General features: G+C 39.3%; 1 protein-coding gene and 1 long non-coding RNA gene across 3 annotated transcripts; one reads left to right on the top strand and one right to left on the bottom strand.

Moving 5' to 3' along the window:
- Positions 1-19285: 19285 nt before the first annotated feature.
- Positions 19286-24982, bottom strand: LOC113830896. The gene is made up of 2 exons (XR_003488263.2): positions 23862-24982; positions 19286-19885 (listed from the first exon to the last, which is right to left on the bottom strand). It is a non-coding gene; the product is annotated as an uncharacterized LOC113830896 (long non-coding RNA).
- An 18813-nt stretch (positions 24983-43795) lies between these two features.
- Positions 43796-45006, top strand: LOC100767507 (transcription elongation factor A protein-like 5). 2 transcript variants are annotated; one of them, XM_035450149.1, is made up of 2 exons: positions 43796-43871; positions 44205-45006. In XM_035450149.1, the coding sequence occupies exon 2, from the start codon at positions 44225-44227 to the stop codon at positions 44825-44827; it is 603 nt and encodes a 200-aa protein (XP_035306040.1). In that variant the 5' UTR covers positions 43796-43871; positions 44205-44224; the 3' UTR covers positions 44828-45006. The 2 variants fall into 2 exon arrangements, with proteins under 2 accessions (XP_035306040.1, XP_035306039.1); XM_035450148.1 differs by having other exon boundaries at positions 44200-45005.
- Positions 45007-72089: the final 27083 nt, after the last annotated feature.

Genomic DNA, 72089 nt, shown 5'->3' with positions numbered 1-72089 from the left:
ATGTACAAGCATGAGAATCTGACTATGAATCTTTAGCAATCACATGAAAAAGTCAGGCATGGCTGAACATGCTTGTCATCCCAACATTGTGGGGCAGAGACAGGTGAATCCTTGGAGCTTATTGACCAGCAATTTTAACTGAAGAATCAAACTTAGGAGTCAGAAATTAGACCTTACCTTAATTGAAAGACGAAGAGAGCAATGGGAAATAACAAGCAATGTCCATCACCAGCCTCCACACATAGGCAACTGATACCTCCGTACACCTGGGTTATGCATGTACCAAACATACACTATGCATTTCCCTCCACAAATTTCCATTTTACAGTACCAAATTTCCTAAATTGTTAAAAATTTGAGATAGTATAATTAATATATGACTGGTATATACAAATAGTATGGCTATTGTGGTCAGTAAGCCTGGAGTCAGGGCTTGTGGCTTGTACTGGACAGGTTTTGGGAAATCCAAGTCATTGGCCTCAACATATCCTCACCACAAATGAAAACAAGACATGGAGAAATCCACATCAATGGTTTAGAGTCAACTGAATACACGCGCGCGTGCGCGCACGCACACACACACACACATACACATGCATACACATACATACACATACATACACACAGAGAGAGAGAGAGAGAGAGAGAGAGAGAGAGAGAGAGAGAGAGAGAGAGAGAGAGACGATAGAAGTAGATTCAGTAAGACCCTGCTGGCTAGTTTTACATCAACTTGACATAAGGTAGACATTTCGGAAGAAGAAACCTCAATAAAGTCTTCACCTGATTGGCCCTAAATAGTGACTGACTGGGAGGGCACAGCTCACTGTGAGCAGTGCCACCTCTGGTCTGGCATTCCTTGGTGCTATAAGAAAGCAGGCTAAGCAAGCCATGAGGAGCAAGACAGTAAGCAACACCTCTCCGTTGTTTCTGCTTTAGTTCCTGCCTCCAGGTTATTGCCCTGCTTGAATTCTTGTCCTGAATTCCCTTGGTAGTGAATATTTAAGAAGAAATAAATAATTTCCTCCTCAACTTGTTTGTGGTTATAGTATTTTATCACAGAAATAAAAACATTTTTACAAACACATTTTAAAAATGACTGTCTCTCTTTAGAATTACCCATAGTCAATATTGCTACTTCATATTGACTATTTATAATAAGGACTGATAATGCTAAATTAGCATAGTGAACCTCTTTATAAAATGAGAAAACACAGCATTGTTCACTTTTAGCTTATATTTTAAAAAACGAATATATAGCATATGTAGTCACTTGGGGAACAGCTGCTCTCTGACACACAAACAACTTTATACACATCTAGACAGGCCCTAGAGGCAGGAACTGAACCACTGCTCACCCATATGTCAAGAGAATGACCCTTGGTTCTCCCAGACTATGAGGCCACAGTGCTGGTCTGTGCAGCTGTTATCAGACCACACTCCCTTCCTGCTCATAAGAGTCTGTCACTGCTTCCTGGGTCCTGATGACGTTTGTGCTTTTGCTTCACTCCTTTGGGGCACAGCTTTGGGGTAGAAAAGTGTTTTGCTGCACGACAGCCTTGACCTATGATGTGTAAATTGACCTCTTGTTTTTCCAAAGTAGAAGAGCAAAGGGAACTCTTGCATTTTGCCTGCTTACCCCTTTAATGCCTTTGTAAGTCTTAAAATGTCAGGATGTGAGACTCTGCTTCTTTCTTGACATATTCTACCTCCCCACCATTGTGCTGATATCCATTTCCACAGGGCTTTCAGGCTTCCTTCCTTGGAGACACACATTCTGGCCTTTGGCCGAATATATATATATATATATATAATATATATATATATATATATATATGCCAAGTGTGAGAGTAAAGCAACAAGTGCTTGTATGGAAGATGGGTTTACAATGGCTGTGGTTAATTTAGCAATTAAAGTTTTCTAATGCAAAATTAGAGAGACATCTGTAATCAAAATAGCACAACTGATGAGACTTGCTTTTTTCATGGCAACAAGTATAGCAAAGTCAGTCCCTAAAATTATAGAATAAACATGTATATTTCTAATTTTCATGCCTTAATTTATAACAGTGAATGTTACATCTGATTCACAAAACCTTAAGGCTCTAACACTTTTTTCCTCAATTTTTTAATTTAAATTAGAAACAAGATTGATTTGCATGTCGATCCCAGTTCCCTCTCCCTCTGCTCCTCCCCTGCCCCCCACTAACACCCTACCTATCACATAACCTTTCTGCTCCCCAGGGAGAGTGAAGTCTTCCATGGGCTCTAACACTTTTAAAGTGAACATCTTGTGATAAATCATATAATAATTCCCTGGGACATAATGTATCACCAGTACATAAAGCAGGAATCGTATATGCTAAAAGAAAATCAAATTAAAAGATTCTGTATGTCAGGGGTAGACTTCAAAAACCTGCATTTTAACGAAACTGTACAGGAAACTTTTGAACTAGTATACGTTCCCAGGTTTAACTGGCTGCTATTACATAATTGGCAGTTTTAACCATGTACTGTGTTTCTGATTTTCGTCTCTACCCTATCTACCCCAGTTTTCTCATTATTACTGGTATATTGTAAGGCACTCTATGTCTGTACAATGAAGATTAGTGCTGTTTAAAATGTGACCCAGGACCAGTGTGTGGATAAAGTACTTTTGACAAGCCTGACAATCCAATTCAATCCTTGGAACCCACATGATGGACAGAGAGAACCGATTCCACCATACTCTTACTGCTATCCTCTGACCTCCATTCACATGCTAAGGGGAACACACACACACATACACACACACACACACACACACACACACACACACACAGAGAGAGAGAGAGAGAGAGAGAGAGAGAGAGAGAGAGAGAGAGAGAAAGAGAGAGAGAAATAGAGAGAAAGAATACATGCCTGTGTGAGAGAACTCATGTGTGTGTGCGTGTGTGTGTGTGTGTGTGTGTGTGTGTGTGTGTGTGTGTGTGTGTGTGTGTGTCTGTGTGTGTTTGAAAAACTACTACTGTCTAGAGGCATTACTTATACAAATCTCCTTGTTGCTATATGTTCTACTTATATGTACCTGTATGTCCATTTGAGGTGGCTATCGATAAATGCAAACTGCAAAGTCAGTGTACATTGTCATAATCTAATCAGCTGTGTGCAGCTCATTTAAAGAGGGCATCAGGCGTCTGGTCCACAAACAGGCCTTTGTATCAAGTTCATGCAAATTATGACAGAAGCTCTTTCTCTTATTTGAATGTGTTTCTACTATAATAAACATTTTATCACTGTGGTAGTTTGAATGAGAATGCCCCCATAGGCTCATATATTTGAATACTTGGTCCACAGTTGGTGGAACTGTTTGGGAACGATTAGGAGGCCTTGTTGGAGGAGGTGTGTCACTGGGGTTGGGCTTTGAGGTATCATTCCCACTGCTTACTTTTGGCTTTACATTTGCAGACCAGAATGTGGGCTCCCAGCTGTTCCTTTGCTTCACTATCATGGACTCAAATCCTCTCAAACTATAAGCCAAATTAAACACTTTCTTTTATAAGTTGCCTTGGTCATTGTATTTTATACAATAGAAAGGTAGTGAATATGAGCATCTTGCTTTTGCAATCTGTAAATGCACTCCTAATATAAAATATAACATCTACAACATCTACAGAAAGTATATATCTATATCTATATCTATCTATAATATATATATATATATATATATATATATATATATCTGTTTCACAGGAATTCTAGTTTAACCTCAAGATCACCACTATACTTCAGTCTTCTACACCACTGGTGGGAATGTTCTACACCACTGGTGGGAATGTTAACTGGTATATTTATTTTATGGACATCAGTGTGGAATTTATTCAAAGGAATGAAAATAGAACTGCCATATGCATAGCTATACCACTCTTGAGTACATACATAATGGACTTGAAGTCAATATACCACAGTTCTCTGACCTCCACACTTTCTCTGACACAAGCATGAGTGCATATGCCATATATATACAAAATAAATATGAAAGCATTGGCAGGAAATGGATGCGACTGGAAATCTGTAAATTATCTTAAGCAAAATAAGGTAAACTCAGAAAAACAAATACTTGGCATTTACTCACACATGTAGGGTCCAAATTTAAATCTGTCTGTCTGTCTGTCTGTCTGTCTGTCTCTCTCTCTCTCTCTCTCTCTCTCTCTCTCTCTCTCTCTCTCTCTGTGTGTGTGTGTGTGTGTGTGTGTGTGTGTGTAATGAAAGTGGAAAGGGAACCATGAGAGGGGGGATGATGGAAAAAGAGTTTTAGTGGAAAACATGTGACATGAAAGTCAAAGGGAAGACTATATGGGAGGATGAATGTGATAAATAGAGGATCAGGACTGAGGGAAAAGGCAGTGAGAGAAAAGGAATGAAGAACAAAGTAAATGGCACATAAGGATTAAAAGGCCGTAATAAAATCCACACTTTTCATAACTTAAAAAATCATTAAAAAATAAAAATAGTAAGACATTGTCTTATGTTTTAGAGACCATTTTGCAAAGTTCAAAGGGAGAAAAGAAAGATACTCATACACATTATAAGACATATTCAAGGCCATTTCTGTGGCAAAGAATGCTACAGTGAGAGTAGACACTGTGTTCAATGTCTCTGTTCGACAAGAGCAAGGTGTTCTGCTGTTTTACTGCACATAGGTGCAATATAGTTTTTTTTTTTTTTTTGGTTTTTCGAGACAGGGTTTCTCTGTGGAGCTTTGGAGTCTGTCCTGGCACTCGCTCTGGAGACCAGGCTGTCCTCAAACTCTCAGAGATCCGCCTGCCTCTGCCTCCCGAGTGCTGAGATTAAAGGCATGCACCACCAACACCTGGCATAGTGCAATATAGTTTAAAAAACCACATTGTATAATTCAAAATAGTCAGGAGAGGATTTTTCATGTTGTTACTACAAAGAAATGATGCATATGCGATGTGTCTGAAATGTCAGTCAATACATACTACATTCATGTACTGAAAAAGCATATTGTACCTTTAATTTACCTACTTAGGTGTCAAGTAAAAATAAAATAGAACTTAAAAGGACAATGTGATAGAATGAGCTCTGTAATGAAGGGCAAAATTTTGCCTTCCTTGTAGCTTCTGTGGATTCAGTAGGCTTATTTCTGATATAGTCACTCCATCACAATTATAATTATGAGCCATATTATGATATTCTCAATTTTGATAGCTGGGAGTGTTCATTTTATTGCTGTTCTCTGTGTTTTTATTTAGCTGACACATTGTGTTTTATGCATGACTGTCTATGTTGTTGGATGCTTTCCGATTGCTTTTATTATTGATTTCTAATTGTATTCATTATTGCCAAATAACCCATTTTTTACTTCAGTTTCATCAACTTTTTGTATTTGTGCATGTGTTTGTGTGAGCCAGGATATTTTTTAATGAATGATCTACACACATTTTAAGAGAGTGTACATTCTACTCTTTTTAAGTAGAATGTAATGTACACACCCAATACATCCACTTGGTCAATGGCGTTCAGCTCATCTGGAACCTTGTTGCTTTTTTTCTTTCTCCCAATCCCCTGTATTACTGAACAAGGGATGATGAAGACTCCAGTTGTAACTATAGACTTGTCTGTTCCCCTGTCAATCTTCTCAGCTTTTGCTCACAGCTTTCTATGCTCTGTTGCTTTGTAGGCATCTATTTTTAGAAGTCTTCTATCTTCTTGTTAACGAACTCCAAGTTTTTTCCCCTGAGTTGTCAGATTTAACAAATCTGAATACATGTAGGTCATCCAGTTTCACTTACATTTCAGATAAAGAAAATCATATCCCGCATTTGTATAACTATTTGTTGTGACCTAAAATTCAAATTTAACTGGATTAAATTTAATGTGGTAGCTCTGCACTTGGAATACTCTGTGGAGTAGAGCCAAAATGCTCTAAACAAAGTCCCAGGTGAGCTTCTGTAGCTGCCATCACCAGTGGTCACCGGTTTGAGGGAGGTTTCCTGATGTCTCAGGGAAGGGGAACCTCCAGGTGGCTACAACTACAGGTGACACACAATGCAGGGGACACAAACAACAGGTGAGGCCTTTGTCACTCATTGGCATCTTAGAATTCTATTCAACACATGTATTTCCTATTGAGTTCAAGAGACTGAAGAGACTTATCCTTAGACAAGAGTGTCACAGAGTTTCTGCTTTGAGTCTGGAACCTGCCGATGGAGAGCTATCACTCCGGTGTCTAGTCCAGCCGAAGATACACAAGGATCCCATCTCACCCTTCTGGAGCTCAAAGGAAGCACATTTCTCTCAGGTGAGATGGAGAAAGGAGGAGAAGTGAAATAATGGAACAAGAAAACTACACAACTACATCAAGTGGAGTCAGTGGTGACTCTAGCTGAAGGGAAACCCTTTCTCTCTTCTCCTAAACAAATGAAGGCACTCAGGCCACCACATGAACTTACAGGAAACAAAAACATGCCAGAATTTTCCTCCTATTTTCTCACCTACCCTTAGATGGCATCAGTTGCTATACATTGTAGATACTTGGTGAATATGACCTGAAGCAAGTGCAAATAACCAGGATTACCCAGGATGTTACATTGACATCAAGTGCTCCCAGAGGTGATGTGATAAGAAGGGCCCTTCAACTCTGTGGTATTCTTTCCACACACCCTGAAGAATGGTCTAATTTCAAGAAAGACAGCTAATGAGACCTGTGCTCTTAATGAGTATCAGGGCCACTAAAGCCTTGTAGTAATTCCTCAAACAGTTAAGCAGAGTGGCCATGTACCCAGCAATTCCACTTCTAAGTACATACCCAAGAAAAAGCAAGACCTAAGTCTACATAAACACTTGAACACAAAAGTGTACAGCAACATTACTCATAATATCTCCAAAGTGGAGTGGAAATCACCTAAAGACCACCGAGTGATTAACAAATAAATAAAATGTGAAATATCCAAACAGTAGGCTGTTATTCACCCTTTAAAAAAACAAAGAAATAAATCTTTCCACATTCTAGAATATGAATAAACCGTGAAATCATCACAAAATGGAAGGAAGCCTGATGCAAAAGAAATATAGCATGAATCCATTTATATCAAATGCTCCAGAAGAGCAAGGGAGAATCCAGAGAGACAGAGCACATCTGTGACTGAACAGCAAGGACACTATTCTCTTATAATCCAAGCTTTCAGGAAGCTGGCTGGAGCAAGAGGGTTCCAAGTGTAAGGTTAGCCCCAATTACGGAGTGAACTGAAAGTCAGTATAGGCTACATAAGCAGTACCTGTCTCACATTACTATTCCATATTCAACTGGGGTGTAAGGGCCTAACTATACTAAACCATAATGGTGACAGAAATATCTGAAAGTTATTACAGTGGTGCATGATGATATATATTTAATGAAAATTATTGTTAACATATAGGGGGATGTTTTGTTGTTGTTTGAGATAAAGTCACATTCTGTAGCCCTCACTGGCATCAAGTGTATGGCAATCCTTCTACCTCATCTTCCCAAGTACCAAGATTAGAGGTGTGAACCACAACACCTGGCTTAAATGCATCGCCTTTAATTGTCTGTATTTTGTACAAAATGGGAACAGATTTGAAATCCCTCTCCCTGAGGACTGGCCTTCATGGTACCATAAGGCACCATGCAAGCTTCCAAAGAATGGAAGCAACCAATAACCCTACGTAACTGTGATGTCTATGAACCGCAAAATGACTGGCATGGCACAATAACCCCAAGGGTCCAGTAGTGGTACACATACTTTGGCTCTCTAACTGGACTTAATTTAAGATTGGCTCATTGAGAAGGAGACCATGCCTGGTACTGGGACTCTAGCCAACTACCCAGAGCTAGTGAAGTCATGGATCTTGGAGAACCTACAGCCACCACTTTACTAAACCATCATAATCCCCAAATATATCCTAAATATTTGTCCTTTTACCCACGGATAAGTGTATTTCTTGCCCATCATCAAAGAAACTTGTCTTTGCAACAGATAGACACAACTACAGAAAATCACAGACAATCAAAATGTAGATTGGTGGAGTACAGTCCTACTAGCTAAATCTGCAAAACACCACCCACACCTAAGGTTCAGGGGACATTGAATAAGGGGGGGCAAGGCAGGAAGACCTTGGGAATCTGTTGTGAGATTGCATCTCCTGGTGAAGTCAGAAGCTGCATCCATAAACACTTGCCAACATGATTACCTGAACGTGAGCTTAACAAGAACAACAATAACTAGCATGCTAAAGTGGATGGAGAAAGCTTACCAGGCCTCAACCCTACACAAAGAACTACAGGCAACTAAAAAATGCTGAGAGTGGGAGAGATAGTTTTCCCCAAAGAAAAGCTCACCAATTGATTATTAAGTCCCAAATGGTCAGCCCTGAAAACATAGACATACAAGTGCGAGACTGAGAAGATTGTACTCATGTATTAAGATATATATATATATATATATATGTAACAACAATTAATGAAAAGCGAGCCATGAATCTGGAAAGGGGTAAGGAGAGATATGTGGGAGGTTTTGAAGGGATAGCAGGGAAGTGGAAAATGATATAATTATATATCTATAGCATTACGTAGATATTAATTGTATCTATATTATTAATAATATTATATATTGTAATCTCAAAAAATAAATAATTCTAAGTTGTTACAACCTTGTCTCCTGTTCCACAGGAGCAACCATCTATTTTCGTATAAGGAATGCCCAATGCACATATGTTATGTAAACACTAACACATATAAAGCTGGCTAAATCCTCCTAGTCATTCTGACTCTGTCCTGTATTTTCCCAACCATTGACTTCCTCTTTTTCTCTGCATACTTCACTAAGCTACCCTTATATGGAAAGCCCACCTTACATCTGATCACTTTCCCATCTTCTATAGAGTAACTTAAGAATGAATCTATAGCTGGGTGATGGTGGCTCACTCCTTTAATCCCAGTGCTCAGAAGGTAGAGGCAGGCAGATCTCTGTGAGTTCAAGGCCAGCCTGGTTTACAAGAGCTAGTTCCAGGACAGACTGAAAAGCTACACAGAGAATCCCTGTCTCAAAAAAAAAAAAAAAAAGATTGATCTACGAAAGAGCCCAAGGTCTACTTTCTATGAAGTCAGTATTGTTACTGTCCTTGTGTGTCTCTAGACTTCTTCACATGATTTCATGTCAGTGAGAATAAATTAGAACCACCTTCCTGTGTGTCAGGATGGCAATACTTGTCAACAGAGAAGAATCCTTGCAGAAGCCAGCCTTAAGGGTGGAGTGGGGAATTCCAATAAGGCACTTTAAGGGATTCTAATGATGCCACTCTGAAACTGTGTTTCATTCATTTCTGACCTGAATTTAGGAAAGTTAGCCAAGTAAAAGACAAACTAAGAAAGAGGCAGAAGGAATCAGAGGGAAATATGGTTGTCATCACAAGCACTCTGAATCATTCCATCTCCCTTACACACACACACACACACACACACACACACACACACACACACACCTACCTAGTTCATAATAAAAGATATCAAAATACGTAAGATGAATTTGTGAAAAATTATTTCACTGGTATAAGATGGAAAATTCTAGGAGGAAATAAAAATAACTATAATAAAGCTAGACAATGATGACAGTTGGATATAGTGCCCATCACATTAGCAATAGTTCAAATTAATCCAGACATTTTCATACTATATTGATAACAATAAACATTAGTAATAATGAATTGAATGTCTTCTGTCAGCATGTGTATAGTACACATTTCATACAGTTCAAAGGACATTTTGAAACTATTAGTGTAGAAAATGATTTAGAATGCATTTTCTTATATGTGTACATGGGTATTGAAACTGAAGTTTGATTTTTAAAATGTAAAGAAATTAAATTTTATTATAAAACCACAGGTAAAACAAAGTTGGCATTCATTCTAAAGAAACAACAATCTGATATAAAATTTAAAACAAAACTGTATTGTAGAGATATTTTAAATGTATTTCTATATAAATAGGGTCAAATATAGGCAAAAGGAGGTTACAAAGAACACAATGGGTGAAGATTCACTTTTTATGTCTCTTAGCTCTCTACCCAGACCTACACACAAAAATGGAAATAAATCATTTTGTGCCTCTCTCATGGTTTTTAATTCAACATGGTGTTAGACAGTGCTCTCTGTCTGGCGGCCTTAGTAGCCTTAAATTGTGGAAACGTTCCCCTTTATCCATTCAGATTTCCAGAAAGCTCTATGAGCACAATTAGCCTCGGCCCCTCCCTCTCACCTAGCTCAGCGGACTTCAAGCTGCAGTTCATCTTTTGATCACCAGGTGGCAAAAGTACGCCATCCATAGCAAATAGCTACAAAGATGTTCTACAATAAGGAAAAAAATATGATAGCCCTTAAAATAAGCATATAAAAATGATGCTAATTCTCTCGAAGGTAGAAACTGTATATTTAAAAGAATATCATAAAATCATATACATGAAAATCAGCAGATAATTCTAGCATTCTATCGCAATCAGCAGCAGGCACGAGGGCTCTAGGGTGATGTTCAGTAGTTGAAGAGGGTGCTGACTACAGCTGTGTCTTTAATGTCCTCAAGAAATGGTGGCAGAGAGGGATTGGAAAAGGGCCTAGGAAGAATGTATAAGGGCGGGATAATGGAAGATTAATGCAGTGGCCTTTGGATTGTCAACCTACACTGAATGCCAGATAGATCTGGAGACAAACGGGAAACAGAAAATCGAGCTACTTTAATAAACATATGAAGTTTCCAAACAACTGCAATCATAGGAAATGATTCATTTCAGCACAGTTGCTATTCTTTTCCTTTGCATTGAAGAGAGAGAAAGAAGTTGTGCATGCTGGCACATATCTGGAAGCCCAAGACTTAGGGAGCTGAGACAGAAGGATTGACAGAGGTCAGCCTGGAAAAGCACTGTAAATTCCAGTCCAGCCTGGACTCTCAAATAAAAATAAAACAACAAATAAAATAAAATAAATAAATAAAATAAAATAAAATAGATATGGATATCAACTGTCGAGCAGAAAATTTGCAGCTTTGTTAGACGAGGGAGCCGAGAAAAAAAGGGACACAGATTCAAAGTTTGCCTTGAAATTCCAGAATTTTCTGGAATTTCTGAACTAGTGGAAGGAATTCTCTACAACTATCACAGGAACATCTGAAATGGAGATCTACCTCCTTCCTCCCACATGTACTGAGATGAAAGTGCACCTGGGAATGCTCAGGGTCCCCTAAGGGGGTTAAGGAATGGAATCTGTCCAAACCTGCCGGACATCTGGAGATGAGCCTAAGCTTGTTCATCTGTGAAAAAGGACAGGCCAGGCTTTTCTTACAAAGATGCCCCGAGGGTGAACTGAGAAAATGTTCCCAGTGTGCATGTCACAAAGTGAGACGTTCATGGCTTTTAACTGTTGGGGCCCAGCAACAGGATCCAGCTGAGCTTTTAGATCTAAGGCAGGCACCATGAAAATCATTCGTCTGTTCCTTGCCTAACAAGAACACGGGCGTCTACAGTAATGAGGAAATATCTCTCTGGCATCCTTTGTGTCCACAACTTTAGAGTCAGGAACTGCTTTATATTCTTGGGTCTTTCATAATGTGATAAGAGATGTTTCACATCATGCCTTCAAACAAACCCAAATCAGGGCCCGCCATGGGAAGACAATGTCATCTATGCCTTGATCTGTGGAGTTCATTGGTGTTGGTTGGACTCAGTGGCTGCCTCAGAACCGTAGGACATGTTAATATCTATGTAGGAATGTGCTGGACCTGCCCAAGGACCAGTCCTTATATATATCCAGACTCATCGCACCACAGTAGAATTTCACCTATGCTCCGCTTTTTTTTCATATGTCCCTGTTCCTTCAAGGACAAAAATCCAAAGCAAACAGGAACTTCTTTGACATAGAAACTCTGTTAGGATTGTTCTCATTTGTCAGCAAGTAGATATTAATTGAATACAAGACCCACACTGTTGTATTAGAAGTGATACATTATTCCTCTGTAAATACGAAAGAGGGACGAGTGTGTGAGTTTTCAGTCTGAGAGAAGCTGGCTCCCACCCTTAGATTAAAAGTTTCATAATTTTCCTATATTCTCTACTAACATTGCATTTCTCACTTACTCCCAATCCCAGGTGATTTGGCCCAGGTCCCTTGGCTGCAGCAGCCATTCTCTCTCCAAGGTCACAAACTTTTTCCCCCGGCACACAGTACAGTTAGTTGTTTATATAAATATTCACACAATGAATGCTATTTTAATGGTGTTCTATCATATTCTCCATTGTACAGACCATTTCTTTCCTTTAACAATGAGTCCTTGACAATTCCTCAGGCTCTGGAGCACGATGTTCTGGATGTAAGTGCAAGCTGTCCTATTCAGCAACTCTGCAGCCTTGAGCACCGTCCTTATCCTCACTGGCCCTCTGTGTTTCCTCTCTGCTGTACAGTGATGATGAGCAATGTTGGCCATCTTGGAAGTGTGTTCTGAGCACTGAATGACTCAACATTTTTAAATGTTTGTCAACTTTTAAATTTGGCTTTATATATCATTCTTATTGTTATTTTTCTGACAACCTTGATAAAAACACATCATAGGATGATGTTTGTGCGCAATCAGTTACATTTGAGATTTGTTATTACCAAACAGGCTAGGTGCCCAAGGCAACCCTATCAAATCACCACACTCAGAGCACAGAACAGCAGGAATTTCTTTTCTTTCTAAGCCTCCAGAAGAGATAACCTTTTGCCTCTCTTGCAGCATTTCTGGCTGATACTGCTTTCCTGGTTTTATGGCAGTATCACTGCAAGTTCAGTCTTCTATGGTCTTCCCTTTGTGTGTCAGGTTTCCCTGTTTCTTTTATGAGGACAACAGTTGTTAGATTCTAAATCCAGGATAATCTCCTCTCAAGATGCTACATTGCATAGGCACTGATTCCTTATATAGAAATGTTACACTCATGAGGTTCTGGGGCATAAGACTTGGGCATATCTCATTTAATGATGCATTTATGACCACTCTGGTTACAATCAAGAGTGGAGATAAAACTACAATGAGATAATACATTTTGTATCTAAGTAAGAAAAATCATCCTAAAGAAAGCTTGTGAAGGTCTGGAGACATGGTTCAGAGGTTGAGAGCACTGACTGCTCTTCCAGAGATCCTGAGTTCAATTCTCAGCAACCACATGGTGGCTCACAACCATCTGTTATGAGATCTGGTGCCCTCTTCTGGCCTGCAGGCACACATGTGAACAGAACACTATATACTTAAGGAAGGAAGGAAGGAAGGAAGGAAGGAAGGAAGGAAGGACTAAAGAAAGCTTGTGAAGTGACATGAAAAGATGACAACATTAGCAGGGCTTACTTTGTGTGTTATTTGGGGGGATATTGTTTTATATTACTTCACATATGTTTTAGTACTACATATTACTCATGTAAATAAATTACTAAAGTTGTTGAGCACAAATGTCTGTTGTGCTACATACAGAACACTTACATAGGATGATAATACAGAAAGGGAGAAAAGATTCCAAGGAGTTTTGTATAAAAAATACTGTGGACCTATTTCCCAACATTCCAAACTACTGTATTTCTGTGGGTATATATACTCGAAACTCAAGATCTATGACAGCACTGTGGCCACCCTCACCTCTGAAACAAAGAACCATCAGAAAATCGATCTATTCCATCCTCTGAGACTCAGCACAGGGCCCTCATTATGCAGAACCATGGTTTAGGCAGTAGCTCAGTCACAGCTAAGGAGACCACCATCCTGGTGTCAGAACCACTCTAACTCTGCTCCTGTGTTCCTATTCTATGATGTTTGGATACTTTACAAATACATGTGTCCCCTGTACTTCCACCAACATAACAGTGCACCCTAGGTGTCACTGCCAATATGACTTTGGATCCCAAAAATGAAAGCCCTTTCATGAATGATGTACTTGGAGTTTGTTTCATGGAAGAATCATGGACAACATTCATCAAATACCAGTGCTCCAGGAAGACACACATCAAATAAAATTTCTCTCTCCTTCCCTTCTCGTTTGTTCCCTTTCTTTCTTTTTTTAAACAGATTTTCATTATGTAGCCAAGCCTGGTCTTGAACTCATAATCCCTCTACCTAAGCCTTCTGAGCACTGACACTATAAGCTTGTGCTATCACATCCAGTGTCAGAGTATTTTACAAACAAATAGATCAGTGCAAAACTAAAAACCAGTAACAAGAGGAATTTCAGAAACTTCATAAAGATAGGAAAATAAACCATGCTTGTAAACAATCAAACAGACAAAGAAACATGTGAAATGCAAGCACCAAATTGACACAAAATGGAAAGATAAATGTATCCAGTTCAGAGGAAGTTATCCTATAAAGGAAAGTCATAGCAATTAATGTTGCTATCAAAAGAGAAGAAAAATCTCAAATATTAAAAAAAGAAGTAATACTCTTTTTCAAAGAACGAAGAAAAAGGAGTGCTTATCATCTCAACAGAGGCAGGAGTCTCAAGTCAAGCTGTCAACCTTTGACTACATAGGCTTTCCAGCCAGTCTGCATGGCAAGACCTCGTCTCAAAAAAAAAAAAAAAAAAGAATCGATTCTAAGACCACATTTAGGGAACTTTTGATATGCAGTGCTCATAAAAATTGAGCAACAAAATATAGCTGTAATAACATGATAATTCTGAGTAAAATAATAACCTATGAGCCATATTAGCATAAAGATAGGTCTATTCAGCTGTCTAATGTCAATTAATACATGCAGAAGGAACGTTGGAATTATAAAAACAGTGCTTGACAACGAACATCATAAAAAGTGATTCAAAAAAGCCTCATAAATGGATGCTCAGTCTGCACCAAATCCCACAGCATTCACTGAGTTACCATGGTAACCATGCTGGCCAAGGAAAGCTGAGAAAATCAAACATCACAGCCCTCCATTTGCTTCCTAATATGCACTAGGAACTGAATTTAACTGGCATAATACACAGTAATGAATCTCAAATATTTCTTATGAAAATACTCTCATGGCTCAATCAATATACAAAAATATGCATACATATCCTTATACATGCATTTTTTCTCAAAACCCAAGAATCCAGGAATTCCTTAAGACAGATTTGTTTGGGGATAAAAAATGAGAATTCGACAATACAATTGTAAAAATCAAGAGCTACTAAATTATTTTATTTTGCTGACTTATTTTTCCAAATTTACCTAGTTTGAATATATTGTCAATGACTTCTAAAAGCTGGTAATGGAAGTTTGAGTGAATAGATGATGTGATGATTAATTATACATGTCAACTGTGCTACAGTGACCAGATATTATTTTGGATGTTCCTATGAATGTGCTTTTGATGAAATTTACATTTGAACCAGTACACTAGGTAAAGCAGGTTGCCCTCTGTAATGTGAGTAGGCCTTATCTGTTACTTGAAGGCCTAGATAAAAGAGAAAGCTGGTACTATCTAGTAAAGAGGTTATTCTGTAGCTCACTCTGGATTTCATTTGCTATATTGGATCTAGCAAGTCACCAGTAGACTGGCTATTGATTTAAGTTTCACTGTTTGTTCAGTCTGAAAATTGCTGTCTCCACCATCAAAATCTGAATTCACAAAGCATCCAAAATCATATGAGCTAAATATGTAGTATCTCTAGAGAGATAAATACATAGCTAAATAGATTAGTAGGTAGGGAGGGAGAGAGAGAGAGAGAGAGAGAGAGAGAGAGAGAGAGAGAGAGAGAGAGATGAGAGAGATCTGCTATTGGTTCTGTTTCTCCAAAGAACTTTAATTAGTATAAATATTCAAAAATATTTTCTACCCTACAGTAGCCTATGCTTTTTATTTTTCTCTCTCTCTTTTTTTTCCTTTGGTTTTCCAGACAGGGTTTCACAGTGTAACAGTCCTGGCTGTCCTGGACCTAGCTCTTGTAGACCAGGCTGGCCACAAACTCGCAGAGACCCACCTGCCTCTGCCTCCTGAGTGCTGGGATTAAAGGAGTGCACCACCAATGCATGACAGCCTATGCTTTTAAACAAACAAAAATGATATGTAAGTAATTAATGCCAAGCATTTGTCTTCTGGCAGTTTGGTGAAAATGTAACATAAAGTAATTGATATACAAATCCTATTATTCATAAGACCATCAAAATAGAAAATGTATGGTAAGAAGTTGTCCACATCTCTAATTGATAACCATTACAAAACCTTTGGTCACATGTTTTGCCTGCAGCCTGAAATTTCTTTTATAAGAAGGAAATATCAAATTCCTGCTGCTACCTCCATTTTACATTGCTGTCTTAAAAAGCACCAACATGTGTATTAGATTGATTTCCCTGTTTTAGGAAAATGACAGACAGTAGCTTCAGCCCTGAAGCTATAAGCAAAACAAATAACACATGTTTATAAAAGTTGTATCTTGAAACACTGATGTTCAATAGCTAGCAGCTAAAGTGATTCAACCCATGCATTGTTTATGTCCCAAATTTTGTGGTTATGTCCAGCGGCTATTTTAATAGTATTTTCATTGTCTTCTTTCTAGTTCAACCCTAATTGAATTATTGTCTCATGGAGAGATTTGCATTCAAAATGTTGATTCTTTGCTTTAGTTTCATAGGAGAAGTATTCAGTTTGATGGAGATGGAAAGTTTGATAGTGATTTAGCCATATGTTCTGTGTTGGAATTTGTGCTATCAGTTTGAGCACTAGTTCTTTGTGCCTACGAAATTAATTCTGCTTGTTGTCCCACTCTATTTTGACCTACTGAAAAGTTAATCCCACTTGTTAAACAAAGATCTTTAAGTTAATGATATTTTCTGTACAGATGTTACATTTTATTTTTAGCCTTTAGCAAATTTTCCAGCAGGTATTCACCTACTTAAAAGCAAAACAAAATTATTCTCAGATATTTGACATTAGACAACCGGAGCATTTGCTTCCTTTGCAACCGAGTAATATGGGTAGGCTTTTGAACCATCCCATACTCAAAGTGGTAGATAATGGGGATCTTAAATGTTTATTCTAAATAATAAAGTTCTTGAAAGTTTTTCTCATGTGTGGTTGTAGTATATCATATTGAAAGGGTTATCCATTTACTTTTGCCCAGAGTATTTTGCCTGTATACTTTAAATAAAGTATACTTTAAATAAAATCTTCTTGGGGTGTACCACAACTATATATTTGCTGTATTTCACGGAATTAATACAATATTCGTGGTTTATTGGATAATCCTCAGATAATATGTGCTTGAAGTCCTATAGAGAGCTAAATTTTCTATATGTATAGAACATAATTTTTGATTATTGTAGAAGGCTTCCTACATTCGAAACTGTGCATGGTGCAGATGTGAATATGCAAAAGATATTTTATTAGCTCTATACTTTCTAAAAGAATAGCTTGTTCTTTTCAAAGCACTATACAATTTAGGTGACATTCTACCATCACGGTTTAAATGTAAAACATTTGTGTCTCAATTAATACCATATGTTTTAAAGGAATGTCTCACTGAGAAGGGAACTATACAACTAAAGCAGTTCCATTAATACCTGAGACTTGCTGGGCATGGCACACGCCTTTAATCCCAGCACTTAGGAGACAGAGGCAGGCAGATGTGTGTGAGTTTGAGACCAGCCTGGTCTGCAAGAGCTAGTTCCAGCACAGCTGGTGCTACACAGAGAAAACCTGTCACAAAAACAAGCAAACAAGCAAAAGACCTGAGTCTTAGTACTCAGTATTCTGTGTAATACGCAAATACTTCTCTTAGATGGAGAAAGCTTTTTTGTCAAATGTATATTTTAGCAGAGTTACAAGGAAATAATCACCATACAAGTCTCTTAGTGTAGTAAGGAAGGATATAAAATACTTTTTGTATATGCACAAAAGTCCTGCCGTTCATCGCAGCATCAGAACAAGAAATATACGGGAAGAAGCTGTCCACATATGTGCAGAGCTTGTACAATGAACACTAAAATACTTCTGAAAGAACTTGAAAACGAATACTGTCACCACAACTCAGAGCATTAAATAGCATTGTCTATTATCCTTAAATTGATCTACAGAGTCAGTGCAACTCTGATTTTTAAAAAGTTCCACATTATACTTTTTGTTTGTTTTGTGAAACACAGTCTCAATATGTATCCCTGGCTGTCCTGGAACTCACTATACAGACCAGACTGGCCTCAAACTCAGAGATCCATCTGCCTCTACCTCCTGAGTACTGGGGTTAAAGGCATGTGCCACGATGCCTGGTCTCAGAATATACTTTTAAAGAAGAAATTGGAAGGTCTATTCCAAAGAGCATATGGAAATAAAAAGGGACCTGCACTATGAAAACATTCTTGAATTTCAATATTAATTATAAACTTGCAATAAAGGACATTGGCTGAGTGCCCTGTAGTTCAATTTAATTTTCACACTACTACAGAATGAACTCTCAGTCTCGGAGATGCTTGTGCCCCATTTTAAATGCTACTCACAAGCACTAGACTATTTTGTTTTGTACTTCTATCACAATCAACTCTTCAGGTTTGACTAACTTGCTTGGGCAGCTTCCAAAACTCAAGGAAACATTTTTAATCAGTTTATATTAAATGATAATATGAAGGACACAGCAAAGAGATATATAGCAAGCTATGGAGGAAGGGATCCAGTATATCTGTGCCTTCTCTAGGTGCCACCTACAGGAATTACATGTATTGAGCAATACAGTGTATTTCTAAATAATTCCTTTCTCTTTTTTTTTTTTTTTTTGGTTTTTGGAGACAGGGTTTCTCTGTGGCTTTGGAGGCTGTCCTGGCACTCACTCTTGTAGACCAGGCTGGTCTCGAACTCACAGAAATCCGCCTGTCTCTGGCTCCTGAGTGCTGGGGTTAAAGGCGAGCACCACCAACGCCTGGCTCCTTTCATATTTTTGCAAAGACTTTCATAGGCATAATTGAAAGATAGATAATCATGTAGCAATGTGACTGAACAAATAATATGATCTATGCTAACAGACTGGTTTGCAAAACACAACAAGGCCTGTCCAGATTTTTCCTGACCATTCTATGCAAATGTTCTTTCCTCTGTAATGTGGGGCATAACTCTTACTGAAATGGGAATCTTATGATAAGGTAGGTCAGAGAATTTCTTTCTGGCAGACCATACCAAAAGTATTAGAGATCATATGACTCACCTTGTATAAGAGAAATTCTACAGTTTGTAGCATGCTTTGGGGAGGTAATTATAAGCCAGGAGCATCAGATAAAAACATACACATATATATGTTATATATCATACTCAAACAAGAATTATTATTACTGTTGTTGTTATTCATGAAATCAGAAAATAAACTAAATATAGCAAATGAATTTTAAGCATCAATTTTCTTCCTTAATTACTTTGTGACAAAGAAGTCCTCCATAAGATGGGCTTCAAGACCTACTACAAACCATGTAGCTGATGACAAAAGAAAACTCCACCTGCTGCACCTCTTCAATGATGAGATCAAAGTAGGTTTTCCACTTCCGCACTATTTTCTGAACCCCATGCAAGCCATTCTACCACATGTTCAGCTCTATGATGTCACTGGATGCAGGTATCCATCATTGATAGAAGTGCCAGGGTGTATTGGACACTGCTGCACTTCAGATCTCGAGCAGATACTTCAGAGTAGATGCTTTTCTAAGGCACCTGGTAAGGTCAGTCACTGGGAGAACAGCTGCCCAGAAGGAAGCTGAATCCAGCAGTCACTGTGCTTTGAGGGAAAAGTATGTGCCCTGCATATTTTGGTTGCACTAGTGAGCAACCAAAGGCACTGAAACAATGAAGTATTGATCCTAACAATGGGCTTCTCTCCAGGGTCTTTTTCTTCTCTGGGTTCATCTGTCCCCTAGCAACAAATATGAAAAGAAAAAGGAAGTAAACAGTATGGTGATAAACACGAATATGCAAATATTTCTGCAGTAGGATTTGAGTCCTTTCGGTATATACCCACCTAGATGTTCATAAACAGATACTAGATAAAATAAATGTAGGACATTTATACAATAAAGGAAAATTATAATATTTGCAGAAAAATGGAACTGGAGATCATTTTGTTAAGTGAATTAAGCCAGACTCCTAAAGACAGATACCACAGGGGAGGTAATGATAATAATAGTAAACAATAAAAATGAGAGTTTCATCTCATATGCACATTCGTGTGTGTGTGTGTGTGTGTGTGTGTGTGTGTGTGTGTGTGTGTGTGTGTGTGTTTGTGTGTGTAAGAGAGAGATGGAGACAGAGAGATAGACACTGCAAGTGTGTGTGACAGAGATGAAACTAGAGAAAGGAACCATGAGAGGAAAAAGAGATCTTAAGGTAGAATATGGGGATAAAAAGAGAAAAAATAATGAAACATGAAACCAGAGAAGGGTGGTGCTTGGAGGGAGGAAGAGAACCAGCAGGGTGGAGGAAAGAGTCAGGAGGGAAGCTGGAGAGGAAGCACACCAAAAATGATGCATGAAAATGCAAAAAAGAAACTCATTACTTTGTATGCTAGTTTTTAAAACTAATAAAGTAGCCTGTTTGAAATCACACAGTGATTGATGATCCCACAATAACCACAGGTGTGGTCTTTGGCTTGCACATGAGTTATTATTGAAGGTGACAGACTTCTATGGCTGACCCTCAGAGGGAGCCATAACATGTCTTTCTCTCTCAAACGCCCAACCTATAAAGTGAAAAGTGGATCCAGGACAGCATCAACTCTGGGGCTAAGAGGGTCTGTCTCTTCTCCCTGAAAGGTATTCAGAGAACTAACCCAGCACCCAATTCAGAAACAAGAACAAAATAATTTAGGTCTGCGATCTTGAAGTTTGTCTCCTCCACAACTGGACACTCACACCTGCATCTTTGTACAGGCACGTAGAGGAAAGATGCTGCTCTCACCAGATAACGCTAGTCTCCATCTTAAAAAAAAAAAAAAAAAAAAAAAAACACTTCTCCCACCTCACTCGTCTCGATGACATCAGGTTACCATAGAAACCGCGATAAGCAGGCTCTTCATCAATACCGGAAGTGCCTCTGAAGCACTCTTCCCTTCTTCACTTACCTTTCTGCTCAAACAAAAAGCCTTCAGTACGCAGGCTACTGCCTTAAAAGCCTAATTCAAGGGTCTCGGAAAGGATGCAGACAATTGTCTGAGTGCTTTTCAGCCTGCACAATCTCTACAGTCAGATTTTTTTCTATAAAACTGACCTTTAACCAGCATTATCAGTATGCACAGACTTCAATATGTCTCCTGAAAGTCTCAGAGATGAGCTAGCCCTCTGATGGGAACAAGAAGCATACGCACACACTCCATCTTTGTAAGAAAACTGAAATTTCTCTCTAATGCCTATACAAAATGCCAAAGAAACATTTAAAATATTGTCATTTAAGGAATCTCAAAATTAATTAAAAAATGCAGTGTTGATACATTTATTTGTTAAATATAAACTTAACAATTCAATTGAGCCATATTGGGTTATGCTAGGAAACTCCTCCACTTCGTATATTTTTCTCCAGATAATTTTTTTCTCAGCATCATCCACGACTAAAGAACATGTAAGTTTTCTGAAGACTCCATCCTCTGTCATAGAAATCACTTGGCTGAACATATTTTGGACATGAAAACATGAATAACTAAGTCCAGGCCCTCTCCCTTCAAAACTCTTAGTTATATTCTTTACTTAGCCAACTTACATTTTGCTGTGCCCTCTGGTCTGGAATGTTCTAATAGGCCCAAAGCTCATTTTCCCTGTCATTGTCTCTCTGAATACACAGGTATACCATGGTCTCCTCTCAAATTCTACAGTCCTTCAGAGGTACATTAAACACACCCTTCTCCAAATATGAACAATAAGCTAACTGAAAGCTACAACAAAATTCATGGATGATATATCAAATTTATCTTCTATGTATGAAAATAAAGGGGCTGGCAAGACAGCTCAGGCAGTAGTGACACTTATCACCAAGCCTGATCACCTGAGTTCAAGCCCCCAGAACACATATGATAATAGAAAAACTAACTACTGAAAACTTGTCCTCTGACCTCCATACATGCATTGTGACATGCAAGCACTATAGACAATCACACACAGTAAATAAATAAATAAATAAATAAATCTTTAAAATTTAGAAGTGAAAATATATGAGAACATTTTTCAACATAAATATAGGAAAATATTGCACATATGGGAATGCAAGCTAAGATGGGCTGGTTGAGGGACAGACTTGTCACCCAACAATACTGCATAGGAACAGCAGACAAAGATATGCCATGCTGAAGCCTTCCTGTGTACATGTAGAAAGTAGCTTCCTGGACAAAGGATATCACTGTGGCAGAAGAAAGTGATTCTGAACAGCTTATTTGAGGACTACTTTTTGGTGGAAACAAATAGCCCTTATTTTGATAGTGTATTCACCAATCAAATATCAGAGCTTGTAGTTGTCCCTGTAGCTCATCAAGCCTCTTTGTGACAACGCTGTATACTGTTACAGTGGGCTCTTCCTTTATGGAGAGAGATGTTAACTAATCTCCAAATTCTAAGAGCATAGTGAAAATTATACATAACAACGATTTATGTTAAAGGTTCTCATAAATTCACAGCAACCATAGCAAAACTTAAACTAAATGTCCTTTTTCAGATCTTAAAAATGTTAAGATTGGCCGGGCATTGGTGGCTCACGCCTTTAATCCCTGCACTCGGGAGGCAGAGACAGGCAAATCTCTGTGAGTTTGAGGCCAGCCTGGTCTACAGAGTGAGTGCTAGGATAGGCTCCAAAGCCACAGAGCAAAACCAAAAAAAAAAAAAGATAAAATTGTCCCATTCCTTTCCAATGATTAAAGCCTACAAAGAGGGAAGGTGCATCAAAATTTCATGGTTTGCACTTCCATTTTTTAATATAACACACACACACACACACACACACACACACACACACACACACACACACACACACACACACATTAAACCCTGTCATTTATTTATGGGTTGAAAGGGCTCACCTGGGTGATTTGTGTCCCCTGCATTGTGTGTCACCCGTAGTTGTAGCCACCTGGAGGTTCCCCTTCCTTGAGACATTAGGAAACCTCCCTCAAACCAGTGACCACTGGTGATGGCAGCTACAGAAGCTCACCTGGGACTTTGTTTAGAGCATTTTGGCTCTACTCCACAGAGTATTCCAAGTGCAGAGCTACCACATTAAATTTAATCCAGTTAAATTTGAATTTCAGGTCACAACAAATAGTTATACTAATGTGGGATATGATTCTCTTTATCTGAAATGTAAGTGAAACTGGATGACCTACATGTATACAGATTTGTTAAATCTGACAACTCAGGGGAAGAGACTTGGAGTTCGTTAACAAGACAATAGAAGACTTCTAAAAATAGATGCCTACAAAGCAACAGAGCATAGAAAGCTGTGAGCAAAAGCTGAGAAGATTGACAGGGGAACAGACAAGTCTATAGTTACAACTGGAGTCTTCAGATTGGGAGAAAGAAAAAAAAAAAAAAACAACAAGGTTCCAGACGAGCTGAATGCCATTGTCCAAATGTATCTGTTGGGTGTGTACACTACACTCTATCTAAAAACAAGGGAATGTACACTCTTTAAATGGCTGTGGGTCATTCATAACTGTGCGTGCGTGCGTGCGTGCGTGCGTGCGTGTGTGTGTGTGTGTGTGTGTGTGTGTGTGTGTGTGTGTGTGTGTGTACTGGATCAAACAGCCACACACAAAAACAAGAAGTTGAAGAAGCTGAAGTATAAAAGTGTTATTTGACAATAATAAATATAAATATAAATAACAGTATGCAAGAACATAGAAATTAAACATCTACCTGATTCATGCATTGAAGAAAATGTGGGGGTTGGAGAGATGGCTCAGAGGTTAAGAGCATTGGCTGCTCTTCCAGAGGTACTGAGTTCAATTCCCAGCAATCACATGGTGGCTCACAACCATCTGTAATGAGAGCTTGTGCTCTCTTCTGGTGTGCAAGGATATATGCAGGCAGAACACTATATACATAATAAATACATCTTTAAAAAAAAAGAAAAGAAAATGTGTCAATATAAATAAAAAGGCATGCACACATATTAAAGAGCAAACTCCCATGCAACAAATCTAGGAGGATCAGAATTTAGTTTATAACTGTGGTTGTGGTTTAGTGTACAGATATACTTTAAGAGACAGAGGATAAGCCAGGCATGGTGGCACATGCCTTTAGTCCTAGCACTCTAGAAGCAGACACAAGTGAATCTCTGTAAGTTTGAGGCCAGCTTGGTCTAAATAGCAAGTTCCAGGACAGCCATGACTATGCAAGAAATCCTGTCTCAAAAAAACCCTATAAATAGATAGAGACGGTAGAGAAGGCTAATCATGATAAAGTTGTTGTGTATCTTCACTGTGAATCAAATAGGACCATACACCCTTGTCAAGATTTGCAAGACTCCCAAAAGAATGAATTTTACTTTAAGTAATACTTTACTGAAAATGTGCATCTGTGTGAAGAGTATTAATTAGAAGATCAGTTTTATTTTGTGATTCCAATTTGGTAGTATAAAACTAAATTTAAAATAAGCTAATGTATAGTCAAATGGATATGTGCATATATGTGCATTTCTTTTTTCTTTCTCTCCATTTTTATTTAAATTAGAAGCAAGATTATTTTACAAGTCAATCCCAGTTCCCTCTGCCATATATGACAGTTTAGACTAAATGCAAGCTGAAGTTCATTTTTAGGGAGCAAGACAAAGGAATATAAGTCAAAAATATTTTACATTATCAGTGAAGAGTTTTGTTTGCTCCCCCCATCCCCACGTGCAATGATGAAGATGCAACCATATATGTTAGGATAAATCTTTCTGCCACCCGCTTGAGTTCTGCCAGCCACGTGGATGGCTAAAATAATATACAGAGACTTATATTAGGTGCAAATGCTGCTTGGCCAATGATTAGGATTTCATATCTGCTACCTCAGTCTTAATTATCATAAATCTATATATTGTATAAGACTTATCGAACATCTTCCATTGGCATCCTCATCCCAGGATCACATGGTGATTCTGGAGGAAGAGAGAAGGGGCCCACTTCCTTCTTCCCTTGTTTATGTATGAGTCTCCCTGCTATGTCATTTCCTGCCTGGATCATCACTTCTTTACTACATTTCCCAGAATCCTCCTTGACTCCTAGTCACACCTTACTTGCTGCCTCATTGGCCAAACAGTACTTTATTCAACAATCAATTAGATGAACATACACAGAAGTGCATTCGCCATCACATATATAGGGCATTTTTAACTGCACATAAAAATTCCCTCACAATCCATTAGAAATCAGTATGTATATGGATGGTATTCTGATGAGCTGAGGAATACTGAGGAAAATAAAGATGGTATTCAGTGTACATTTAACATATTTTGTTTTGTTCTATCAAAAATGATCAGATAGTTGGGAAAAGTAGTTGGCTCCATACCGTATCTGATGTAAAATGCAAAAAAAAATTAAATAGGTAAGTAAAATTATGTCCTATAGATAACTAAAAATTCAAATAGATATAATTTATGTTCCTTCCAAGTTATAACTCATTAAGTGAAATGGTTATGGTCTCATAAAGAATAATATGTCTGGGGCTCAGCAGTTAAGAGCACCGGCTGCTACGATAGAGAACCTGGATTTGGTTGCCACCACACATATCAGGTGGCTCACAAACACAGGTAATTCCAGTTCAAGGGGATCCAAACCCTCTTTTAACATCTGCAGGCAAGATGGTGATGGGAATACATAACGTTTTTCAGAAACAAAAAGAGAATTTCTAACTATTTCAGTTTCTTTCAACCCCATCCAAGGGAAGTAGGGCCATGTGTCTCTGTGGCCTTTGTCCTATCTTAGTGGATCTTGACAGTCTAACCTGAATTCCAAGTGGACAATCTGTCTTTTTGTCCTCTTTACTTGAGGCTCTCCACTCACTTGGTAGAAGGATCATGAGAATCCTATCAGCCTTAGCCACCTCCAAGTCCTATGACAGGCCCTTATCTTATCACCAGCTCAATGGCAGGGTTCCATAATAAAAGGATAATATTCTGTTTGCTCCAGTGGCTGCATTCATGTCACATGTATCCCATTAAATATCTTTTCCCTTAATATCTCTCCCCCCATTATGGTTCCCATGATGATGAGATGCTCTCCCTCTCTCTGTCTCTGTTCCTCCCTCTTCTTACATCTGTGTTTACCACATGAGAAAAAAATACAAGATTTGGTTTTGTGAGACTGTTTTATAAGCAGTAAAAATAATGATTTCTAGCTCCATTCATTTTCCTGAAAATGTTAATTTTATGGAGAGCAAAAAAAAGGTTCTGGAATTCTTCCTTAATTTAGTAGAGAAGCTCTGAAATAAGAGAAAGGGGTGCTATCATAATCTTCTCAGGCTTGACACAAAGGTCTGTGTGTGAACCAAAAGATCTTCATAGAGCAATGTGACTTCTAAAACTCAAATGATTGGACTGTGACAGGAAACATCAACACCACAGATATTTTTGCTTTTATTAGACAGATTGTTCCCATCTGAAGCCATCTCAGATGGATCCTCAAGTAAATATCCAAGATTCCCTAACAAAAGACTATAGGAGCTCCATACAAGTGAGACTTTGGGGCCTCACATTAAAACAGCACTAATAATGACAGAACTGGGGTAGGTAGGGTATGGGTGAAATTCAGAAATAGAGTGCATGGTTAAAACTGCCAATTACGTAATAGTAACCCTCTGCATGAGTATGCCAGTTGTGCAGCTTGGTCTCTTAGTAAGGCTTCCAACAGTGAGAGAAGGAACTCTTCCTGGTGCTTAGCTGGCTTTTGGTAACCTTCTCCCCATGCTGGATTACCTGACCTGCCTCAATGTAAGGGGAGGAGCTTGGTCCTACCTCAACTTGATGTGCCATGCTTTGTGCAAGCCCATGGGAGACCTGTCCCTTTCTCAGTGGAGAGGGAGGAGGAGTGGATGGGAAGAAGATAGATGGGAAAGGGATGGGAAGAGAGGAGTGAGTGGAAACTGGTTGGTATATAAAATAAATGAAAATGTTATTTAAATTAAAAATCAAAACAAACTGTGAGCCTATACAAGTTAAAAAGTTTCTTGTATAATTTTGTTAAAATGAAGGTGTTTGCAATGACAGTTTATGCTGGAGAGGATGTAGAGAAAGGGGAATACTCCTCCACTGCTGGTGGGAGTGCCAACTCATACAGCCTCTTTGGAAATCAGTATGGTGTTTCCTTGGGAAAATAGGCATCAGTCTACCACAAGATCCAGCAATTCCACCCTTAGGCATGTACCCAAAAGAAGCACATTCATACAACAAGGACTTCTGTTTAAGGATGTTCATAGCAGCATTATTTGTAATAGCCAGAACCTGGAAGCAACCTAGATGCCTCTCAACTGAAGAATGGATGGAGAAAATGTAGTACATTTACACAATGGAGTATTACTCAGCAGAAGAAAAAACCAATGGAATCTTGACATTCACAGGAAAATGGATGGAACTAGAAGAAACCATTCTGAATGAGGTAACCCAGTCACAAAAAGACAAACATGGTATACACTCACTCATATATAGATTTTAGACATAGAGCAAAGGATTACCAGGCTACAATCCACACCACCAGAGAAGCTAGGAAACAAGGAGGAGTCTAAGAGAGACATACATGGTCCCTTGAATAAAGGGAAAGAGACAAGATCTCCAGAGCAATGAGAAGGGGAGAAGAGGAGGGGTAAGGTGGACATGAGGGAGCAGGAAGGTTGAGTTGGGGGGAAGAATAGAGGAGAGCAAGATAAGAGATACCATAATAGAGGGAGCCATTATAGGTTTAAAGAGAAATCAGGCACTAGGGAAATGTCTAGAGATCTACAACGATGACACCAACTAACAATCTAAGCAACAGAAGAGAGGCTACCTTAAATTCCCTCCCCTGATAATGAGATTGATGACTAACTTATATGTCATCCTATAGCATATAAGCAGTTGGTGGAAATAGAAGCAGACACCCATAGCTAAACCCTGAACTTAACTGGAAACCACTTGCAGAGAAGGAGGAATGATGAGCAAAGGGGTCCAGACCAGGCTGGTGAAACCCACAGAAACAGCTGACCTGAACAAGGGGGAGCTCTTGGTCCCCAGACTGATAGCTGGGAAACCAACATGGTACTGATCCAGACCCCAGGAACTTGAGTGTCAGTGAGGAGACCTCAGAAATCTATGGGACCTAGCATAGGAATGGACTTTAGGAGCCCATCCTACATAGAGGGTTACTCCCTGAGCCCAGACACACGGGGGTGGGCCTAGACCCTATGCCAAAGGGTATGACAGATACTGAAGACCTCCTATGGAAGGCCTCACCCTCCCTGGGGATCAGAAAGGATATGTGATAGGTAGGGTTTTAGTGGGGAGGGGGGGGACAGGGGAGGAGGGGAGGGAGAGGGAACTGGGATTGACATGAAAAACAATCTTGTTTCTAATTCAAATAAACAAGTGGAAAAAATAAATAAAAACTTACATTTTTAGCTAAAAAATTAAGGTGTTTGGAGCCTACCTCAGACATAGTGAATCTCTTAATTTGATGTTCTTTTAGTATATATGATTGCTGCTTTATGTACTGGTGATACATTATGTCCCAGGGGATAATTACATGTTTTATCACAAAAATGTTTTCTTTACAAATATTAGATCCATCAGTTTTTGTGAATCAGGTGTAACATTCACTGTTATAAATGAAGGCATAAAATTAGCAATATCCATGTTTATTCTATAGTTTTAGGGACCAGCTTTGTTACACTTGTTGCCGTAATAACAAGCAAATCTCGTCAGCTGCACTATTTTGATTACAGCTGTCTCTAATTTTGCTTTAGAAAATTACTATTGTTAAATTAACCACAGCCATGTTTTTTTGAGACAGAGTTTCTCTGTGTAACTACCCTGGCTGTCCTAGAACTCGCTCTGTAGACCAGGCTGACCTGGAGCTCACAGAGATCCACCTACCTCTGCATGCTGGGATCAAAGGCGTGTGCCACCACCACACAGCCATTTTAAACCCCTCTTTCCTACAAGCAATTCTTGCTTTACTCTCACACTTTGCTGATGTATATCTCCAAGGAAGAAAGCCTGAGAGCCCTGTGTAAATGACATCAGCACAAAGGTGGTGTGTTGGTTAGTTTTATGTCAACTTTACACAAGATAAAAACATCTGAGAGGAAGGAACCGCAATTGAGAAAATTTCTCCATAAGATCTGTCAGACCTGTAAGGCATTTTCTTAATTAGTAGTTGATAGGGGAGGATCCAGCCCATTGTCTGTGGTGCCTTCCCTGAGCTGGTGGTCCTGGTTGGTATGAGAAAGCAGGCTAAGCAAGCCATGAGAACAAGCCAGTAAGCAGCATCCTTCATGGCCTCTGCATCAATCAGCTCCTGCCTCCATGTTCCTGCCATGTGTGAATTCCTGTCCTGATTTCCTTCAATAATGAACAGCAGTGTGGAAGTGTAAGCCACATAAATCCTTATCTCCCCAACATTTTTGGTCATGGTGTTTCATCACAGCAATAGAAACCCTGACTAAGACAGGTGGGGAGGTAGATTATGTCAAGAAAGAAGCAGAGAGTTTTTCACAGCCTGACATTTTAAGACTTACAAAGGCAGTAAAGGGGTAAATAGGCAAAATGCATGAGTTCCCTTTGCTCTTCTACTTTGGAAAAACAAGAGGTCAATTTATGCATCATAGGTCAAGGCTGTCGTGCAACAAAGCACTTTTCTACCCCAAAGCTGTGCCCCAAAGGAGTGAAGCAAAAGCACAAAGTCAACAGGACCCAGGAAGCAGCGACAGACTCTTATGAGCAGGAAGGGAGCGTGGTCTGATAACAGCTGCACAGACCAGCACTGTGGCCTCATAGTCTGGGAGAACCAAGAGGCATTCTCCTGACATATGAGTGAGCAGTGGTTCAGTTCTTGCCTCTAGGGCCTGTCTAGACTTGTATAAAGTTGTTTGTGTGTCAGAGAGCAGCTGTTCCCCAACTGACTACATATGCTGTATATTCATTTTAAAAATAAGAGCAAAGCAAGTAACACTTTATATCATTATAACAATATAAAGTATTTCACTATGGCCTGCCAACTTAGCATTCTGTATTTGGTTTAATGGTTAATATGCAGTTGAAATCCATAGAGATATTGACTGCATAATGCCAAAGAGGATCAGATCGTGTGTGATTAAGAATCCATCTCTATACTTGCTTACTTTTGTGTCTTCAATTGACTCTAAACCATAAATATGGAACTTTCCACTTCTCATTGTCATTTGTTGTGAGTACATGTTCAAATCAATGTTCTCTTCTTTCTAAAACTAGGGCCAATACCAGCATAATGACTAAGGCCCTCATTCCATACATACAAAACTGGAAGATTAATCTACCTTCCAGTTCCATCTTATAATGTCTAAAACCATAGAAATTTAGGAGATTGACCATTGAAAAATAAAGATTTGCACATTATATTTTCCCATTCTTTGTAAAATTTATAAATTTGAATAGATTATTATTGTTTTATACATCTACAATGATCTATACTTTCTCTTAAGTTGTCTTCCCTTGTACAAGTATGTTATTGGCAAACTGTGTTTCCCCAAAGTACCATATTTGAGGATGATGCTTATTTCATCAGGTATGAGCAGTTATGGCTAGTAAATTAAGTTTGACATTTGAGAAAGTAGCATGGGAAATTGCTTATAGGATTCTAGCATGTGGAAAAGAAAGGAAGGTCATTGCTGACAGGACAAGAACTTTGAGATAGTTTGTAAGCCCTACAAACTGCAGGCCAATTCTAGTTGAAAAGCTTCCCAACTTTACTTCATAGTATTAACATAAACAAATAGAAAGAACCTTTCCAAAACCCAGTGTGAAACATTCACAGCTAATGCCGTAATTTCTGGGGAAAGTCTGACAGATTTTTCTTCAAGAGGGGACATAAGGGCCGGAGAGATGGTTCAGCCATTAAAGCATGAAGATCAGAAATAAGATATCTGCATTCAGAGTTGTACTGGCAAGAATAAGAAATACAAGCACCCACAAAGTAGAGGAATTAAAGCTATTTCCATTTTCAGGTGATCTAAGCTAATCTTTAGAAAAACCACTGATTCCTTAAATAGTAAAAACAAGTACTTAACCTAAGCAAGGCATTGAATTCAATACTCAGTGCACACACACACACACACACACACACACACACACACACACACACACACACACACACACACACAAGATTCCATAAAAGAAATATTAGTACTGATAAGTGAAAGTAGATCACATGGATCACATTTCATTCTTAAAGATTTATTTTTTTGTGTTTTGTCTGCAAGTGTATGTGCATATAACATGATTGTCTGGTGCCTGCAGAGGTCAGAAGAGGGCATCAGATTCCCTAAAGTTGTACTTCAGGGGGTTGCACATTGCCATATGAATGCTGAGAATCAACCCCAGGTATTCTGCAATAGCAACAAGTGCTCTTAAACCCTGAGCCATCTCTTCAGACCCATATTGATTGCATTTCAATATATTGACATTACACACAAAATAGTAGCAAAAATTCTAGGCAAGAGAGATGGCACAACAGTTAAGAGAGGGTCCTCAGCACTCACACTGGGTAGCTCATAGCCACTGTAACTCCATCTCCAGGGAAATCTGAAGCCACTGGCTGCCTTGGTATCTGTACTCATGTACACAAAGGCACAGTTGTGTGACACTATTTCTAGGGAGAGATAAACAGATGTCTACTTACCCAAGACTGGGTACCAATTCCAAAAAAATATAAGGTCTAACTTAGTAAACCAGTGAGTTTTTATTGGGATTATAATATATATATATATATATATATATATATATATATATATTAATATGGTTGAGGAGTTACTTAAAGAAGCAGAAATGACTCAAGACAGCAGCATCACTAAAAACCCACTCCAGCATGGGTGATAACTCACACAATCTAGACTTGGAACACACTGCATAACCTTCAAACAGCTCAGCAGGCTGGAGATTGTCCTTTCCAAGTAACTCAGCTGGTCTGAGCCCCTTCTCAACAGTTCAACTGCTCTCTGTTTCTTCAGGCTGGGTGCACTCTGCTGGCTTGAGCCTCTTCTAGGAAGCACAGCTAGTCTGAGCACATCTCTCAGCAGTCCTTATTGCTTGTATACGCTTGCAAAGGGAGGAGCTTACTGTATCTGGTCATGTTCAGGGACTTTCTGATGCCTTTGAGTTGTTAACTTCCTGAGCTCAAGGTGCTTCCTTGAAAGATGGAAGGTTTTCATCTCAGAAGAAAATTCTGTAAGACACTCACACAAAGACACATAATTTTTAAAATAATAAAAATAAATCTTAAAAAGAAATAATTCCATTCCCATTGAATCAAAAAGAAAATATAAAAAAAAGACCTAGGAGGCAAAAGACATGTACACCAAAATAACTAAAAAATCTGCTAAATTGAAAGAGAATGGAAAACATCCTGTGCTTCTGGAATATAAGACTTAATATTGTAGTATTAATATCAATCAACCTCAACCAAGAAAAAAAAAAACAATTCTAAAGTTATAGGCCATCAAGATGGCTCAGAGGCTATGGATACCTGTCACCAAGCCTGATAACCTGAGCCCACATTGTAGAAGGATAGGACTGACTTGAGTATGACTTTCAGACATGTGTCATGGCATGCATGCATGAACACACACACACACACACACACACACACACACACACACACAGCACACACACACACACACCACACAGAGGAGAGAGAAGAGAGAGAGAAGAGAGAGAGAGAGAGAGAGAAGTAATGAAGCTAATACAATAAATAAATGTAAAACTTAAAAACTATCCAAAAGTTTATATGTGATTACAATGGACCCTCAAAACCAAAAATAACCTTGAAAATGAAGAAGGGGATAGAAAGATGGCTCAGCAGAGGACTCAGGTTTGATTCCCAACACCTACATGATCCTCACCACCATCTGTACCTTCAGTTCTAGGTATCCAATGCCCACTTCTAGCTTCAGTGAGAAACATGCACATGTGTAGTGTACAGACATACATTCAGAAAAAACATCCACATATAAAATAATTTTAAAATTGTTGATTTCATTTTCTGAGACTATAATGTAGTTGTATTGTTTTCCCCTTCCATTTCCTCCCTCTAAATCATCTCATATACTCCTCCTTACTTTTTCTAACTCATGACCTCATTTTTCATTAATTTTTGTCATATATGTGTAAATACATATATATTCCTAAATACATAACTACAACCTTCTCAGTCTTATGTTACTTGTGTGTATGTATTTTTAGGACTGACTGTTTGGTATTGAATAACCAATGGTGTGCTCCTCCCTATTTTTCCTGCTCTCAGCATTCCTCAGTTTCCCTTAGTTCTCTGTGTATGGCTGAAGTCTCTTGGATTTCACCTCATCTACTGTAGCATGTCTATTGGTGTCATCCTTATTCAACTCACATTTGGACAGTCATGTTGGTGAGTCTTTATTACTGTAGCTTCTGACATTACATTTGCAGACAGTTTCCCAAAAGAACTCCCTGATTCTCTGGCTCCTACAGTCTTTCCACCTCCTCTCTTGCACTGTTCCCTGAGCCTTGGGTGTAGACGTGTTTTATAAATACGTATCAGTTGGAACAGGGCTCCACAACTCTGCATTTTGATCGGTTGTGCTTTTCTGTAATGATCTCCTTTGCTCAGCAAGAAGGACATCATGCCTGGCACTAGAAACATACTAAACTACCCAGTTCTACTGAAGTCATGGATCTTAGAAAACCCACAATAGCCACTTTACTAAACCAGCATAATCCCTAAGTGCATTCTGCATAAGTGCAGTTTTTACCCCTCATCAAGGAAACTTCTCTTTGCAACAGACAAGAGACCATTACAGAAAACCACAATCAATTGAAATAATATTAGAAAAAGAAAAAAATTTCTGAAGTTTCTCCCTGCTGTATGTCAAAATTTGCTATAAATCTTTAGGCAGTACTGGCATAAAGACAGACATATAAGCCAGTTTCCATTGGGCAGCTCAGAAATAAATTTTCACATATATGATAAATTTCATTTTTCTCATCTATTCTTTCTTGGTATTAATTTTTATGAGCATATATTACCTTTTTGGAGCTCAAGAGATGGATCAGTGGTTAATAACCTTCATTGATGTTCCAGAGAACCTGAGTTCAGTTTCCAGCACCCACATCGTGTAGTTCACAACCAACTGTAACTTCAGTTCCAGGGTATTCAGTGCCCTCTTCTGGCCTCTGAAGTCACCCACAGTCATGTGTACAAACACATGTATCACACATATATGCACAAATAAAATATACAAGAAATATTTCAAAATCTCTTTAATATCTATTCTAATAGACATCTTGCTGCATCTGTTTCTGCATTTAGTCTGTTGCTATGCTATACAAAGAGTACTCTTGAATACTACACCTCATATATATGAGAATAAGCAAAAGAGGCAAGAAGCAATATCTTATCGACCCCATGAAAGGATAACCTAGATAAATAATTAAAAGAATTCCAGTTCCATAGTTCCAGATCTCTTCTCGGACCTATAGTGGCTCCCCTGATGACTACTCTTTATGCCATCCTAGAGCCCTCATCCAGTGGCTGATGGAAGCAAAGGCAGACATCCACAGATATACACTGAACTAAAATCTGGAATTTAGTTGAAGAGAGGGAGGAATGAAGAGCGAAGGGGTCTGTACCAGGTTGGAGAAACCCACAGAAACAGTTGGCCTGAACAAGGGAGAGCACATCGACCCCAGATGCTGTCGGGAGGCCAGTACAAGACTGATCCAGACCCCTGAACATGGATGTCAATAAGGAGGCCTCTGCACTCCAGGGAGCCTCTGGTAGTGGATTAGTATTTTTCCCTGGTGTAAGAAGGGACTTTGAGAGCCCATCCCACGTGAAGGGATACACTCTGGCCCTGGACACATGGGGAAGGGCCCAGGCCCAGCACAGGAAGATTTGGTGGACTTTGCAGAGCCCCCGTTGAGGGCCCTACCCTACCTGGGGAGTGGTGGGTGGATGGGGGGGTAGGTTGGGGGTGGGGAAGAAGGATGGGAGTGAGGGGAGGGAGAAGGGACTTACATGTGAAACAAGCTTATTCCCTAACTTGAACTAATAAAAAAAATTAAAAAAAGAACTGATTAATTTCCACAAAGAGTGCTATGACCCTAGCAAGTAGGTCAGAGGAGAGCACCAAGTCCTCTTGAGAGAGATAATGAGGAACCAATGTCTAGATGCAAATTATTTGTCAGGCTGCAGACTTTAGCCCTGATGAGTGACTCCCAAGTCATTCTTTCCCCTTGATTCTATTGATGGTTATTATAAGCTCTGTAAGATTTCCTCTATATAAAAGTCTGTGTATCAACTAGTTCTCAAGCAGTAACAAATGGAGAAGGTATCAGCAGATGCAAGTAGCTAGGCAAGTCTGTTGGGATTATCTTGATTATATTCATTGGAGTGGGAAGAATAACTCACTGTGAGTAGCACTGTTACTTAGGAAAGGGCTTCTGAGCTACCGGAAAGTGGAAAGAGCAAACAGCAATAGCATGCATACATCAATTCATTGCTCTCTGCTATTGACTGTAGATGTGATGTGACTGACCACTTGCTTCAGATTCCAGAAGCCTTGACTTACTGGAATTGTGAGCCAAATAAACCCTTTCTCACATAAATTCTTTTTGTCAGGGTATTCTCTCTCTCTCTCTCTCTCTCTCTCTCTCTCTCTCTCTCTCTCTCTCTCTCTCTCTGTGTGTGTGTGGGGGGGGGTGTGTGTGGGTGTGTGTGTATGTGTGTGTGTATGATACAATGTATGTGAAGATCAGGTGACACTTTGTGGAACTGGTTCTTGCCTTCCACCTCCAAGAATGGACCCAGGTCACCAGACTTAGGTGGTAAGCACCTTTACCAGCTGAACTATCTTACCAATGAATCCTACCTTGTTTTGGGTGACAGGATCTGTCACTGTACTGGAGCTAACCAAGTAGGCTAACCTGTCTGGGTATCAATCCCCAGGAGTCTTCTTGTCTGTGCACTGGGATTGCAAGTGTGTTCCAGATTTTTTAGTGGGCTCTGGAATGCTTAGGTCCTAATTCTTACCCAGCAAGCACCTCACTGATTGAGCTACATTTCAGCCTAGGTGACTCTTAATATAATTGAATTATTAATAACTGTATCTATATCTAATTTTGTTTTGTTGCCACAAGTTTCTTTGCCATCTTTGATGTTGAGGTTTTTCGTTTCGTTTGGCTTGTTTTGTTTTTCTTGATTTGGGTGTTTCTTTTGGTGTTTATGTTATATGTTTGGTTTGGTTTCTTTTCTCTTTTTTCAGTATGGAAGATTAAACCCACGTGAGGCAAGTGAACTACCACTGAGTTATATTCTTGATCTCTGCACATTTTTAACAAATATAAATGTGCATCAGAATATATTTCTACTTAAATTATGAATTTAGTTGCCTTAATTTATTATTTAGCGATTTATTATTTGTTATTCAATAAATTCATTAATCATTTCAATTATCTATATTCTATCCTGTCATTTGGTACATTCATAATGTTATTGTTTGGGATGGTTACATTTTAGATTAATTAAGAGTAAAAAATAATTTATGCCACTTCCAATACTTGCCCATCTTTATGTATATTTTATTGTTCACTTATATTATTTTACTTTTTAAATTGTTCGAGTTCATTTTCACTGTGTGTGTGTGTGTGTGTGCATATACATGTCTGAGTGCACATACACAATGGTGCATGTGTGGAGGCCAGAGGGCAATTTTGTGAAATCACTTCTCTGTTTCCACCTTTATGCGGGTTCCACAGATAGAACTCAGGATGCCAGGATATGTGGCAAGTACCTTTATCTGCTGAGCCATTTCACAGACCCTTATTTTCTTCTTGCCTGAAGGAATCCTTTAACATTTCTTGAAGGACGGATTATCTCTGCTGCATGCCATGCATTTTTGTTTTCTAAGAGAACATTGATTTCTTCACTAATGGAGATGTTTTTCCCAGATACAACATTTTATGCTGGTAGTAATTTTCCTTTTTTAAAATATGCTTTCTGGTGAGAACTCTGTTGCAGTTCTTCAACAAGTCAACTGAATCGCCCTGCCCTTGCTTTCTTCCATGATGTTTCTTGGTCTTCTGTTTCATGCAACCTGAATGTTGCTTGCCTAAGGATAGATTGGTGGTATTTTACTTTCCTCAGTTTCTTAGAAAATGGACCTGATGTCTCTTATTTTAGAAAAATTTCACCATTATCACTTCAAATATTTCTCCTGCTCTGTACTCTCTTCCTTCTTCTTAGAATGTGCTATTTGCAATTATTCCAAAGATCTTAGATGTTCTGATCTGGGTTTTTGTTTTACTTTGCTTTATTTTCTTTCTTTTTTTCTACTTGCATTTCAATTTGAGAAATTTCTAGTGACATATGTGTAAGTTTACTGATGTTTTTCATCCTGTCTTTTCAGTGTATGTGCTCCCGTATCATTTAAGGGTGTGTTCATACAAGTATATGCTTTAGAGGAAGCATATTCCCTTCACTCCTTCCCTTCACTTCCTCTTCATTGTACTTGGGAAGCAGCTTTACTTTTACTTTGATGTTATACACACACACACACACACACACACACACACACACACACACACACACATATATATATATATATATATATATATATATAATTGAGGAATTCAATAATAGAAAACACGCATTTGTCTTTCTGAGACTACGTTGATTCACTTAATATTATGATGCGATGGAAATGACATAACTGGTGTTCTTTAAGGATAAAACAAAGTCAGGTTGTGAACCCTGGATGTGAATGCTGGTAACCAAACCAGATCTTTTAGGAAAGCAGAGAGTGCTCTTAACTAGTAAGTCATTTCTCCTGTCCTTCAACATTTTTCTCCCCATTTCTAGCATTTCCCTTTCAAACCTCATTGGCGTTTCCATCACTGTGGATATATTATCTTTTCATTCATGTTGTCTATTTTTTCCACTAGTACCCTTAAAAACTGGTCACTTATTCATTGTCTGACAGTTTCAAGAGCTTTGTCATATCAGAGAATGGTTCTGGTAGATGTTTTGTCTCTTGAGACATGTTCCCTTTCCTTTTGATGTGTCTTGCAAGCTTCTTTTGTTAAAAGACAGGTATGTTGCACCAGATAGCAGTAAATGAGGTAAGAGAATGAGCCTCTTGTGTATTGACATTGATTAAGATTGAGTTTGACTAATATTTACTGTTGTTCTGAGTACTCACTTTTTCAGGATTTTTGCTTCCTCTCCTGACTTTGAGTTTTCCTAAGTATTCACCACAGAGACTTTGGTGCTTTGCAGCTGTTGCCATGGTAATTTACTGCTATACTAAGAGCCTTTATAGTTAAATTTCTTTCAGTGGACCTATGTCTTTGACCTCTGAACTTCAAAAGCATTTTTATATTGTTTACATAACATGGGAGTTTAGAAGATGGTAGAGTTGGGTAATTGTCATTCCAGCACAATTCTTGCACAAGCCTCTGATGAAAATCATTCCCCTAGACAGTAGACATGTTTTACGAAGAAAAAGATACAAGGAACAAAGCCTTCCTGAATTGTATAGTCAAGTTTACCAGAAAATGGCTTGTAGGCCACAGGAATGAATTTCATAATGAACATTGACTTTTTCTCTCCAAAATAGAGCCAAAAATATTTGCCTTCATCCTTGCTTACAACTACTGCACATACAGTTCAGATAGAAGAAAGGGATAACAGACCATTGAAGATCATTAACTATTGAGTCATGCTGAGTTCCAATCCCACCCCCATCACTTATCATCACCTTTAAAAAAATTTTGGAACCATTTTTATTCTTCAAATGCAGTTACTTATTTTTTATAGTGGTGGGCTCTTTCCTATCATTGGAGCTAGAAGCATGCTCTTGGTAGAGCCTGACTCCTCTGAAATGAGGTAAATTGTATCAGATGACAACAAAACAATAACCCAAGGACACAACACAACAATTTCTAAAAGTAGAGATTTTCCAGTTTTTCTCTACTATTTATTATTGACTTATGCATGTATGCTATAAGAACATAGTATAATATTTATAATTTTCAACTTTTCATATTATTGAGGTCTCTCGATGGCATCAAATTCAGTGTTTGTTGTTCTTGTTGTTTAGACCAGGCTTTGATATGTAGTAGAGACTGGTATTGAATTTGTAATAATTCCTGCTGTGTAGTAATACTATGTTAGTAGTTTTATAGGGCCTGAAAGATGGAGGGAAAGATTTTTCACCACTAAAGTGGTGGGAGGAGCAGCATTTGTTTTCTTTGGGGGGGGGGGCTAAGAAAAGTGTTTTCTAAAACAAAATAGTGGAGATGTTTGAGCAATTTTGTGGATACACTAGGCACTATTAAATTGCCCATTTTAAAAGGAAGACTTCAAACTAGGCACCATGGCTCATCCCTATTTGTCTTCTCATTGATGAGGGTAAGGACAGGAAGATCCCAAGTTTGAGGCTAGCCTTGGCTATATAGAAAAACCTTGTCTCAAAAAAGGATAAATTTTATATCAATAAAGCTGCTTGTTTTAAAAAATAAATCAAATATAATTTTGTATATTGTGACATCCAGATCAGCTACAATTGCTTATTGTTATAAAATGTATGTATTAACTCTTAGATTTCCTAAATTGTGCAATAGTATTACTCATGCATGATAGTTTGGTTTCTTCCTTTTAGAATCTTCCCTCCATCTTTACCTTTACCTTTGTCTCTTCATTATCTGCTTTCCTGATAGTAGCTAAGATCTATTGCAAAATTTTGGAGGGCTCAAAGCTACCCTGGGGTCCTGAACACCTAGTGTAGCCTCCTGCTGCCTAGTAAAGACTTTCCACTGGCTTAAACCCATGTCTGAGTGGTCCTCTCTGGTGAATCACAACACATTTGCTCTCCTTATTACATAGAAGACCAGATTCAAGACCTAAAACAGGTATCTGAAACTGTATAGTAACAAGCACTATAATGTAATGTCTTTTTTTTTTAGGTTCCTGGTTTATTTCTTTTTTCCCAAGAGATTATTTTTTATTAGTTCAAATTAGAAACAAGGCTGCTTCACATGTCAATCCCTCTCCCTCTCCCTCTCCCTCTCCCTCTCCCTCTCTCCCTCTCCCTCTCCCTCTCTCCCTCTCCCTCTCCCTCTCCCTCTCCCTCTCCCTTGCCCTCTCCCTCTCCCTCTCCCTCTCCCTTGCCCTCACCCTCGACCTCTCCTTCCCCAAGCCCCACCAGCCTCCCACCTCATCCCCCCTGCTCCCCAGAGAGGGTAAGGCCCTCCATGGGAGTTCCTCAAAGTCAGTCATATCATTCTTGGCAGGGCCTAAGCCCTCCCCAATGTGTCCAGGCTGAGAGAGCATCCCTCCATGTGGGATGGGCTCCCAAAGTCCATTCTTACGCCAGAGATAAACACTGATCCACTACCAGGTGCCCCATAGTGTACCCAGGCCTCCTCATTGACATCCACGTCCAGGGGTCTGGATCAGTCCCATGCTGGCCTCCCAGACATCAGTTTAGTGTCCATGTGCTCCCCCTTGTTCAGATCAGCTGTTTCTGTGGGTTTTAACAGCCCGGTCTTGACTTCTTTGCTCTTCACTCCTCCCTCTCTGCAACTGGGTTCCAGAGTTCAGTTCAGTGTATATCTGTGGGTGTCTGCCTCTGCTTCCATCAGCCACTGGATGAGGGCTCTAGGATGGCATAGAGAGAAGTCATCAATCTCATTATAGAAGAATGGCATTTAGGTTATCCTCTCCACCATTGCTTAGATTGTCAGTTGGTGTCATCCTTGTAGGTCTCTGGAAATCTCGCTAGTGCCAGATCTCTCCTCAAACCTATAATGGCTCCCTCTGTTATGGTATCTTTCATCCTGCTCTCCTCTATTCTTCCCCCAATTTAACATTTCTGCTCCTCCATTTCCTCCTCTCCTCTCCTCTTCTCCCCCTCTCATTCTCCCACCTCCCTCTCCCCCAAATAGCTCATGAGATCCTGCCCCTTCCCCTTCTCCAGGGTCCATGCATTCTTCTCTTACAGTTCTTCTTGTTTCCTAGTTCCTTTGGTGAAGAGGATTGTGCACTGTAATCCTTTGCTCTATGTCTAAAATTCATATATGAGTGAGTACATATCATGTTTGTCTTTTTGTGACTGGGTTACCTCACTCAGGATGGTTTCTTCTAGTTCTATCCATTTGCTTGCGAATTTCAAGATTCCATCCCCCCCACCCCCCGCTGAGTAGTACTCCATTGTATAAACGTACCACATTTTATCCATCCATTCTTCAGTTTAGGGGCATCTAGGCTACTTCCATGTTCTGGCTATACAAACAACACTGCTATAAACATAGGTGAGAACATATGTCCTTGTTGTATGAATGTGCATTCTTTGGGCATATGCCCAAGAGAAGAATTGCTGGATCTTGAGGTAGACTGATTCCCATTTTCCTGAGCAACCACCATACTGATTTCCAAAGTGGTCTTACAAGTTTGCATTCCCACCAGCAGTGGAGAAGTGTTCCTTTTTCTCCACATCCTCTCCAGCATAGTCTGTCATTGGTGTTTTTTATTTTAGCCATTCTGACAGGAGTAAGATGGTATCTCAGAGTTGTGTTGATTTGCATTTCCCTTATGGCTAAGGATGTTGAACACTTTCTCAAGTGTCTTTCAGCCACTTTAGATTCCTCCGTTGAGTGTTATTTACTAAGCACTTGCCATGTTCCATGACCGTTGGGTTTGTTAGTTTGAGATACAACACTAAAACTATCACGAACCTTGCTTTATTTCCTCACAATTTCATGAATAAAAGAGGATTTCTTTTTATTATTTTTATTCTTGGTGTTACAAATCAAACTCAGAATCTCACACATACTGGGCACATCCCCACACTGAAATGGTCATAGAAACCTAGGAATATGATTTTTTTCTTTAGTAAGTTAAGAACACTCAGCTTTTCTTTTAAATAAACACTCTATGGATTTTATTTAATGTAAGTGAATTGCAATCTTTTCAAACTGTTTTGGGACCACTATTAAGCAAGTCAATGATTACTTGAACACTAGCACTGTGGTACCACAACAGTGGATATGATAACTGAGATGGCAACTGACTGACTAGCAAGTAGAGAATTTATGCTGTGAGAATATGCTGGAAAAGAGATGGAATGTAACAGCATGAAATTTCATCAAAGCAGCTATCATGTCAGTGAAATTAAAAAGAAAAATAGCATCTTAGGTTATGTTTCAAGGGGCATAGGAAAACACTCTCCTATTATTACTGAAGGGAAAGCAAAACAGGGGTCTGATTTGGGGGGAAATAACCTGGGGATGTACATTTGGGAATCATCAGTATTTTGAGGCAAATGGATGATATCACAAAGAAATTGAGAGCATGTGAAAGAGAAGAGGCCTAGGACAGAACCCTAGGGAACACTTACAAGTGAGGCTCAGCTTTCCAGCAAGTGCCTCCATCAACCTCTATATTCAGGCAAGGCTGTCTGGGTGGGTTGGTTTAGGGTCTTGATGGTAGCTGGACTGCCTTGAACTCACTGTAGCCAAAGCTTGCCTTGAACTCTTGTTTCAACTTTCTGAGTGCTGGGATTACAGGTGTGTGCTACTACACCCTGACTTGGTCTGAATGCAGGCTGTTGTGGTTCAAGAGCTGAACACTATAGACAAAGTCAAATACCATTTCTGACAGACTGTCCCACCTGTAACCTGCATATAAGAGAGAGATGTGTGTGCTTATCCAAGATGTTCCAGGTAAAACACCCCATAGCCTCTCACTCTTCTTCTCAGGGACGTCCTGGCTTTGACATACACATCTCCTACAGTCCTCATCTCAGTCCCCTAGGGAGGTGGAGGGTGCGATGGGTCAGGCATGTGGTGGTGGTGGGGCGAGCTCGGGTGACGCGGTGTTCACGTGACCGGCCAGGCGCAGACGTGGGCACCAGCCCGCACGTCCGCTTGCCTGCCCTGCGGTCTGGTCCTGGCACCCGCGCAGAACCAGCTCCGTGAGCTGCCCTAAGCAGCAGACCAGCTGCGAGTGGGTTTCTGCAAACCTGAGAAAGGACACAGGCCTGTCCCGGGTTTCCCCAGGTCAGTACTGAAAGGCTGGCTCTACCAGCTACGCCTGGCAGGGGAGATGGGGGTGGCAGCTAGAACCAGCAGTAACGGGAGGGGAGTGGGAAGAATCCGGGAAATTGATGAGGAGGGGACATGCCGGCGGGGAGGGAAGAGGAAAGAAGGAAGGAAGGAGGACCCCTCAGCCAGCTCTCTTCCCTCACCCGGCTCCTGATCCATTTTAGAGCGGGGGGGTGGTGGTGAGGGGGCCCGCAGTGCGACGGTAAGACGCAGATGTGTTCTGAAGTGATCCATTCACACTCCAGGCTACGAAGATAAATTGACCCGGACCAAAGGGAGGGTGGGGGTGGGGCAGGCTGCCTCCAGAGTCCGAGAGGGGGAGAGCAGAGTAAAACGGAGTTTGGAGAGCATCCCGATTTGATGCCCAAGGCCTGGAAAGAAATGGCGGCTGGGGTATACGGGGGAGGGGGGTGACGGAGGAAAAGGTTGGGTGATGAGTATTTGCTGCAAGACAGGTTCCCAGTCTCAGTGCATCTACTGACACGCAGCCCCTGCCCCTGTGTCCTGTCTGCAGGTCTGCACCTCTGTTGTTCCCAGCGCAGTGTGACATCTGAAAGGGGGGATTAACCTGCCCAGGATCCCTGCAGGTCAGTGAATAATGGCAACATGGACAGACCACAGGCATGACTTGGGACCCCACTGACAGTTCCCTCCCTCCCATGCTCTCCCAAGTAACACACACCGAGCTTGCTGCGCTGAAGCAGCACCGAGAAGGTGACAGACCTGTCATGGCAGGGCTGTTTCAAAGGTGGAGGAGGGGTGCAGGCGGGAGGCACACTTGGAGGGCCGGGACAGCCTTGTGTACCCCACGAAAGGGCCAGATCAGAGACCGATGTTAATGAACCTGTATTCTGCCCGGTGCCTGGGTCTCTCATGGCTCTTCTTTGCTTCCTGTTTCCCCACCTTTACCCTCAGCACAGGAAAAGGAGGGAGTCTTGACATGGAAGAACTCCGCGGAGAAAAGGAAGGGAAGCTGGAAAAGGAGGGAAAGGCAGAAGATGAAGTGGAGTCTGAAGATGAAGAAAAGTCAGACGGGGAAGAGAAGCCGGACAAGAAAGCAAAACCAGCACGCGAGGGGAAGCTAGAGGAGGGGGCAAAGCAGGATGAGCAGGGGCAACCACAAGATGAGGGGAAGTCAGAAAATCAGGGAAAGTCTGAAGGGGAGGGCAAGCGCCAAGGCGAGGGCAAGCATGATCCCCAGGCAAAGCCAGCCAGCGAGGCGCGCGCAGCAGAAAAGCGCCCTGCTGAAGATTATGTGCCCCGGAAAGCCAAACGAAAAACAGACAGGGGGACAGACGATTCTCCCAAGAACTCCCAGGAGGACTTACAGGACAGGCATGTAAGCAGTGAGGAGATGATGAGAGAGTGTGCAGATATGACAAGGGCTCAGGAAGAGCTGAGGAAGAGACAGAAAATGGGAGGTTTTCACTGGATGCCAAGAGATGCACAGGATGCGCTAGTCCCCAGGGGCCAACGGGGAGTCAGGGGAATGAGGGGAGGGGGCAGGAGCCAGAGGGGCCTACATGACATCCCATACCTTTAATGCCTTTGGCCTTCGATTCTGGTGTCTCAGATAAGAAAGAACACTGCTGGCCCTGCTTTTCCTGGTAGATACTTGCCAGGCCTTGTGCTTTAACCTTCAGCCAAAACTCTGCTTTAGGTATCATCGTCCTTACCAGCAGCCTTTTGACCCAACTACAGTGCTCTGTGTCTTTTAGTACAGGATTTTCACCCATGTGCATGTACATTGTAAAATAACAATAAAATGTTTGCAGAACTCCATATACAGCATCAGCCTGTTTATATAAAATGTAAATATGCTTGCAGAATGCTTCTGAGAACAACGAAAACTATGGAAGTGTACATTAAAAGACTAACAATGTTTATCCCTACAGGACAAACCTGAATAGGTCCCACATGTACTCAACCATCAGGTGGTTGGAAATTCCTGCTGTTCCCCTGCTGATTTCCCACCTCCAAACTTTCCTGGTTGTAACTAAATCAGTTCAAACTGTGGCCTCTTTTTCTGGGTCCTCTAATATCCTATTGCTCTTTATATGTTAAAGAATATGGATTACAATTGCTATAATAATAATTTTAAAACGCAAAAGCAAGCAAGTGAACTATTAAACAAGTTTAGAATGGCAATTAAAACATTTTAAACTGCTGTTTGAATGTAAAATAAGCAAAACTTACATTACCTTTGGAACTTGGTGCTAAAGGCATGAATTTGGCATTTCTAATGCATCCTTTTCTGAAAGGGTCATTCTTGTCATCTATGAAATGGGGATGATACTTGCCTCAAAGGATTGCACAATAGATTAGATGTCATGCTAAGTATGGGTGTGTGGAATAACAGGACTCTGAACCTTGTCAACCAAGGGTAGGGCTCAGAATAGCTGCCACCTGTTCCCAGGATCCACTCCAAGCAGCTGAGATGAGATGTCTCTTTGAATTCTTCCATATCAACCTTGCTGTCCCATTGTGCCCTAAATATATTTACTCTCTGCAAATAGCCCTATCTATAGTGCTGTCTTCATGGTGCTAAGACTCTTATGATTCCATTCTTTTCCTAGAGGGCTTTGTCTGACTCCCATTTGACCTCTAAAAGAATATGCATAAAACCTTCTAGCTATACATTTTAAGGTATCTTGGATTTCAGATTAGGGATGCTCAACAGGCAAAGCCTAGGCAAGTGTGCCCAACACAAGGCAAATGAACAAACCCCTCTGCAGGCTAAAGCTTTTCTGGGCCTAGGCATTTATTGCAAGGAATACTTAACCTGCAGTGATGTGTTTTCCTTCATAGAATACCATGTAATGCCTTGTATCTTTTTCATTCCGTGTTACTAAACATTGTGATAAAAATTTAAAGTTATTTTCTGTGCTCAGCTCACAACATAGCTGAGCAAGCCCTGTGCTATAATTTTTAAATATTATATCTATTAGTTTTTCAAGTGACAACTTGTCTAGAGTTCACATTTCAAGAGAGAGCCCTGTGCTAAGCAACTTTCCCAGACTTGAGAAGAAAGCATTATTTGTCAGTGAAAGTTACTCTGGAGAGGCAGTGTTGAAGAGACCAGATTCATGACCTCCGCTCTAAGGCAACAGCTCAAAGAAGGTATAAATGGCAGCAAAGAAATGGCCACAGGGCTCTCTCATGGCGGATACCCTGACTAAAGTTCTGTCAGTTTTTACACATTTGAATAGGTCTTGAGATAGAAATGTACACACAGGGCACATTCCCATCTGAATAATCCATGCCTATATTCAGTTAACGAAACCCAACTTCTATTGCATTCTAGAAGAAATGCAATAGCTGACAGGAAGAAATTATTTTTCCATAGATATTATTTAGTTCCTCTTCCTATCCTTCAATGTGAGCCTTTGTTCATTAGGCCCAAGCATAAAGTGTCCATGGAAATAGGAATAGTGCTAAAAACAAGATCAACAATATTGACTTCCTTTGCCAACCTGACCAGATTATGGTCATAACTGAGTTTGGATTATGCCAAACACTGAGGCCAATGATGAGTCCAGAATACCGTTCCATTTCCAAAGGGAAGACCTCCTGAAAAAAAAGCTGTGTCTGCAGGGACTGATTGGCTGATTAGAACTGCAATGATGTGGAGAGGTTGGAATGTTGCAAGTCCAGAGACTAAATACCTTATCTTGGGCTAGCTTTAGCCACCACCACACCCTAATATCCATTCCTTGTCAGAAATGACATTCTGTGACTAATAGATAAAAAGTATTTTGAAATATATTAGCAGACTATCGGTTTCCAATAACCCAAAAGCTAAAACTGTCATCAGATAGCATCTTAGGCTTGTAGACAAGCTTCCCTCATATTGCTGTACTGGTTTCTCTGATGTACTCACAACTGTATTTTTTAAATATAATTTTTACAAAATTATAATTTCACATGCCAGTCACTTCTCCCTCTCCCCCCAACCTCCCACCAGCCTCCTTCCCCCACGGCTCGCCATAGAGGGTAGGGCCCTCCACCAGGGCTCCCCAAATTCCATAACATCATCCTGGGCCGGGCCTAGGCCCTCCCCCATGTGTCCAGGCTGAGAGAGCATCCCCTCATGTCGGACGGGCTCTCAAAGTCCCTTATTATACCAGTCACCACTGTATTTTTAAACTACCTTGATTTATGACTTTCTTTGTTCTGCTAGTCTATAAAACTTCATGAAACTGCTTCCACATCGGAACATTCTGGTAACCTAAATCTGCCAGGCCACAATCACTCATAGTGGCTCCAAAATAAACTATCTCTTATTTCCTTTAAGATGAGAGCCATGGTTCTTTGCTTTGAACATCTTAACTCTTCCACCATGGAGAGGCAATATTTTATTCTTAAATGGAAATAATTAATTATGTATTTAAAATACAAGTTTTATCCATATTCTTTAAAACTTACTTACAAAACATGTACAGTTAAGAGTGAAGATGCAGCTCAGTTAATGATAGTGAAGGGACCAGCTCCCCATTTCAGCAACCATAACAGCCTAACATGTGCTTGCCTGACCTTGCCTTGGTCACTAGGAGGTCAGATGCCTGCCTGGTGGCAAGGAACCAATCAGAAGTTAGCTGGTGGTACTATGTTTTACGGCTCTGGGTGTGCTTTACGGACAAGTGCACAGCAATGACGTGCAGAGCATAGCAACCGCCCTGGGAGGGCCTATGGGCCATAACAACCAGTTGGCCAATCAATACAGGGCAAACCCTCCAAGCCCGGAGGCACACCAATCCTGAGCCTGTATGTACCCCTAGACAGTCCCCTTACGCTGCCCTATAAGATCTCTATGCTGTGGCTTCGCAGCATCTTTCCTAGCCATCCGCCATGGTGGATGGATGAAAGGCCCGAGCTAACATGGGGTTAGCTCGTTAAACAACTGCAATAAAGCCTCTTGCTATTTGCATCAAGCTTTTGCCTCCACATGGTGATTGGGGTGGCCGACGTCCTGGACCAAGATCCTGGGGGCCTGAGCCTCTGGGGGGGTCTTACAATAGAACACTTTCCTAGGAGGTTCAATCACCCAGTACTGCAAAAAGAAAAAAAAAGAAGTGCATAATTCATGAGTATGAAATACATTCACAAAGTTGTTCCCCAGCAGCTTATTTTCCAATATCATCAGCACCCCCAAAAAGAAACTCTATCCATTTACAGTCACCATGCATTCCCATCCTCCAATCCTGATAGCCCTCACCACCAGTTAATGGCAACCACTAATTTACCCTCTGTCTCTATGGACTTGAATATTGTTGTCGATGAGTTTTTGTAATTAGCTTATTTTACTCATAATGTTTTAAAGGTTCATCTGTGCTAGTAGCATGTATGGTCTTTCATTCCTTTTTTACTGTCTAATAATATTACATTAGTGCATCTATTAGAATGGATGTATTTGATAAATCCGTTAATCATTATATATATATATATATATATATATAATTCTTTTCACAGTTAGCCCTTATGATTGGTGCTATTCTGAATATTCACGAGACAGACAGCATGGAGTCTCTAAGGAGAATCAGAGCCCAAGTGGCAGAAATAGAAGTTTGTTCTTACTCTCTGAAAGTGGGAAGGTTCACAACAAAAGCCTGCAGGCAGACTCCCTGATCCCTAGGCTGGAGACAGAGAAGGGGGTGGGGAGCTGCATGTGACACCCTTGTGGTATAAACTCACTTTCCAGGATGATGTTGTGGCACTTGGGTCTCACAGACACTATGGGTCTGGTGCCTGTCAGCGTCTGTGAGAGGTAGACAGCTGCTGCTCAGCATCGAGTTGATTCTATCACTACATTCTTACACTCCAGTTTTCTTTTCCATTTTAACATACAATCTTATTGTACCATGTGAAACCCTTTCTTGTCTAAAAGCATCTCCTTTTTCCTTTAAGCATCTTTACCAAAAATGTGCCTAATATCAATAACTTTTTTATTTTATATACCTGGTGGCTCATTTCTGTCTTATTTTTTGTGGAGTTTAGAAAAAAACCTTTTCTTAACAAAGTAACTAACTGTATTTTAGTTAAAAAAAGAAATATATATGGAACACAGACAAAATAGTCCTAGAGACATGTCTATTTTCTCTCACCAATTAATATAAATTAACTATTTGTTTAAGATTTAAATACTTTTATAACAGGGACTTCGAGATCAACCTTGCTACAAAAACATCTCCTTTCGGCCTGAAAGACAAAGATAGGATAAGAGTCTAGCACCTCTGCCTTCATTTGTGTTTATTGCCTTTCTTTGGGATTGCCTGCTTAGTCCTCTGCTTAGATATGCTGATCATTTAGAAGTGTCTAACTTCTTTCCCCAATCAAAGATGCAAAGAGCAAATCAAATTGTCTTAAATCTGTAGTCACGTTGTATTTCAAGAACAACAAAGTAAACATCTCCAAAACAGAAACTCAGACAATAATTTTAAAAAATCTATACCTTCACTTACATTGTATACTTATGGAAATCTTTTGTGCTTTGTAACATTTCTTTTCTGTAACTCTAAAGCTCATGTTAGTACTCTGAAGACACACTTGGGGTTACTGGACTGCTCCATCCACTCCCCTTAATGGTGTCATAATGATCAAATGTTTTCTAGTTGCCCCTCACCATTATTCATCTCTTAACTTGGGGTATTGGATCTGGTGGCCAAGTCTAACTTCTTACATTATGAATTAAAGGAAATTGGATTGATTTAGTTATTTCAATTATGTAAACATGCAGTTACAAGCAGTGTTGCATCACATAAACAATTTATACATAAGCACATATGTAGACAATAAGTACAGATAGCAATATATAAAAATAAACTTAAAACAACAAAAATGTTTGTACTTTTTATGTTGCTTTAATATTTTACAGTTTCAAAAGCCAGATTGTTGATCCCTTTTTCCCTCCATAATACTAAGTAATCTTTAATCCCAAGTCTGCGTTTTCAAAGGGAAAAACTCTTAACAGAAATAAGATAGAAAGATTTGCATCTTTATCTTTTACTTGTTTTTTCAGATTTTTTATTTAAATTAGAAACAAGCCTGATTTACATGTCAATCCCAGTTTCCTCTCCCTTCCTTGCCCCCCACCAACACCCTATCCCATTCCCTTTCTGCTCCACCAAGGAGGGTGAGGCGTCCATGGAAGATCTTCAAAGTCTGTCATATCATTTGGAGCAGGGCCTAGGCCCTCCCCTGTGTGTCTAGGCTGAAAGAGTATCTCTCTATGTGGAGTGGGCTCCCAAAGTCCATTCATATACTAGGGATAAATACTGATCCACTACCAGAGGACCCATAGATTGTCCAGACCTCCAAACTGACATCGGGGTTCTGGATAAGTCCTATGCTGGTTTCCTAGCTATCAGCCTGGGGTCCATGAGCTCCCCCTTGTTCAGGTCAGCTGTTGCTGTGGGTTTCTCCAGCCTGGTCTTGACCCCTCTGCTCATCAGTCCTCCCTCTCTGCAACTGGATTCAAGGAGTTGTTTAGCTGTGGGTGTCTGCTTCTGCTTCCATCAGCTACTGGATGAAGGCTCTAAGATGGCATATAAGATAGTCATCAATCTCATTATTGGGGAAGGGCATTTAAGGTAGCCTCTCCACTATTGCTTAGATTATTAGTTGGGGTCATCCTTGTAGATCTCTGGACATTTCCCTAGTGCCAGATTTCTCTTTAAAACTATAATGACTGCCTCTATTGCTGTATCTCCTATCTTGCTCTCATCTGTTCTTCTCCTGACTCAACCTTCTTGCTCCCTCATGTCCTCCTCATCCCTCCTCTTCTCCCCTTCTCCTTCCCCTAACTCCCTCTCTCCTCCCTCCATGCTCCCAATTTGCTTAGGAGATCTTGACCCTTTCCCCTTCTCCGGGGGACCTTGTATGTCTCTCTTAGGGCCCTCCTTGTTTCCTAGCTTCTCTGGTGGTGTGGATTGTAGGCTGGTAATCCTTTGCTCTGTCTAAAATCCATATGTGAGTACATACCATGCTTGCTTTTCTGTGACTGGGTTACCTTTTAAATAAAAACAAAATGTGAGAAGAAGCTTGTTGAATAGGATATTCGGGAACAATCTGTCCCTGTTTTTTAAAAGCTAAGCTGCAGAGAGTGAGGCACTCTTAGAAATGAAAATTTCAAATTCATAAACGTTCAAATATTCTGGTTTGTAACTCATTACATTCATCTGACATTCTCTAGCAAATTCCTGTGTTCCCTGATATGACTCCAGAAACCCCACAATCACAGATTTCAGTCCAGTCCAGAGAGTATAGATAGTATCTGGATCTTTCCTCCCTGTAGGCTCTTTCCTGTAAAAAGTCATAGCATTATGTTTACCTTTGATTCAGATTTGTTCTGCTTAGAGATAATTAGAAAAGAGAATAGAAGAAAGGCTGATAAGGAAAGAGGAAGATCAGAAAAGGTTAAGAGACCTCAGGAGATTGGAAAATTCAAATCTTCAGAATTCATACAGCATCTAAGATTTTATTAATTCTTATTCTTTAACATCACTTTTGATAGTTTCAAAATATTAGTTTTTATTTAAATGAGCAATTTCAACATCTTTTTAGATTATATGAAATTCTACTTATAGAAGTTGCACATATTATATGTGCATACATATGTATATATGTATTTTTCTAATGTCTAGATTTTTTTAGTTTAGCATGGGGAAAATGAGAATATTCAGTGTTCCCCATTTAGGGAAACACAAAGCCATGTTATCTTTTGTTAGATTTCCCCATCTTTCCCAAAGACTTGAAAGTTGAACTACCTTAATTATCATGTCATAGGGGGTTCCTCCTGAGATATACATTCTGTTAGACTAGGGGGACCAAATGCCTCATTAATACCTTAATTTTCAGGTGCTTAGTTTCTAAACTAAATAGGCAAGGTTGTAATATGCAGAAGGGTACCAGGAAAAACACAATCTTAGATATTAAAAAAATGACCAGAGAAAAGTCTAAATGCTAGCATACAAATGTCATGAAAATAAGAATAAACAAGTATCTTAACTGAATGCTCTGACACAAGGGATATTCAACAACTCAGAATAAACAAATAAAATATCAATCAAATTAAATGGAGTGGCAGGCCCATAAAAGAACTCATCAATATACTCCCTCCCCCTTCAGACAATATAGATAGTTGGGCACAAAGGGCCCATGCTGGTACTTGACACCAATTCAGGTGACTACTACAGTGCAAGTAGATTGTCCTTGGTGTCACATGTTCAGGTTCTAAAACTGTTCATTAAAAAAACACAGCTCTCCCCTCAAAAGGAACAAGACTGTTTATTCTAAAACAAATATGAATGACCATGTCCTCAGAAAACAAATTCAGTTTTCCCTGAATAACATGGTCCAATATGGACGTGGTTATATGAGCTTTTATAGTTATGGAACAAAAGATAGTTATTAATCAAGGCAGCTTTCAAATACAGTTTTGGGAACATGAGGTAGGCTGGTTTTATCTATGCTATAGGTTTCAGAAGACCATAGAAAGCCGTTAGCCATTAAGTTACATCACCCACCAAAGAACTCAGCAAAAATGAGAAATACAAAGGTAACAGCTAAAACCTGGACATAGGTAGAAATATTCAGGTTCTTAATTCAGACAAATTTTCTTTGCCATGACACATAAAACATATGTGACAAAAGAAGATACAGTCTACCTCATCAAAATGAAACAGCAGAGTGAAAATAATCTGGGTGTGGTTGCACATGCCTGTCATATCAGCACTCAGAAACTGGGGCAGGAAAAATCACAGATTGGAGGCCAGCCTGGGCTTCATAACATGACTCTGTTTTAAAGAGAAATAAAAAAGAGAGAAGACAAGCTACAAAATGGAATAGAATGTTGTCAGATTTAAAACTAATTTCAAGAACACATGAAGGACTCTGACTACTGAATCATAAACCCACAAATACCTCAACTTTAAAGATGAACAGGGATTTTCTGTGTAGACCAAAGAGTCCCTGCTTAACACATGCAAAGGCCTGGGTTCAATCCAAGCACTACCAAATTTTAAAAAGTGTGTGTGTTGGGGAGTGTGATGGTTTGAATGAGAATGTCCTCAACAGGTCATATGTTTGAATGATTAGTCCCTTTGCTAGAACTGCTTGGAAAGTATTGGGGGTGTGATCTTATTGGAGTAGGTTTGTCACTGGTAGTAGGCTTGAGGTTTCAAAACCCCACATCAGTCCCACCCCACCCCGACTTACAAATCAGATATAAAGCTCTCAGTTACTTCTCCAGTAGCATGTCTGCCTGCATGCTGTCATGCTCCCTGCCATGATGATAATGGACTGCACCTCTGAAACTGTCAGCCAACCCCCAATTAAATGCTTCCTTTTATAAGTGTTGTCTTGGTCATGGTGTCTTTTCACAGCAATAGAACAGCAACCAAAACAAGGTAGAATGTGCAAAGGTTTAAATGTATATTTTACTCCCAAAGATACACGAATGGCCAAGAGTTATTACAGGCACCAAGAAACTGCTTTTTCTGAACAACAACAAAATCATTGACTCTTTACTTGGGCCCACAAAATGACTACAAATAGAATGTCTGACATCTCTGCCTTCACTTTGTGTCTGTCTCCTTTACTTTGGTTCAAACACCTGCTTGACTCTGCATAAATATAATATTCAAGAGTGTCTTTCTACAAAATACCATCTCTTTTCCATTCGGCTGAAGAGGCAATGATGTTATTGCTTTAGCCCTGGAATCACTATAGATTCCAGGATGAGCAAACATTGGAGAACAGACCAACCACATATGAAGGTATTTGTGCATTTTGGAGAGACTACACTCCCAAATAATTTTTGTGTATGACATGATTGATTTTTCTCAAGCAATGACAGGATTAATAACTATGGCTTACATTGAAAAACCAGAAGGGAGACAACTATCAACTGGACCATGTCTTGACCAAGACTATATATCTTGATAACTGTTTTGTTGTATATAGTTTTACTACATTAAAGTTAAAGCCTCTTGTTTTTAATTAATTTTAATGAGTTTATTTTCAATTTATTTTTATTTAAATTAGAAACAAGCCTGCTTCACATGTCAATCACAGCTCCCTCTCCCTACCCTCCTCCCAGGGCCCCCACCAACCCCCTACCCCATCCACCCTCCCTTTCCCAGGGAGGGTGAGGCCCTCCATGGGGGATTCCCAAAAGTCTGTCATATCGCCTGGGGCAGGGCCTAGGCCCACACCCATGTGTCTAGGCTGAGAGAGCATCCCTCCACATGGAATGGGCTCCCAAAGTCCATTCATATGCCAGGGATAAATACTGATCCACTACTACACGAGGCCCCATACATTTCCAAGGTCTCCTCACTGACACCCACGTTCAGGGGGTCTGGTTTGGTCCTATGCTGGTTTACCAGCTATCAGTCTGGGGTCCATGAGCAACCCCTTGTTCAAGCAACCCCATCACTCCTCCCTCTCTGCATCTGGATTCTAGGAGTTCAATTCAGTGTTTAGCTGTGGGTGTCTGCCTCTGCTTCCATCAGCCACTGGATGAAGGCTCTAGGATGGCATATAAGGTAGCCATCAATCTCATTATCGGGGACGAAGCCTCTTGTTCTTAAGACAAAAAGGAGAAAATGTGGATTATGAATTTCAGATGTGTTCCATTTGTTTATGCTGTGGAATATATCTTTAATGATGCAAAGATGTGCTGCATTTGTTTATGTTGCATTTTTTGAGCTCTATGAAGCTGTGTTACTGTGCCTGTCGAAAACACCTGATTGGTCTAATAACGAGCTGAACGTCCAATAGTTAGGCAGGAAAGGATAAGTGGGGCTAAGAAAACGAAAAAGAGATAAAGGAACAAGACAAGAAGAGGAGGACTCAAGGGGTCAGCAACCCAGTCAGACTAGGAATAAGAAGTAAATAAAAAATATACAGAAAGAGAGAAAGGCAAATGCCCAGAGGCAAAAGATAAAAAGATAGATGGAATTTTTTGTTTGTTTTTTTCAAGACAGGGTTTCTCTGTAGCTTTGGGATCTAACCTGGAATTCATTCTGTAGACCAGACTGATCTTGAACTCATAGAGATCCACCTGTCTCTACCTCTCGAGTGCTAGGATTAAAGGCATATGCTACTACCATCCAGAGCTATGGGATAATTTAAGAAAAACTGGATATAAATAAGCCAAGCTAAGGCCAGGCGTTTATAAATTAAAAAAGGGCTTTGTGTGTGATTTATTTGAGAGCTTGGTAGTGTGCTCCTAAAGAGCAAAAGAGTCAAACAGCAAAAACAACAACTACACAAAACTACCAGCAATTAGGAAAATTAAAATCAGAACCACAAACATAGCACCATATCACATAAAAGAATGTGACTTAAATAAAAACAATATATAGAAAATAAACTGTGACAAGGATGGAGAGAAAATGCACCTCTCATATCTTGTTGACAGGAATGTAAAATGCAGTATTCACTTTGGGAAATTTGTTGACAGCTTATCAGAATGCTAAACAGGGAGTTATCAATGGCCAAACAATTATACTCCTTTCAATTATACAATTATACTACTCAATTCAATTATACAAGAATTGAAAATATAAAAGTATACAGAAATGTTCATAGCAACATCATTCCCGATACCCCAAAAATAAGAGATATGTACATCAACTCATGAATAGACAAATAATGTATTTATTTGATGAAAAAAAGAAGTGCTGATCCATGCTCCTATGTGGGTAAATTTTACAAATATCATACTTTGTAAAAGTAGACAACCACAAAATGCCACTTATTGTTCAGTTCATAATAAATAGTGATATCACAAAAATCTATAGAGACAGAAAATGTTAGTGATTGTGTGGAACTAGGAGAAGTGTAGAAATAGAAGATGATTGGTAATGAGGGATGGAGTTTTTTTTAAGGATGATGAAAATGTACTAAAATTGGATGATGGTTATGGTTGCCCATCTGAATTGAAGAAATGAAAGAAAAATTCCTCTCTACCCTTTCAAGTTTATTGAAGTAAACTGACAAAGGGATTTTAAATAGAAGAAGAGGCATATGAAGTTGCTAATGTACAAAATGGGATAAACCATAGTATATGGGAAAATTTTAGCAATGTGATTGCACACTAGGTAGAAATTACTTAGAAATGTGTATGCTATTTAAAAAAAACCTATTTAGAAATGTCTGTGTGTGAGGGGAGAAACAGGGACTGTCAGGTGATCAGAAAATGATTTTTAAGAGACTTAGATGGCTTTAGGGAAGATACAATAGTCTAGAATAAAGTTTGCTTGGCCCACTTATTAGACAATAACTTGTAAATGACTTTGGCGCCAAAATAGAAGACAATGGAGTATGGTAAAATTCTGTCTAAGTGTACTAACAGAGTTTAAGTTCTTTTCCTATGATGTGAGTTTATTTGCTAGACCTCAGAAAAGCAAATAGAGTGTTTTCTGGTTTTGTTTTGTTTTTCTTTCTTTTTGGAAGTCTAGACTTTATGCAAGTAAGGATGTATCAGAATAGTGCTTCTTCTAACATTTGTTTGCTGCTCTCTAATGTCCTGTATGAAGATGCCTAATATTTTAATTTTTATTTTGTATTTTTCTTGGTTATTTGAGGTATGTTTTCACTACGTAGCTCTGGCTGGCCTGAAACTCTCAAAGATCCATCTTACTCTGCCTCTTGAGTCCTGGGATCAAAGGTGTGTGCCACCATGTCCAGTGAGGGTGCTTATTTTAAGAAAGCAATCCCTGGACTCCTTTACTATGAATATATCATGACTATAAAGGTATGTGATTTACATGGATGGTTTATATGGCACACAAGTTATATCTCAAGAATTATGCTAAACAGAAATAATTAATTATGTATGGTTAAAATATTACAATGTGTGGTTCATAATGTACATAGAAATCAACTGCACAATGATAGAAAAAAAGAGAGTATTTCACAGTTATAGATTGTCCATTACATGTGAAATCACAAGGTATGCAGTATATTTGGCACAGCACTTCGGTGCTACATTAGTACCCTGTCTAACCAGAATGTCAATGTATTTTTCATTTGGTTATTGTAGAATCTATTTTTAATAAACAGATAATGGTTGGCAAATTTCTTTAAGGATTTTAGCTCACTGGGTTCACAGTTGGGTAAGACTGTTGATGATGCCGCCACCCACAGTAGCTACCTACCACAGTAACTTCATTATATGAAAGATAGCCAGCAGAGAGAAAGTTGTGTCTTCAGTAACAATTTTATTTCTCTGAGTCCAGTGACTAAAATGTGTAGTGTCTTCAGCAATACGTCTTACCATCAAGTTCTGATGGCAACCAAGAGCAAGGGCAAACCAGCCTGGATTGTTTAGGTGGGCAGTCTTGGAGGCACCCCTGACCAACAAGTTGAGGTGAGGTATATCACACCTGGCACTAGGTTTTTTATTTGGCTACCTGTGGCTTTTGAGAGGAGCATTGCCTCCTGTGTAGCATGACTCCAATTAAACACTTCCATGGCGTATATATATGAAACAGAAAATAGCATGTTTCCATGTGTTCCCCCATGGCCTCCTCTCTCTGCTCTCCTCTTCCATCCTGAATTTCCCTACTCATCTCTCTCTCTCTCTCTCTCTCTCTCTCTCTCTCTCTCTCTCTCTCTCTCTCTCTCTCTCTCTCTCTCTCTCTCCTCTCTCTCATGCTTTAATGAGTTCTGAGTTACTCAAGAAAATTATCTTGAAGTAGAAGTCAGGGGAGCCTTCAAATTGGTAGTGACCCAGGAAGAAATAAATAAATGGGCGTAGGCTGAGAACCTTATTTTTAGTTTACATATGAAGGGTGAGGTAAGTCTTCTGAGATAAAACTTTTAAGTTTTAGGATCTGCCCTTACTTACAAGCAACATTATGGACACCAGGTTTTTGTTGCAAACTGACTATAAGAACTTGAAGAGGCCAGAGGTTTTATGAGATAGGCTGATAGAAATGTATAGTCTGTATTGATAAGGTAAGGAACCCAAAGCAGGTTCAGGGAAAAAGCTGGAGAAACAAACCATTGTGGATATCACAGATTTGAGAGCAAAACTTTAGAGTTCACTCCAGTAGCAAAAGCAAAGAGAAAGAACCAGGAAGGTCCAGATGAAGGAACTGATAAATGAATGGATGGCAGGTCTGAATAGGTGAACAAGAAGACAAGTTGATGCCATTAAATAGTCCTCATCAACAAGTGAACCAAATCAAGCTGAAGCACTGGTGCAATTTGGAGTTCTCTGCCTGTTGAGACTTTCTTTCTTTCTTTCTTTCTTTCTTTCTTTCTTTATTTATTTATTTATTTATTTATTTTGAGACAAAGTCTATTTATTTTGAGACAGGGTCTTTATATCTAGCTCTGGAATCTTGGAACTCACTCTGTAGACCAGGCTAGCCTCAAACTCACAGAGATCCACCTGCCTCAGCCTCCCAAGTGCTGGGATTAAAGGTGTGTGCCACCATACCCAGGTTAGAAGACCCTTTGTATAAGGGTTTCTGTTATGCCACAATGCCTAGATGGTCCTTGATTTAAAGCAGGGCAAAGGGTAATTTCAACAGCCATCTAATTTGGAGAATCAGTTGGTGTGACATGACGCAATTAGTGTCAGAATAGAGCTTGAAAATACTGGTTATGTTGGAAAAACAATTATGAGAACTCTGATAGTCACTGGAGTTACAGACTAAACCATATGTCTGTCAGTTTCTCAGATAACCGAAAGAAAAGGTTATACGGGTACCTCCTGGGATCAGAACAGATCTGAACATTTATGCTTCAGAGTATTGTAGGAAACAATAGAATACTTTACAGGCAATTAGTGAATCTTAATACTTGAATGTGGTCAAGGAAAGAGACAATCAAATAGACCTCAACAAAACTACCCTTCTCTCAGGATAACTATGAGTTTAGCCAAAGCTTTGCTTTCTGAGGGATTATATGTGTAATTTTACAGTGTGTTATGGCACAGTTTTTAACTAAAATAATTCAGTTAGTCATATAGAAATAACAATAAGAGCCATATAATTACTATGAAATATTTAAAATATTTAGGGATGGTATCACATGCTTGAAATTCCAATGAAAGCTGAGGCAGGAGAATTGAGTGCTTGAGATGAGCCTGGGCCACATAGCAAAACTCTTGTCTGAAAAACATCCAGCTTCCAACAAGTTACAAAATTGGTAAGTAAATGGGAAGGTATGGGAAAAAAAAACAGATAACAGAAACTGCCTGAGACGGGGACCAAATGACAAATTTAACAAAACTGGAAGGTATATATTATAAATATTGTCAACATAGAATAACAGTTCTCTTTAAAGGAAAAAATAAAATGATTTATTCTGAGTCAAATATGAGTGAAAATAAATTGATGGAGATCCAAATTGATGGATTATGCCATCCAAAAAATTAGTAACAAAAATACTAAAGAAAAACATGCAAAGCCTCAACATTACTAAACACTATAGTGACTAGAAAATGACTCTCAGTTCTGTTACCAGTTATATGGCTATGGTTCTTCTACTTTGCCAGGAAAGAAAGAGTGAATAGGAGAGAAGACCTGGTCTAATTCTGGCAGTCCTGGACCATTGAAAGCCCAAATCTTACAGGTTGGACTAACAGTCCTAATGAGCTCATTCTTCCAAGCCCTTAGAGCTAATGGCCTATTGCTCCAGGCTTTAGAAGCAAGGAGTTTATGGTTTTAAGTAGTCAGGTTGAAGGCTTAGGGTATAGGTTTTAAGAATTAGCAACCCTAGTAGCTGCATTTTCAGGCCTCAAATTCTAGAAGTAATAGTGAGTGGCAGCATCCAAGTTGCCTAGTCGTGAAATTTTTTATTGCCTAGAACTTCCAGCTAAGCATGCGGGGAAAAAAACAATTTAGAAGTAGCAAACTTTTCCCCTTGAAGGAAACCTAAAGCTATGTTATCTTTGGTTAGATTTGCCTAAGTAGTTATGAGTTGAAGTAACACATTTATCAAACATAAAGTTAATTGCAGAATCTTTTACAGACACAGCTCCTGAACAGTCTTGGGTGCTGGGACCTTCAGCTCCTATAGAGACTAACAATGCATCTCATAGACCTAGGGTTTCAGGATCCATGGTTTTTAAGACTTGGTAGCATCCTAGAACTCTGCCAGCAATAGAAGCCCATGACGTCTTATCTTCAGTTCTTCACAGCCTATCTCTCGTTGGCCACCTCTGACCCCACTTCTGATCACTCAGTGGAACTCTTTATTGGCCCCTGTTCCACCACTACTTTCACAGCTACTGAAGCTCCATTGCTGCTTCCATATTGTGCCCTTCATGTTACCAGCACTTTGTGGTGTGCTAACAAGGATCAAGTGACTACCGAGAGAAGCCTTTTATTGAGTATAATGCTGCAACTTGGGTGGTTGTCTCCTAGCTGTCTTACAACATGAGCCAACAGTCTGCTTATACAGTCAGAAGTGGTGCTGCCAGAGGTAGGTCCAGCAAGAGGGTTTGCATTGATCATGGCACACAGCCTTTCTTGAAAATAAAAGATTGCTTACACTGCTTATAGCAAAGGCATTCAAACAAAGACTGTTTACAATAGTTACAGGCATTCTCCTGGGGTATTAGGTGAGGTGTTCTTCATCTGACCCAAGTTTTTTTTGTTGTTGTTTTTTTTGTTTTGTTTTTTTTTTAAAAAGGCTATGAGAGTTCACTGTGATTTATGATGGAAAAAAAAATCTTGTACTAGGTATTTGAAAGTGTTGTGGCCAGATTAATGACTTTTGGAACTTGAGTTGAGCAAACAGCTGCGGTTACAGTATAGCTTTCTTAAAATATCTGTGAAGCATTCAAAACAGCTAAGCTTCCAGGAGGGCAGTCCAGACAGCTGCTAAAGAGGGAGATTATAAGCTAACATTCCTCCAATCAAAGTAGTCAGGCACCATATGAGGGTCTCACAATTACAATTAGAGATTCAAACTACCCTAGGACCCAACATTTTAGCTTATTTCAAGGAAAGATAAACTTGAAAAGGGGTAGTTCCAGTAAAGGCCTGTCATCAACACTAGCAATGTTTTGATAGTGTTTCGAAAAGCCTAACTCCTGCCCCAGTGCCCCAGGGAGAGATGTTTCCCCTTAATCAACCCCAATGTTAGCCATGGAAAAGAAATGCATGCACCTATATCGGAAAAACATAATAAATCAAAACTCATAATTGTTCAGTCTGCTATATTAAAATACTACATAGTGGGTACCTTATAATTTGTTTTCTTCCAGTTCTCGAGGCTGGGGAAAGAAAGATGAAAGTTCTGGCAGATTTGATATTTGGTAACAGTTCAATCTGTGGTTTGTAATGCATTCTAGCTATACCTTCATGTGGTACAAGGGACAAACAAGACCCTTCAGACCTTTATAACATGATTATTCCTTTATATTGCTCTTCCCCAGAAGCTTCCGGTACTTAGCATTACAAGACTTCCATATTCTATTCCTAGAACTAAAATAATTAATAATAATAAATAATGTTCTATTCTCACAACCTAATCAACCTCCAAAGCATTGTTTTTACTTACTTTCATCAAATTGTAATTAAGTTCCAATATATGAATTTTGATGCCACATAAGCATTCAGACAAAGCATTCTCTACTCACAGATGGCATGCTTTTATACAGAAAATCATAAGTAATCCACTACAAAGATATTAAAAACTACCAAATATGCTCAGTGAGTTGGCAGTGTACAATATCAATATGCAAAAACCAAGTATTTCCATATATTTGCAATGATCAGTCCAAATAAGTGTTGATAAGGATTAAGAGAAAGGGAAACACTCATACTGCTGGTGAGAAGTAAAAATAGTAATTCCACCAAATGTTAAATACAGATGTATCAAATGGTCCAGCAATTCTATGTCTAGCTGTGTGTATTTGCAATAAATTATATTCACCTAAAAACTTCACATTAAAGTTTAGAACACCAATATTCATAACAGCTGAAACCTAAAAACAACCCATGTTAACTGATGAATGGACAACCAAAATGTGATGTATCCAGATGATGGAATATTACCCTCTATACAAACAACATATTTTATATGCTACAATACAAATGCACTTTGAAAATGTTGTGCTAAGTGAAAGAAGCCATTCACAAAAGACCATAAATCATAAGATTCTATTAATATGACATGGAACAATAGGCAATCCCATCATGTTACAAAGCAGATCAGTGGTTGGCCATGGTTGGAAAATACAGTGGATGTAAAATTGACATTGGTGATGATTACAGGTGTCTGTGAATATACAAAAATGAACTGTTTACCTTTAGTTAATGAACAATGTGTTACATTAATATCTTAATAAAGCTATTTTTTAAAGTAAGAATGCAGTTGACTCTAGAGGTGGATGTGTAGCCATATTAATCACAGTACTCAGGAGACAGAGAGGAATCATGGATTTGAAACCAGCCTGAGCTAGATGGAGAAATTTTGTCTCCTAGCCAAGTAGAAAAACATGAAAATAAAACCAAGAATATTAGGTATATAGAAAAGAAAGAGGCATAAAGAGAGAGAGAGAATGAGGATAAGAAAGAGTAATAAGAAGGTGAACATGCCAAAGTACATATATGTACATATGGAAATGCCACAATGAAAACTCTTGTTAATTGATACCATGAAAAGGGGGATTATTTTTTACAAATAAATAAATAGGGTTGGGAGTATAGCCTATTCTTAGACTGTTTACCTAGCAGCTATGTTCCCTATCACCATACAAATATAAGAAAAATTAAAATAAAAACAATGAGAAAGGTAAATAAATAATTTCTGATCCTCTACCATGTGGATAGTGTGGATATATAATAAATTGTTTTATACCATAAAGTATATAAGACAGGCTGAGCATTGTGCCACAAACCTATAATTCCCTCACTGGAGAGGTGAGCAATAGGATTAGTAGTAATTCTAGATCATCCTTAGCTACATAGTGAGTTTGAGGCCAGTCTGGTTGATATAAAACCCTGCACCAAAACAAAACAAAAACAAAAAGTTGATATAATTAATAAAATTCATTGAAAAATGCAAACCACCAAGCTCACAAAACAAACAAAAAAGAAAAACTGGAGTGGTGTTATCTACCAGGTTTAAATAAAAGCCATAAAACTCCACAGTCACACAATATCTGATTCCCATTGTGCAAACAACAGACAATTCCAAACTACCGAAGTGTCATGGCTGAATAAGAATTAAGCAAGGGATGGTGAACATTAATTCCCACTCACTAGTATAACCTATCCCCTGCACATCACTCCTATATCTTTAAAAGAAAACTATTTTTAAAATCTTCCAAGCTGGTGCATGGTAGTGCACACCTTTAAACCCAGAACTTAGGAGGCAGAAGTAAACAGATGTCTGTGCGTTTGATGGAATCCTGGTGAATTTATGGAGTTCCAGGACAACTCCTTCATAGACTGTCTTACTGCCCTCTCCCCAAAAGAAACCCCAGATATCTTTGCTGGTGAATTCTATCAAGCATTTAAGTATGAAATAATATGAATTTTAAACAATTATTTCAGAAAGTAGAGGGAGAAAAAGCTGCATTCATTTGTAATTAAGTAAAATTACCTTGATACAAATATAAAAGTTCTACAAGAGAAGCACCAACCTCATGAATAAGATGGAAGAATTCTTTTTATTGTTGCTTTTTGTTTGTTCGCTTTGCTTTGCTTTGCTTTGCAATAGTGTCTTACTATGTATCCCAGGCTGGCTGCAAATTCACCATGCTCCTGCCTTAGTGCTGGGATTGACAATACTTGGTTCATATACAAAAATCTTAATAAAAATTTGGGGAATTAGGGCCTAAGCCCTGCTCCAAATGATAGGACAGAGTTTGAAGATCCCCCAAGGAAGGTCTCACCATCCCAAGGTAGCAGAAATGGTATGGGATAAGTAGGGTCTTAGTGGGGGGGAGCAGGGGAGAAGGGGAGGGAGAGGGAACTGGGATTGACTTGTAAAACAATCTTGTTTCTAATTTAATTAAAAGTGGAGAAAAAAGAAAAGGTCTCATAGTTACCCCCCAAAAAATTTAGGAAATTAAATCTAGCAATACATCAAAATATGTCAATTTACTCTAATTAACTGGATTGTATTATAATGCTGTAAAAGGGGTTTGTAAAAGGGATTTAAAAGTCAATATAACTAAGCATTAACAGAAGAAAGACAATGTAACCCTCTCAAAGGTAACAGATGTGTTTTATAAAATTCAACACTCACTGTGTATTCAAATGTCTCAAGATGCCTGCATCATTGTTCAATGGTATATCAGTTGTTTACACGATGACATGGGTTTGATCCCCATCAGGAAAAGCATTAAAACATATATCAGGAAACTATAATTAGGAAGGGAATTTCTTAACTCAAAATAGCTTATCTATGAAAACTATGGTTTTGTGTATATAATAGTAAATCTGGTGTTTTACAATTTTTAGTTAGGCATCATTCATGAATATTTCTCTTACCACTGCTGTCCAGCAATGTACTAAGAATCCTAGTTAACAATAAGACAAAGGAAAACAGGTATGTATATGGATATGGAAAAGAAGTAAAATTATATATATTTTTAGAAAATCATGAGTATATACATAGAACAGTCCAAGAATCAATAAAAGATTTTAAAACTACTAAATGAACTTAGCATGATATCAAGATAAAGCGAATCAAGCATATATTTTATTCTAGAGATAAACAGCTCAAAGTTGAAAAAATTAAATGCCATTCACAATTGCATAAGAATATATAGTAATTTGGGTTAGATTTCATGAAATATATGAAGATATGCACTGAAAAATATAGTGTATCAAGATTAGTTATGAAACACCTAAATAAATGGATTGGTATGCCATCAGAAGATTCAGTAGTATTAAAGTGTCATTTCTTCTCAGTTGATCTGTGTGTTCAGTTTAATTCCAATGAAGAGTCCCTCAGGTGTATATATGTTTATTTCAACAAACTGATACTAAACTTTGTACAGAACTGCAAATATTGTATCTGTCATTCCAGTTGCCTCTTTTGAATATATTATTCCTGATGTCTCAAGCACATAATTCCAATAGTCCTGTCATTTATGAAAGCTCTGCAAGATTCAAGTAAATTGTAAGCAAGTAACTTATTCAAATACATGGGGTCAGGATTGGATGCTGATCAAGAGTGGCCATGCTTTCAGCTCCATTCATAACTTACTTCCAACACAGAATTACATTCTAAAAACAGATCGCCAAAGCTGGAGAGAGGGCTTAGCAGTTAAGAACACATAATGGTATGGCAGTGGACCTAAACTGGTCTCAACACTGATGGGTGGGCTCACAACTGCCTATGACTCCAACTTCAATTGGTATGATGCTTTGTGGCCATTTTAGACAACTGACCCTAAGACCTAATTATATCCTGTCTACTTCTTTATATTTGTCAACAACTTCCTTTCAATAACTCTTTATGAGATAGACAAAAGAGGTATATTCACAGAACATGCATGGAGTGTTTGTAGAATGGACAAATATTTATACCGCAAAAAGAAAAATAATACAATTGTATGACATTCAAAATATTAGGTATTTTGCTCTGGTGATTCTTCCCTTATACTGGTATTTCTAACTATTACTGTACAGCATAAAGAATAACTGTTAGATTCATAATAATAATTTTTGGGGGTTTGAGACAGAGTTTCTGTGTAGCTTTGGAGCCTGTCCTGGAACTTGCTGTGTATACCAGACCGGCCTCAAACTCACAGAGATCCATCTACTTCTGCCTCCCGAGTGCTGGGATTAAAGACAAGCACCACCACCGCCTGGCTCTTATACTAATATTTTACTTTTCTTTAGGTTGAATGACATTTGTAAAAACACATGTCAAAATCAACGTCAATAGTCATAAATTGGCACGCATAGTAAAAACACATCTTTAATCCCTGCATTTGGAAGGAAGAGGCAAATGGATCTGTGTGAGCTCAAGCCTGGTCTATGTATAAACTCATGATATGACTGCTCTGTGGTAAGGGTAAGGGTAAGATTTTTCTTGTAGATATGAGAACAACAACAGCCAGAGTCATGTAGAAAAGTCCAGGGCAGAGATAGAAAGCAGTAGCCCTTTCTTTGTTTTTCTGGAAACATGCAGGGTACTTACATGTATGTATGTGTGTGTGTATGTGTGTATGCATGTGTGTATGTATGTATGTATGTATGTATGTATGTATGTATGTATGTATGATGTATGTGTATATATGCCCTGGTTAAATGAGACCAGAAGCAGAAAAGGAAAAGCTCATGTCATTGCATTCCTACTTTGATGCTCCCCTAAGCTCCAGGTCAGGGGATCAGGAACTCTGAGACAGAAGATAATAATCATTGCAGCTCAGATAAAAAGGGATCCTGGTAGACGTCACCATAAGTGTTGCAGTGTACAGCCCTGCTCCAAGGAAAGGTTTCCTCAATGTAACAACCCAGAAGGGGAGGGTTTCTCCAGCCCTGCTCAGCCCTCCTCCCCAATTCCCCCAGTGTACCAACTCTGCTAGCTAGGGGAAGGTTTGTTTCCCCACTAAAAGTAATACAGTTTTGCTTGCTCAACTGCAGCTTGGCTGGTGTTGTTGCTTCTCTGCTCTGCTCAGCATTGAAGAAAGGTCTCACCAAAATCTCATTGAAGAGATTTATTGGGAGGGAGGAATCCAGGAGGTGGCTGCCTCTGCCAGGGTGGAAAAAAGGCAGCTCCCAAATGAACAGGCACAGGGCTTATACAGAGCTTCTTGGGGCAGAGTTTTTCCAGTGGAGATTTTCAGGATGAGAATTGGTCATATTTCAATCCCTGAGCTTGGACAAGCTCAGAGCTTGGCTAGATTTCCTGTTCATGGATTGGTTGGTCTTTGTGCTGAATTGGTCAGGGGGCCAAAATGTGTTTCATTCATTGGCCCGTTTTAACACTTTGGCTCTGGTTTCAGGGACAGGGTGTGTGTTTTTTGACTCTGGTTTCAGGTTCAAAATGTGTTTCTTTGACTGGCCATTTTACCATACAGAGACAGAACAGGAGAGCCAAAAGCTGGAGAGGGCTTGCTGCAGTGAACAAATGCTAGCCTGACAGCAAGAACTGCCACCTTAATGTGTTTTTAGGAAAGAATACGGAGGAGGAGGCAGCAACAGAGCACCCTGGGCTGGAGGAACTCAGGCAGGACAGGTCCTGCTGTGTGAAAACAGGAGGCAATTAGAGGGAGGAAAAGCTCTGCTCCTGCCACTGGGGCAGGAAATGGTGAACCAGATATTCTCCCTGGAATCCCTCAGATTCCACCAGAGAAATTCTGGGGCCTGGCAACTGTTGCCATGGCAGCAGTTATCCGGGGTTAACAGCCTCTCCTTTCTCTGCATGGATGCCTTGTCTGTCTTCTGATACCTTCAGTTCCTGCTTCCAGAAAAGGCCTTTTATACTGCCTTGGCTCTGTGTGAACATGGCTGGAACCATACAGGAGCAGTTTTTTTTTTTAATTATTTAAATGCCAAACTGTTCCTGCCACAATGCTTAGGTATTGTGCTCTGATAGGTATGTACTCTACCATTCAACTATGCTATCAGCCTCTGCCCAGTTTGTGTGTGTGTGTGTGTGTGTGTGTGTGTTGTATACATGTCTGTAAAGCTCCCATGTATGTGTACAGCTACAGCAATCACTTTATCCACTGGGCCAGCTCCTCAAAACCCCCATACCCAGGTTTGATAACCCCTTTTGGAGGAATAATATTAAATTTTATTTCAAATTTATAGGAGCTGTGAATAATATTACATTCCCCCACATCAAAACAAAATTTAATGGACTATTTCTTGGCCTAAATAAGACCTCACTGATGTATACAACCGAAATAAGTTTATGACCGCTTTACAAATTTTAAGTCCAGACATGAACATGTGATTTCATTTTTAATACCCTATTAACTCCATTGCTTCATTGTTTCCGTTATTAGCTAGCACCCATTTATAACATATGCATTCTTTTTTCTATTATTGAAAATAGATTTTTTTCATACAATATATTGTAATTATGGTTCCCCTCCCCCAACTCTTCTGATCTCCTCCCCACCTGCCCTCTCATCTAGATCCACATCCTTTCTCTTGCCTATTAAAAAAAGAAGCAAGCATATAAAGAATAATAATAAAAGGAAATGAGATAAAACAAAAACAAACAAATCAGAATAGGACAAAACAAACCAAAGAAAAATACTCAAAGAGAAAGCATAAGAAACACATAAAGATGCTGATATTCAAATTCGCACACACAGGAACCCCATACAAACACAAATCCAGAAGCCACAGTATACATAAAAAGGGCCTGTAAGGTTTACAAAAAATGTCCTGACTTTGTATTATGAGACAAAGAACCTCAAAGAATCTCCAAGGATGCCATTGAGTTGGTTTTGTGTTGGCTGGCCATCTACTGCAAGAATCGGGCCTGCCATTAAGTGTGGTTTGTGTCCCTAGTGAAACTCTAGCTTCTGAGTTAGGAATGGGAGCTTGTGTCCACACTTCCTCTCAGTAGTGGGACCTCATCTGTTGCAGACCTGTACAGGCTCTACACATGCTGCTACAATTTCTGTGAGTTCATATGTGTTGCCAGTCCTGCTATGTTTGAAAAGCCTTATTTCTTTAGTGTCCTCCATCTCCTCTGGCTGTTACAATTTTTTTGCATCCTCTCCTGCAGGGTTCCCTGAGCCCCGAGGATCTGATATCGATATCCCATTTAGGACTGAGTGTTCCAAGATATTCCTCTCTCTCTCTCTCTCTCTCTCTCTCTCTCTCTCTCTCTCTCTCTCTCTCTCTCCCTCCCTCCCTCCCTCCCTCCCTCCCTCCTTCCCTTCCATCCTTCCCTCTATCCCTTTCTCTGTGCACATTGTCCATCTGTTGGTCTCTGTATTTGTTCCCATCTAATGCAGGAGGAAACTTCTCTGGTGATGGCTGAGCAAGGCATTGTTTTATGAGTATAGCAGAATGTCATTAGTAATTATTTTATTGTTATGATCCTTTGGAAGAACAATGGTATTTTGTTTTTCCCTAGATCCCTGGCCTACCTAGTCTCAGCTTCTTGGCCACCCAACACAGGCGGGATGGATTCCATCTTATGGAGTGTTCCTTATATCAAATCATATATTGGCTGATTTTTCCTACAAGCTTTGTGACACTATTGCACTAGCACATCATTATAGATTGAGGAGTTTGTAGCTGGGATGGTATTTACCTTTCTCCTTTGGTAGCGATCAAATACCTTCCAGTACCATAAACACTAGTGTATAGGAGTGGAAGCTGTAGGTAGGCACCAATTCAACCTCTCTGTGTCCAATTAGTTGCTGTCTTCAGCAACAGAGTCTTGCTGTCAGTTTGTAGATATTATTAAATAGCCTTGGCAATAGTCTGGGTTGTTTGGGGATTCCCATGGGGCTCCTTTGGTCAATATCTTAATTAAATGTAACCTATTTTCAAAACTGGAGGCTTCACTTAGTGACAAGATATGTCCAGTTGGGGCTCTGTCTTTTCTGCTTTTTAGGATATATATATATATATATATAATATATATATATATATATATATATATCCATATAACAGCTAAATACCTTTAGTTTTAGCTGTCCCTCCTCATATTCCTTCCCTTGCTTCCCCTCTTCTACCCTCCCCATTTGACCCTCCCTGTTCAAGTCCTCTCACCTCATCCATCTGCAAATATTCTATTTTCTCTTCCTAGAGAGATCCATCCCTCTCCCCTAGTCTCTTACTCTACCTCACCTCTGTGGTTATATGGAGTGTAGCTTGTTTATCAATGACTTAACAGCTAACATCCACACATAAGCGAATACAATACCATGTATGTCTTTCTGGATCTGAGTTACTTCACTCAGGATGGTTATTTTCTAATTCCACCCATTTACCAGAGAATTTCATGATTTAATTTTTTAGCAATTGAGTATTATTCCATTGTGTAAACATACCACACATTCTTCAATCATCCATTTGTTGTTGACAGACATATTGGCTGTTTTCAATGTCTGGCTATTATGAATAAAGCTGGAATGAACTATTGAGCAAGTGTCTCTGTAGTAGAATAAAGTGTCCTTTGGGTATATGCCCAAGTGTTATAGCTGGATCTTGAGGTAAATATATACCCAGATTCCTGAGGGACAGCCACACTGATTTTGATAGTGACTATGCAAGTTTGCACTCTTCTAGCAATGGATGAGTTTCCCCTTGTTCCACATCCTTGCCTGCAGGAGCTGCCATTTGTTTTATTGATCTCTGCATTTTCTGGCTAGTGTAACATGAAATCTCTAGGTGGTTTTGATTTGCATTTCCCTAATGACTAAGGATGTTGACATTTCTTAATTGTTTCTCAGTCATTTGTATTTCCTCTTATGAGAATTCTCTTTAGATCTGTACCCCATTTTTAATTGGGTTATTTGTTTTCTTAGTGTACAGTATTTTTAGTTCATTATATATTTTGTATATTAGCCCTCCATTGAATGTATAGTTGGTAAAAAAAAAATCTTTTCTCATTCTGCAGCCTGCCACTTTGTCAGAATGATGGTGTCATTTGCCAAACAGAGTCTTTATAGTTTCATGAGGTCCCATTTATTAATTGTTCCTTAGTGACTGTACTAATGGTGTTCTAGTCAGAAAGTCTTTTCCTGTGCCAATGAGTTCAAGGCTATTGCTCACTTTGTCTTCAGATATTTGGCCTTATGTTGAGTTCTTTGATTCTTTTGGAGTTGCGGTTTGTGCATGGCGAAAAGGATGAATCTATTTTCATTCTTTTACATGCAGCCATTCAGTTTTACCAGTACCACTTGTTGAAGATGCTGTCTTTTTTCCCCAGTGTGGACTTCTGGCTTCTTCATAAAAAAATCAGGTGTCCATAGGCATTTGTAATTATTTCTGGCACTTTATTTCTATTCCTTTAATCAATGTGTCTGTTTTGGGGCCAATGCCATGTAGTTGTTATTACTATAGCTCTGTACTCCAATTTTAGATCAGGAATGGTGATACCTCCAGCAGTAGTTCTTTTACATTCACAATTGTTTTGACCACCTGATTTTGATGTTTTGCTTTTGTTTGTTTGGTGTGTGTGTGTGTGTGTGTGTGTGTGTGTGTGTGTGTGTTTCCATATGAATCTGAAAATTGTCCTCTCAAGATCTGTGAAGTATTGTGTTGGAATTTTAATGGGGATCTCTTTGAATCTGTAGGTTGCTTTTGGAAGGATGTCCATTTTCACTGTATTAAAAGTTCATTTATTTATGTATTTTATGATATGAGTGCTCTACTTGCATGCTTGCATTGAGTGTCTGCATGACAGAAGAGAGCATCAGAGAAAAGAGGATATGGTATCCCATTATAGATGGTTGTGAGCTACCATGTGGTTGCTGGGAATTGAAATCAGGACCTCTGGAAAAGCAGCCACTCCTCTTAACTTCTGGGCCATCTCTTCAGCCCCCATTTTCACTGTATTAATCTTGCTGGCCTGTAGGGAGACATGTTCTAATATCTTCTTCAGTTTCTTTCTTAAAAGTCTTAAAGTTTTTATCATACAAGTCTTTCACTTGCTTGGTTAGAGTAACCCTGATATATTTATATTATTTGAGGCTATTGTGAAAGGAGTTGTTTCCCTAACTTCTTTCTCAGTCCATTTGTCATTTGTATATGGGAAGTCTAGTGATTTTTGTCTATTAACTTTGTATCCTGGTGGAATTTTTAGGGTCACTTTTGCATACAATTATATTATCTGCAAATAAAGATACTTTCATTTCTTCCTTTCCAATTTTATCTCCTTGATCTCCTTCAGTTGTC

The sequence above is a fragment of the Cricetulus griseus genome, chromosome X (assembly GCF_003668045.3).
Source record: "Cricetulus griseus strain 17A/GY chromosome X, alternate assembly CriGri-PICRH-1.0, whole genome shotgun sequence".
Classification (NCBI taxonomy): Eukaryota; Metazoa; Chordata; class Mammalia; order Rodentia; family Cricetidae; genus Cricetulus; species Cricetulus griseus.
The sequence above is the reverse complement of the archived record's forward strand: the minus strand, read 5'-3'. Positions and strand labels throughout refer to the sequence as shown.

Bases quoted from the DNA above. Each gene is read 5' to 3' on its own strand.
- LOC100767507 (XM_035450149.1), top strand. From the start codon at position 44,225: ATGGAAGAACTCCGCGGAGAAAAGGAAGGGAAGCTGGAAAAGGAGGGA.